General features: G+C 42.1%; 1 protein-coding gene across 5 annotated transcripts; it reads left to right on the top strand.

Moving 5' to 3' along the window:
• Nucleotides 1–32,821: 32,821 nt before the first annotated feature.
• Nucleotides 32,822–62,465, top strand: LOC147606984 (uncharacterized). Of its 5 annotated transcripts, none has more exons than XM_086791445.1 (4): nucleotides 32,822–33,041; nucleotides 57,621–57,688; nucleotides 57,798–57,894; nucleotides 61,634–62,465. In XM_086791445.1, the coding sequence occupies exon 4, from the start codon at nucleotides 62,028–62,030 to the stop codon at nucleotides 62,328–62,330; it is 303 nt and encodes a 100-aa protein (XP_086647571.1). In that variant the 5' UTR covers nucleotides 32,822–33,041; nucleotides 57,621–57,688; nucleotides 57,798–57,894; nucleotides 61,634–62,027; the 3' UTR covers nucleotides 62,331–62,465. The 5 variants fall into 5 exon arrangements, 3 of the variants coding, with proteins under 3 accessions (XP_086647571.1, XP_086647569.1, XP_086647570.1); XM_086791443.1 differs by lacking the exon at nucleotides 32,822–33,041 and adding an exon at nucleotides 57,305–57,481; XM_086791444.1 differs by lacking the exon at nucleotides 32,822–33,041 and adding an exon at nucleotides 57,305–57,481 and having other exon boundaries at nucleotides 61,595–62,465.
• The last annotated feature ends 9,624 nt before the right edge of the window (nucleotides 62,466–72,089 follow it).

The raw sequence follows: 72,089 nt of genomic DNA, 5'->3' as shown, positions 1-72,089 counted from the left end.
TTTTCATGTACAACAGGTGGAAGAATGACCCAAGGGCCATTCTTGTATGACCCCAAGGCCTCAAGGTCATTTTGGGATGGACATTGGGCATCCAAGAATGGCCCTAGGGCCATTCTTTTCATGCACAACTGGAAGAATGGCCCAAGGGCCATTCTTTTCATGCACAATAGGTGGAAGAATGGCCTAAGGGCCATTCTTGAATGACCCAAAGTCTCAAGGTCATTTTGGAATGGCCATGGGGCATCCAAGAATGGCCCAATAGGTGTAAGAGCCATTCTTTTCATGCACAACTGACCCCAAGGCTTCCAAGAATAGCCCTATGGCCATTATTTTCATGTAATTTTAAATTAATAATGGCTCCATAGCAACATTCAAGAATGCCCTTGGGGCATGCTCTAGGACCATTCCTTATGGCCATTATTTTCATGTAATTTTAAATTAATAATGGCTCCATAGCAACATTCAAGAATGCCCTTGGGGCATGCTCTAGGACCATTCCTTATGGTGATATGCATGAAGTTATGTTTTTTAGCTCTTGTGCGTTGTTGCTTTATTTATTTTTGTATATATGTTAGAACTATTTTTAAATTGTCTTACAAAAATCACTTTTGCATAGAAAAAGATGTCAAGCAAAAGAAAGCTTTCATTTCCCTTAAGCATTGACATGGCAAGCGGAGACTCAAAGTATTGGTACCTTGATCTCTATGACCTTCAAGGCAAAAGGCTACATCGGATCCATCTCTTCATTTAGATGGAAGATACCAAGGAGTCTTTTGAGGGTTGGGGATAGGTCAAGGCAATCAATCTTTTTGTGGTAGATTTGTATCAAGAAATCAAATGCATTGATGTTGAGACCCATGGTGGGGATCTCACATACCAACTCTCTCCCACTCCATATAGGAGGGATCGTATGAGGGGTGATCAAGAGGACTCTATGTTCTCCATAGGGTGGAACTTGACTATATGTCTCCGACATTACTTGTGAAATTCTATTCAATGCTTTTACTATGATACTACAAAAGAAAGTAACAAAGAGATATGCGGTTTCCCGGGCTGGTGTCTCATCAAAAAGATCAAAAAAGTCAAAGATACAACACGTGGCCACAACTTTAGAGACTGGGGGCTCCACCCTAACCATTTCTAACCCAAAAGATCTAGTTAAGAAAGGAAAAAAGGCAAAGGATTCCCCTTTAGGAGGGATGGAGCAGTATGCACAATATTTTCCTCTGGGTTTATATACTGAGTACGAAGTCCCCGTGGAGAATTGTTTGGTAGCACCCATCCACACTATATGTCATCTTATGGACATTATCAAAGCAAAGGAAATTTGTGGATGGTTTGTTGGAAAGTCAAACAATCCTTGTTCATGTGCATATCTAATGCCTGGCAAGCTGATTTCTAAAGGGATACATGAGCCACTAGCCAAGGAAGATGTAAGGGCAGGGGATGTTAAAAACTATGCATATTGGATCATAGATGGCCATCATTCTATCTATGCTGCAAAGATAATTATATCAAAGGAAAATCTTGATCGGAGCTTACTCTACTTGAAAGATGTTTATAGGTATCGAAAGGCTCGGATTGTTGTGAATGCACCTCCAACAGTGATGGTGGCCATCTCCAAGATGGCAAATCTAGAGGCACACAAGCATTATTCACGAAGCAGCCCTATAGTGACATATTAAAGCACTTGAGAAGCCAGTACGAGCATCATAAAAAGCCTTCAAGACCAACAGTTGGAGTCCCAAAGGGACACCCTTCTCGTATAAATTGGGATGTAAGTCATTGTATCTTATATTTCTTAATCTTATTTGATAGCTTTTTTGATGTACCAAAATTAGAATTGTCTGTTTGTTTATGTTCTGTTTGTTTTTTCATTGATGATAGAATTTCTCTTCGAGTGACGAATCATCAATGGGTGCCTACTTTGCATAGAAGCAGGCACACATAATTACATGCCCCGACAACATCTTTGAGTGACGAATCATCAATGGGTGCCTACTTTGCACAGAAGCAGGCACACATGGTTACATGCCCCGACAACATCTTCTATACTTGGCTAAAGATTTTAGAAGATGTTGAGAATGGCGAACTTGGGGAAAAGAAGCCTAATCCATCTCATTTCATATGATTGTGTGGTTTAGAAGAGGATGTGATCAAACTTATTCAAACAGAGCTTTTGAAAGGGTACATCTTGCTCTTGAAGGGGGTTGTAGACAAGGAAAAGATTGACATGGTTGATAGAGTGATGCTACTCAAGAAGGATAAGGTTTTGCAAGAATAGCTATTGCTTCAATAATTCAACAATGTTAATGATTCAAAGAAATGCAAGGACTGGAAGGAGCTAGCTTCAACTTATCACATTAATGATAGTGTCTACCATGTGCTTCATCGAAAGTGTGAGCCATGGATAAAGGCAAGATTGCAGGTTGGTAAGATGAACTTAGAGTTTCCATCAGATGCAAAGGGTTACATACAATGGATTGTTGGTGTCAATAGGGAAGAGAAGTTTGTGACTGATCTAGTTCGTGGATGGCATATATTGTTCTATGGTGCTCTACATTTGTGCATGATGCACCATGCAATGGTGCAATCGAGCTCTTCAGGGTGCTTATTTTTTTGAGAAAGGAAAATACATATGAAGGCTATGACAACTTATGTTGGCGCTGAGGGTCCCATCTTAGATGCAACTATGTTACTATTTGAGTATGATAAAGTAAAGAGTATGGACCCCATAGTCTTTTTTACAACTGAAAAAGGCCATGGTCATTGATCAGTGCATAAAGAGTCTATGTATGCAAGATCTTATGATGATTGATGCATATAGTAATGGCTTTGTGTCAAAGCAAGCACTAAAGGCAAAAAGAGAGGTAATATGTCTAGTTGAGAGAGCTCAAGACCGTGATGACATGCATTCCAATCTCTTGGCGTTTGCAAAGTTGGATCTTAGTGTTAGGATAGTGGGCAAAGATCTCTGAGAACCCACAACCAATTGCTACTTCTACCTCCCAAGCATCTGTTTTGCAAGTAGCTGAAGAAGCCCAACCCTTGCTTGTGATACAAATTTCTACTGCAAGTTTGGTTTCTAAGCTTATATGCTCAGAGAAAAGAACACAATTTGAGTAACTATTCACTAGATGATGCTAAGAGAGCTTTCTTCTCTACAAGGAGTCTCATGAGCTAGCGGCATTGATTTTGTAAATGTCTTTTTCTTTATTGAATATAAATTTGTCATTTACCTTAAGGTGTCTAGTTAAATATTTTGTGGAAGTTATTCTTGTCTCTTCTATGCACAATAGAATGGCCCTAGGTCCAAACTACATATGAAAAGTCAATTTTTTTTTTCTATGAATAGTCTCTTGTATGCACAATATAATGATTTAATAATGGTCATAGAGCCATTCTTTTTATGCACATCAACCTTAAGCTTGTCCCTAGGGCCATTCTTGCAATGCTCTAGTGTATTCTTCCAAGAATGGCCCCAAGACCATTACAGTCTTGCAGGCTCTTTGAGCCTCAAGATCATATCGGAATGGCCATGGACCATCCAAGAATGGCCCTAGGGCCATTCTTGATGAGCATGTGCATGCAAGAATGGCCAGGGGCCATTCTAGCCTTGGTGCCACACAACTTTCTTGCATGCTCTTAGGCACCCAAGAATGGTCCTAAGCCCATTCTATTCTTGCACAAACAACAGGTGCAAGAATGGCCCTAGGGCCATTCTTTCATGTCAACTAAGGCCACTATTTTGACATAAGGGCCTTAAAAAGCACCCTCTGAGTTGCCCTAGGGTATGCAAGCATTTCCCATGGGCCATTCTTACATGATCCCAGGGCTATTCTCTAAGTCTAAGGCCATTCTTGCATCCTCTTTTGGACTTAAGGTTGTGTTGGAATGGCCATGGGGCATCCAAGAATGGCCCTTAGGGACATTCTTTTCATGCACAATAAGTGTAATAATGGGCCATTCTTGATGCTCTTCTGCATGCAAGAATGGCCCTGGGGCCATTCTACCATGGGCTTGGTGTATTGCCCAACTTTCTTGCATGCTTGTGGGCATCTAAGAATGGCCCCTAAGGCCATCCTTGCATGGCAAATAAAGCCCTTGTTTTGCCTTAAGTCCTCAAAGAACATGTAAGAGTGGCCTTGGGGAATCCTTGAATGGCCCCATGGCCATTCTTGCATGACTTGATGGCCTCAAAGTCATATTTGAGATGGCCATGGGGCATCCAATAATGGCCCTAGGACAATTCTTTTCATGCAGAGGAGGTGCAAGAAACGGCCACTACTTTCCTTACAGGCCTCAAACAACATGCAAGAGTGGTCGTGGGGTATCCTAGAATGGCCTCAGGTGTAAGAATGGTCCTAGGGCCATTCTTTCATAGAATGGCCTCAGGTCATGGGGTATCCTAGAATGGCCTCAGGTGTAAGAATGGTCCTAGGGTCATTCTTTCATGGAAAATAAGGCTTGAAAGAGTATTCAAGTGGGACCTAAAAGAATGGCCATTCATGTCATGCACAATAATGGCCCGGGCCATTCGTTTCTTTCACCACAAGTCAAAGAATTATCCCAGGGCCATTCTTGCATGACCAAAGGGCCATTCTCCAAGGCCATTCTTGCATCCTCCTTCAATCTTAAGATTGTGTTGGAATGGCCATGGGGCAGCAAGAATAGCCCTAGGGCCATTCTTTTCATGCAAAACAAGTGTAAGAATGGCCCATTCTTGATGCTCTTGGGCATGCAAGAATGGCCCAGGGGACATTCTAGCATGGGCTTGATGGATCACCCAACTTTCTTGCACGCTTCTGCACATAATAGGTTAATTATCATCTCTCCATGTATAGATGAGCATAGAGTGGACTCAAGGAAAATTTATGCTCCTTATATTGATGAGAAGAGAAAGATATTCTCTTCTTTAATGGCATAGATCCAATTTATACCTTTGTTACCATTTTATATTGGCTTCAAGACATGCTTTTTTGCTTTTTTGTGTTCGATAAAGATTAGCATCTACTACCCTTGTACCTTGTTGGATATTAGAATGTACAATAGGTGCATATCTATTCTTTCTTGTGTCTACTAATGGTGCAAAGTAAACTCGTATCTACATACAACCATGTACAATGCACAAGCTAGTATAGAATAGTTATAGCATGGATTTCTAATTTCACTTATACCGCTTGTGCTTGGTAGAGACCCTGAAAATCAAGCATACCTGTTGAGATATCGAGCTCTAGTGAGGCGATGGACACTGATGACCCGCCTGGGGGATAGGCCCCACACTTACACCACTGGCATGGTTGGTGAGATCTTGGGAGATATGCGGCCAGTGGGATGACAGGCTGTGTGACAGCCACTCTAGAGACTGGCATAGTTATAGCGCCAGCTCATTTAGTCGGGTTCACACTATAGAGAACCCGTGTATGTATTGGTTGAGTACCTTTCATATTATCGTGTACTCTTATCTTTGTATATGGTGTGTTGAGTGTTGAGTAGAGAAGAAGAAGATTTTCAGCCTCTCACCTTGTGTGTTCTCTATTAGGGTTTTGTGAGTGTGTGTGTGTGCTTGCAAGAGCTCAAGCTCTCTTCCCCCCTGCATCTTTTCATGGTATCAGAGCCTGGTTCGTGCTAAGGGCTGAGCTGCAAGCAAGAGAACCACAGGAAGCGGTACGAGGGTAAGAGCTGCAACTACTCTTCCCTATTGTGTTAGTGACTACACCCTTGTCGGGAGCTCTACGGGAGGCACCGGCAAACGATCTCCGATTGAGGAGCTTTCTTCGCGGGAGTGAAGCTACAGGGCAACTATACAGTCCTTCGGACTGATATTTCTGGGCCGAAAACGCGTTTCGGGCGCGTCTGGACCTCCGTTTTTCAGAAAGCAGGCAATTTCGAGCACTGCGAGTAAGTCATCGATTCTCTGCAGAACTCTGTTTTAAGAACTGCAGGAAGACAGATTGACTGTGCAGACACTGTGGGTGCTGCAAAGAGGTCTACAGTTGCCATTGGGTGTATGTATGTGCATTGAAGTCACTGGTTGTGACATTTGAGAGTACTGCAGTACCGCTGTGCAGAAAATACAGCATTTGTGCAGAAAAACCAGAGTGCAGTTTCTGATAAAGTTGTGTGTTTGGCAAGATGTCTAATGATGGCATAACACAGATTGTGGCTGAGAAGCTGGACAAGAATAACTTCCATGCTTGGAGGTTCAGGTTGACTAATTTCCTGATGGGAAAAGGCTATTGGGACTACATAGAAGGTGAGCATGAAGAGGCACCGGAGATACCGGATATAAATCCGACTGCTGCAGATGTAAAAGAGTTTAAAGACTGGAACCAAGGAGCCAGGAAGGTTATGTATTGGCTTTCCATTAGTATACAGGACACCATGATTGGGCACATTCAGGATGCCAAGTCCCCCAAGGAGGCGTGGGACACCTTGGTAAAGCTCTATGAAACAAATACCAAGGCACGTAAGATACAGTTGAAGAATGAACTTCATACTGTGGAGAAAAAGAGCATGTCTGTGAATGACTATGCGTTAAAGATAAAGGGTATTGTGGAATCCCTTGCATCTATTGGTGTGTCAGTAGATGATGATGACAAGGTGGAAGTCTGTCTACGTGGTCTCGGGCCACAATACAAGGCGTTCAAGACGTCTATTCAGACTCGGGAAAACATTCCCAACTTTACAGATTTGGTGTCTATGCTGATCATCGAAGAGAAGAGCTTGGGTGAAGACCAACAGTCTTCACAAAGTAAAAACAGTTCAGAGCAGCAGGCTTTCTACACGAGTTCAGGAAGAGGACGTGGTAGAGGAGGCCGTGGACGCGGTCAAGGAGGTGGCCGAACAGGTAATCAGAATTATGGCCAGCAGCAGCAGCAGCAACAACAGTCCCAGAATCAACAACAACAACAACAACACGCAGGTGGAAGAGGCAAATTCAGAGGCAGGGGGAGTCAAAGAGGCCGTGGAAATTGGCAAAGGCAATACAATGATGCACGTGAATGCTACTATTGTGGTAAGCCAGGACATGTGCAGTCAGAATGTTATAAGAAGCAGGCTGACATGCAAAATGGGAAAGTGCAGCAAAACAACTATGCATCCTCAAGCAGAAATAATGAGGATAATGAAAGGTTGTTTGTTATGCAGCATGTTGTGAATGCCATGTCTGAAAATGTTGATGCAGCACAAAAAGATAATGTATGGTATGTGGATTCAGGCGCTTCGAACCACATGACTAGTCATGGAGAGTGGTTCAAGGAGATGAAAAACCCGGAAAGACCAGGTTTTGTGGAAACAGGGGATGACACTGCTCATCCAATTGCCCACGTTGGAGATGTGCCATTATCTATGCAGGATGGCAAAGTGAAGTACCTTGCAGATGTACTTCATGTACCGAACATAACAAAGAATCTGGTTTCAGTTGGCCAGATGATTGAGCAGGGGTTGCAGGTTCGGTTTAACCCTGATGGGTGTTATGTTGAAGATTTCAAAGACAAGTGCAGGTTGGTTGCAAAAGGCAACAGAGTGGGCAGAATGTTTACGTTGGATGTAGACATGCCTGAAATGAGTGCTGCAATGTTTGCAAATGGTTCAGGAGTTGTTGCAGACACAGACATATGGCATAAAAGAATAGGACATGTAAATGTGCAGAGATTGAAGTCTATGCAAACAAAAGGAATTGTGACAGGGCTGCCAAAATTTAAAGTGGAAGGTATGCAGAAAATATGTGAAGCATGCCAATTTGGGAAGCAAACAAAGCATGTGTTTCCACGTAACAGATATGTGAGCAGAAATGCACTAGATGTTGTGCATTCAGATGTATGGGGTCCTACGAAGACCGTGTCTATGGGAGGCTGCAGGTACTATGTCACCTTCATTGATGACCACACAAGGAAAGTGTGGGTATATTTCATGAAGGAGAAGAGTGAGGTTTTCACTCACTTTCAGAATTTCAGGTTTTTGGTTGAAAAGCAAACAGGAAAATATGTCAAGTGCCTAAGGTCAGATGGAGGGGGAGAATACTTCTCCAATGAGTTCTCTGAATTTTTGAAGAAGAATGGAATTCGGAGACAGTATACATGCAGATACACTCCGCAGCAAAATGGAGTTGCTGAGCGGAAAAACAGGCACATTGCTGAGATTGCGCGGGCATTGATGGAAGAGAAAAATATGCCGCATTGCTATTGGGCTGAGGCTGTTTCTACAGCAGTATACATCATGAACAGGACTCCAACTGCAGCCATACATGATGTAACTCCAGAGGAGAGGTTTACTGGCAGAAAACCAGATTTGTCTCATCTGAAAGTCTTTGGATGCATAGCATATGTGCATGTGCCAGATGAGCTGAGAACTAAGCTGGATCCAAAAGCAGAAAAATGTGTGTTTATTGGATATTCCCTTGAGCAAAAGGGATACAGGTGTTATAACCCTGCTACACGTGAGTTGAGGGTAAGCAGGGATGTCGTCTTTGATGAGATGAGCAGCTGGTATGCTGCTGAGAAAGAAGCTGTCGGGGCTGATGTGAGTGGAAGTGTGGTTGCACAGAATGCAGGTCAGCAATCACAGTCTTTGAGTGGACCAGGAGAGTCCTCATCTAGTGGGTCTGTTGATAGACCATGGAGTGGCAGGCTGCGTCATAATACCAGTCCTGCAAATGTGATTAGTACATCACGTAAAGGAAAAGAGAAAGTGGTTGAGCCCCTTGGTATGCCTGACATTTCTGCAGGGCATTCTCATGTTGATGGAGAGTCTAGTGGCTCGGATATGAGCCTTGATGAGGAGCTTGGGATCCCAGCTATGAGAACACCTGGTGTAAAGAAGGCTATGGAAGCCATGAATGAAAAGCTGCGAAGATCAGGGAGAGTGAAGAACCCTGTGCAGAGATTTACATATGATGGTTATGTGGCACATCACTATGCATATATGGCAAAGGTTGTGCAGGTTGTTGAACCCACATGCATTGATGAGGCTGTTGGAAATGTGAATTGGGAGAAAGCTATGGATGAGGAGATGGATGCACTATATGGAAATGAAACTTGGGATTTAGTGCAATTGCCAGAAGGAAAGAAAGCCATTGGATGCAAGTGGGTGTACAAAGTTAAACATAACAGTGATGGAAGCATAAACAGGTACAAGGCTAGATTGGTAGCCAAAGGATATGCGCAGACATATGGGATTGATTATGAGGAAACTTTCAGCCCAGTTGCCAAGATGGCAACGGTGAGAGTTGTGATAGCAGTGGCTGCGTCGAAGAAATGGTCTTTACATCAGATGGATGTAAAGAATGCATTCTTGCATGGGGATTTGCAAGAAGAGGTGTATATGTTGCAGCCACCTGGTTATGAGGATGTGGGTCACCCCGAGCATGTTTGCAGGTTGAAGAAAGCCTTGTATGGCTTAAAGCAAGCACCAAGAGCATGGTCTGACAAGATTTCTGAATATCTTGTCACTATTGGCTTTCATGTAGCCAATGCAGATTTCTCATTGTATGTGAGACATGGTGATAGAGGAGTCGTGCTTGTTGTCATCTATGTAGATGACTTGATCATTACGGGGGACCATGATGCAGAGATCTTTGATGTAAAGATCTTGCTTAGACAGAAGTTTGAGATGAAGGATCTGGGGGAGCTCAGATATTTCTTGGGCATTGAGGTGATTAGGTCACCACATGGTATTGGATTACTGCAGAGACAGTATGGCTTGGACATGTTGTCCAAGTATGGTATGACAGGCTGTAAGCCTATTTCTGTGCCATTGGATCAGAATGGCAAGTTGAGTGCAGATTCGGGAGAGATCTTGGAGGATCCTACTATGTACAGGAGCATAGTAGGAAGTTTGATCTACATGACGATCACCAGACCAGATTTGAGCTATGCTGTTGGGTTGGTGAGTCAGTTTATGCAGGTTCCACGGAAACCGCATTTAGATGCAGTGAGACGCATACTGAGGTATGTGAGGTCTACTTTGCATTGTGGACTATTCTATGAGACTGGGACAGAGATATGTGTACATGGGTACACAGATGCTGATTGGGCTGGTAGTATCTCAGATAGAAGATCTACCAGCGGATTCATGTTTTCTTTGGGGAGTGCTGCTGTGACTTGGAGCAGCAAGAAGCAGCCTACGGTTGCTCTATCGAGTACGGAGGCCGAGTACAGAGGAGCTGCTATGGCAGCATGTGAGGTAGCTTGGTTGAGAAAGCTACTTGCAGATTTGGGTCTATCTGTGGATAGACAAGTTGTCATTTTCTGTGACAACATTAGCAGTATACAGTTGGCCAGGAACCCAGTCTTTCATGCTCGTACGAAGCACATAGAGGTCCACTACCACTTCGTCAGAGAGAAGGTCTTGGCTGGAGACCTTGACCTTGTTTATGTCAGCACAGAGGATCAGGTAGCTGACATCTTCACCAAAGCATTAGGTACAGAGAAGCTCCGCAGATTCAGGGCTTCGCTTGGTGTACATGAGATGGAGTTGAGCTCGAGGGGGAGTGTTGAGATATCGAGCTCTAGTGAGGCGATGGACACTGATGACCCGCCTGGGGGATAGGCCCCACACTTACACCACTGGCATGGTTGGTGAGATCTTGGGAGATATGCGGCCAGTGGGATGACAGGCTGTGTGACAGCCACTCTAGAGACTGGCATAGTTATAGCGCCAGCTCATTTAGTCGGGTTCACACTATAGAGAACCCGTGTATGTATTGGTTGAGTACCTTTCATATTATCGTGTACTCTTATCTTTGTATATGGTGTGTTGAGTGTTGAGTAGAGAAGAAGAAGATTTTCAGCCTCTCACCTTGTGTGTTCTCTATTAGGGTTTTGTGAGTGTGTGTGTGTGCTTGCAAGAGCTCAAGCTCTCTTCCCCCCTGCATCTTTTCAATACCTCCCTATACCATGTGTTGCGCGATATGTGAGAGAGCATGATCTTCTTGGAACATCCATTTTTCCTACTCCAATTGATGAAATGTTTGAAATTCATAATGTAACCTTTATGATCCATTCTTCAATTGTACGAGAAGCAGGTCTTTGACTTTTTTTGTCCTCTTCTCTTCCAAGAGGTGTGACTATTCTTCATTATGGCGGAGACAAGTACTATCTCCATGATTGGAAGGCGTTGTGCAAGTTGAATCCAAGAGCTTTGAGATCCCAAGGTAGATAGATAGTCAAGAGGATAGGGTGTACATCGTTGGTGATGTAGAGTATGGAAATGTAGCAAGATACATAAACAGCTATCAAGGCACAAACATGAGACCAAATGTATGTTTTACTCTTCACCCAAAATTACCCCCGTGGTGTACATGAGATAAGAATGTCAATTCAACAGAGTATGGCTACATATGTGTGGAAACCTTATGCAATATTCATGCTGGTGCTAATTATAGCTTTCTTTGATTCTATGTACATTCTTGATGATTGACGCGACATAAATATTAATCCTTTAGATTGTCACGTTTAATTATTTTTCCAAGTTAATCTCTTTCATAGTTTTAGTGTAAACGTCATGATTGTTGTACATAGTCTATTCGTGTAATTGTCATGCATGAAAAGAATGGCCCTAGGCCATTCTTGGATGCCCCAAGCCACTGCAACAAACATGGCCTTGAGGCTAACTAAGAATGGTTAAGGACCATTCTTCGATGCCTCGTGACAACTCCAACGTGGCTTTGGAGTGAAGCAAGAATGGCCTAGGGCCATTCTTTCTCCTCTTGTTCACATGAGAATGTCTCCAAGACTATTATTAGATGTGCCAGGGCCATTTCACCATGACCTTTAGGTCATTAGGGCATGTAAGAATGGCCCTAGGACCATCTTTGCAATTGTTGTCAAATGAGAATAAAGAACCTAGGGCTATTCTTTGATTCCCAAGGTCACTCCAACATGGGCTTGCATTAGAGCATGCAAGAATCTCCTAGGGCCATTCTTAGATGCCCAAGGTCACTCCAACATGGGCTTGCATTAGAGCATGCAAGAATCTCCTAGGGCCATTCTTAGATGCCCAATGTCACTCCAACATGGGCTTGCATTAGAGCATGCAAGAATCTCCTAGGGCCATTCTTAGATGCCCAAGGTCACTCAACATGGGCTTGCATTAGAGCATGCAAGAATCTCCCTAGTTCCATTCCTATTTCTATTTGTGCATTAGAAGAATGGCCCTAGAGGTCATGTTGGAATGGCCTTGGGACATCATAGAATAGCCCTTGTGCATGAGAATAATGGTCTATTCTTGGAATGGTTGTGCATGAAAAGAATGGCCCTAGGGCCATTCTTTCTCTTCTTGTTTATGTGAGCATCACTTTATGGGCTAGTCTTAGATGACCTAAGGCCATTCCAGAATAACCTTGAGGCCATTAGAGCATGTAAGAATGACCCTAGGACCATTCTTGCAATTGTTGTGCATGAGAAGAATGGCCCTAGGGCCATTTTTTGATGCCCAAGGCCACTCTAACATGACAATCAAGCCATAACGATGCATTTTTTACACCTTGGTAAGGAAAGGGGGACTCTTGAGGTAGGTGCCTCTTTCACATGTGTGGAAGGGTTTTGAATTCAAAAAAATTGTGATATTTTTATATCTCCTCTCTCTTGGATCAAACCAAATCAGAAAGGGAGCCAAACTCATCCAAATCTTGTCCAAATTGAGTCAAACTGAACTTGGAAAATTCTAGAACCCAGTTGGACTTGGTTTGTGGCCTCCCTCACCTATAAATACACTCTCAATCATTTGTAATTGAATATTGGGAGATGTACTATGCCAGTATTATATTAAAATAGTCATATTGTCTATTATCTCTTAAATTTTCCTCTCTCTTGGGAGCTTGAAGCTCTCTCTCTCTCTCTCTCTCTCTCTCTCTCTCTCTCTCTCTCTCTCTCTCTCTCTCTCTCTCTCTCTACAACAACTCTTAAAGTTTCTCTTCTCCTCTTGGTGGACCAATTGATTGGTCGGGGGCTTCACTGTAATTAGAGAATCAAGCCAAACTTGGAAGTAAAATTAATTTTTATGGTTTTTTCCAATTTTCTCATTGACTTTCTTCTTCTCAACCCCTCTCAAGCTTGAGAATCTTTCTAAATGATTGTTTTAATTCAAATAAAGCTTTTCGTTGAAGTCTTAATGCTTAATTAAGAGAAAGTTAATCTTTATGCTTATTTGTAATGCTGTCTTTAAGTAAATCTCTCTCTCTAAAAGAATAGCCATCTTTATGACTAAATCCCTTGAAAAAGGATGCTTCTCAATGATAGTCTCTTAATTCAAAGCTAAACTCTAGGCTTGATAAGCTAGAGATCAAGAAAATTATATTTTTATGATTTTGTGTTAACAAAATAATGGTTATTTCTTTTAGATTTTTCAAAGTAGTTAAAAACTACTTTGATTGATTCTAAATGAGAAATAGATTATCCTATCAATTTGAAAAAAGAGAAATAATGGAATTAGCTTAATCTAGTGGGATAATCATAATTAATTTTATAAATATGGTTAAAAGTTTGATTTAAATTCATAGTTTGATTTTAAGCATAAAAGAGAAACTACTATCATATTTTCATTACAAGCTTTTATTCTTTAGAAAAAGATTGAGAATTATCAATAATAGCAGCAAAGCTATGGTAAAATTTTTAAAAAATAATACATATCTTATTTTTGTGCATAATGCTAAAAGAGGACTTCCTACCATATTCTAGGATTGGACATCCTATGCAAAAAAGAATGATTTTCATCATATTCATGAGAAATATTTTTTTTGTGATTATGCATAATTAATTGATTATGAGAAAAGAGTAAATTTTGGTAAATTTATTTTTATACAAAAAGAGGAATTTTCATGATAATTGAGATCCAAGTAATTAAATGGTAAAAGAGGAATTTTTGGCATAATTCAAATTATGAGTATTTATCAAAAGTGAAATTTTGAGAATTATTAATTTTATTGGGAAATATGGGTAGGATTGATTTTTGTAAATTCCATGAATCTTTTACTCAAAAGAAGAATATTGAATATAATTCACTTGAGAAATTTGAGAAAGAACATAAAAATATCCATCGAGAAAAAGTACATTTAACTAGGGCAAGCAATTGGCAGAAACTTAGAAAAGTCCTATTGGTATCGAAAGTAGAAACGGTACTTAATGTGAATGCAATGTGAATACGATGTGATAAGATGTGAATGCGATGTGATAAGATGTGAGTGGATGTGATGAGATGTGATGTGATGTAAATGGATGTGGATGTGGATGTGATGAGATGTGATGTGATGTTAATGGATGTGGATGTGGATGTGATGAGATGTGGATGAGATGTGGATGAGATGTTATGTGATGTAACTGGATGTGAATGTGGATGTGATGAGATGTGGATGAGATGTGATGTGATGTAAATGGATGTGGATGTGGATGAGATGGGATGTGATGTAAATGGATGTGGATGTGAATATGATGAGATATGGATGAGATGCGATGTGATGTGATGGATGTGATGTAAATGGATGTGGATGTGAATGTGATGAGATGTGAATAAGATGTAATGATATGTGAAAGGATGTGATGTGATGTAAATGGATTAGAATGAGATGTGATGATATGTGAAAGGATGTGATGTGATGTAAATGGATGAGATGAGATGTAATGTGATAGATATGCATGTGAATGAATGTGGGATGTGAATGAGTGTGATGGATGTGATGAGATATGAGTGGATGTGATGAGATGTTTTGAGACGTGAATGTGATATAATGAGATGTGAATGGATGTGATGTGATGTGGATCTGGTTCAATATGAATGGATGAGATATGATGTGGATAGATGAGATGTGATGTGATGTGGACTTGGGTAGATTTGAATGGATGTGAAGTGATGTAAATAGATGTGAACGTGATGTGATGATATGTGGATGTGATGTGGATCTGAATGAATGTAGATGGATGTGATGTGATATGAATGGATCAGATGCAATGTGGATATGTTGTGATGTGATGTGATCAGGATAAATGTGGATAGATGTGATGAGATGTAATATGATGTGTTTAGATGAGAATGGATGAAGGGGACAATGGGAAGACATATGACTGGATGCGGAATAAGCAATGTGAATTGATGTAGAAGAATGTGGAATAACGAGAAATGATGTGGAACAATGTGGAAAGATGAGAGTTCGTTAGAAATTGTATTTATGAAACCTGTTTTTAAATGATTATTTTAGGTCAAGAATGCTGGGGAATGAGATCGTGGAGACCTAAGTGATAAAGTTACAACAGTTGACTAAGAGTCAATGGAGGCCGTCTCGCGTAGCAAGGTCGGCCGAGGTCTTGACCAGCCTTGGCTCGATTTAAATGGTAAGCTTCCGAGTGGTACGATGGATGAGGGACCAAGGAAGCGGCCTATGAGTGAAGCGCTAGGTGACCTGTTAAGGAGCCTAGATGGTGCTGACCATACGGTCCTCGGGCTCTCGGTCGCCGTGCGAAGATACCCATGCATGCGTTGGGGAAGAAAATGGAATAAGGAGTTAGAGTTGTTTTCTGAACTCGGGTATGGATCTCGTTGATTGGCCTTGCCGGTCAACGGATGAGTCCATGACTCGTTTATATGGATTTGATGGTTGATCTTGCTGATCTTCAATGGAGAGTCCGTCTGGATTTTTCTTATGTGATTATAATTCTGGGTACTATGAGCTAGGAACTATTGAAAAGGCTCCTGAGTGAACAGGTGGTGAGCGTTCTGGTTACCAATGATGCCATAGGTATACCGATGAAGGAATGATTGCAAATTGGAATTCAAGCTAGATATTTTGGAGGATTATGATCAATGATACTATGGTTTCATTAAAAGATTATTTTAAAGACAGCTGAATCTGTGAAATACTATGGTTTCATTAAAATATTGTTTTAAAGATAGCTGAATCTGTAAAATAGGCAATTTCATATTGGGTGTGTAATTGGCTATCTTGAAGTTTGCTTGAAGCACCGGCTACTAGAGGGCCTGGGAACGCTTTTCCCTGGTACCCGGGACAGAACATAACCAAATTCCTAAATGGATCCTATCACTATAATGGTTGGGCGGTTGGCTAACCCATGGGAATAGATGGGGTAAGGCTGCACTGATGGATCCCTAAAATGAGACTCAATTCTGTTATGTTACAATAGATGAAGTAAATCCTGGATAGTCCTTGTTCTATGGAAAAGAATCAACGGTTGTGCCTCTTGACGAGGAAAAAAGCGTCTCTTCCTTGATCTGACCATAAGAATTACGGGTTCGGTCAGATCAGTTTGGTTAGTGAAGTCCTTGACTACGTTAGAATAAAATATCCTTGAGGAATCGCCTATGTTTGCTGGTCGAGGGAAGTTTTTCTGGGTTCGATTTTGGAAGAACCGAGGGATTAGTCTCTTGTCAGGATATCCGTGGTGGGTAGGCGAGGCCCCGAGTGAGAGGTTCTGCCCTGCGTAAGAAGTGCTACTTCCGCTTCTAGCATCCCAAAATTCATTGCACGGAGGGGGTAGGGATCTTTCAGCTGGTATCAGAGCAAATTGGCTAAAGTGGATCAACCGAGAAGCAAGAAATGTCAAAAATTTATGAAGTACCAGTAAAAGATTGTAATGATGTGATGAAATTCATATAAATTGATATTTAGGATGAAGATTCATAAATTAGAAAGCGGGCCTTCAGATAGAAGTACGACAATTGTATGGAATCCCTGACTTGCTTGAGGCCAAGATATGATGGTATTTACCTTATAGCTCCAAGGACCATGACTACTCGTATATACCGTGGGTATATCTGCAGCTCTTTACTCACAATATATACAAGTAAATATCTAAGACCTTGAAGTTATAAGCAAAAATGCTATCCAGAGGATGAATTCAAATGCTGGTTGATATGATTTTTGAATTTTGGTTGAGAATTGATGAATTGATTTGGATTCTGATTGAAAGATGATGATTTCTAAATTCTGGTTGAAAGAAGATAAGTTGAACAAAGCCACAATGAGGATGAATGGGACGAATCCCAGTGATGATGTTAGTAACTGGAATGACGATTATGACTTCACCAAATCACTATGAGATTAGTAGATTGTGCTGATAGATTGTTGTTGTTTGACCTTTGACCCAGTGGATCTAATTAAGGAATGATAAATTGAGAACCTGCATAACTGAAATTCCCATGGAGGAATGTTCAGCTGGAATATCCGATTTGATGGACCAATATTGTGATAAGAATATGAATGAAATATTCTCTGGTAATGAGTTCTATATGTTCTTCTTGTAGAAGGGATATTTATCCCAGGATTCTATGGGGGCTGACCAATCTAAAGAACCCCAAAATCAGTTGGATCTAAAGTCGGATTTGAATTATAAATAAAGTGGTCTTTTCACCTGAGCGTCTTGGTTAATTTGGAAAAAAGGGACTTAACAAGAATTTTTGTATTGATAGGATCATGGATCGAGGTCGTGGTGGTGGTAGGAATGTTAATCTCCAACTCGATGAGGAAGAGCTCAATCCGTATGTTCGTAAAACTCTTCATAGATCGTAGCCTGGACCTTTCAAGGGTGAAGGGAAAAACTTCGGCGAGGCTATGGAGAAGTGGATCGAAGCAATGGAAGAATACTTTGATGTCACCGGGTACAATGAGAAGAGTAAAATGGCTCTTGCAAAGCTGAAGATAGTAGGAATAGCTAGAGTGGCATGCAGAAACCACTGTGAGACAAACCGTCTGGATCGGAACACCCAAACATGGAATGATCTCAAGATTTACCTAAGGAAGAGATTCTGTCCTCCCGGCTTTTTGAAAACGAAGATGAACGAATTCTTAGAGTTAACCCAGGGGAGTAGAACTATTGAAGAATATCATGAGGCGTTCGCTCTCCTCCTTAAGTACTCGCCACCACTGCTGGATGAAGAACAGCTGATGGGGCCAGGTTCATTTGGGGACTGAACGAACCTTTGAATATCCTAGTGAAGAATGTCAAGCCAGTTTCCATGGCCAAAGCAATGCGGATAGCAAAGATTTCGCCAAGGCCTTTGATGTCAAGGTCCCGCCAAATCCAGCACCTTCATCTTTCAAAAGATTTCTAACTCCGGAAGGTGATTCCAACTTTCCACCGCCTAAGAGACAACAAGGTCAAACTCAAGATATGGGAAGTTCCAGAATGGAATAAAGGTCTTTTTCCCGGAATGCAATCTCCTGGAGGTCAACTTAAGAAGTTCAACCGTTGATCAAAGAAGTGAAATGCTATAACTGTCAAGGAATTGGACATCGCAGTATGGATTGCTCAACTCCTTTTGGATCAAGGTTTTCAGGGTAGGAAAGTCAGCGACCAAGATTCCAGACTCCAACTCCTTCCTTCCAGAGAGTAATCAGGTTCCTTTCCGTCAAAATCAGGGAAATCCCAGAGTAGATCCTCTATCCAACCCTCAATTTCAATCCAAAGTAATGCAAGACCTCCGCCTCAGAATATGGGAAGTCAAAGAGAGATGTTCCCAAATCGGCCATCCACTTCCAAGGCAGTAATGCTAGAAGTGATTGAAGAAGAAGAAGATGCAAGAGATTATACTCCACCTGCGAGATGAGAAAAACTTGCGTTTTTTAAGTCAGGTAAGATTTATTTATAAATGGTGATGAGAAGGCACTTGGACTTGGTGATGTCCCTTGATTTTTTTCCTACTAGTAGATGTTGAGAGCCCATATTGCCATGTGTAAGTCTATAATAGGCAAGGTTGGGTTGGGGATAGCCATGTGGCATGCTCTTTGTGTGTGAAGGAAGATTTATAAATTAAAAGTGTATAGAAGATTTATGTTGCATGGATGGGAGGTAATATTTTACCTTTATGTAGTAGAAAACACCATAGGTTAGAAAAGGTCTTAAAATCTCTTGAAAATTTTTAAGATAGTTGTAGGTCGATGAGGACATGTGGTAAATATTAAAGGGATTTGTAAAATGTATGTTAATGCATAGTTGAACCTAAAATATAGGTGCAAAGCATGATAGAAAGGCCCACATAGAGTTATGAACTGGTTTTTTGAAATTTAATGGACCTTTATCCATACAATAAAGCAATGAGAAAATTTTAAGTATATGTATCAAAATCCAATGTTGGTACTCATACAATACTTAGTCAACTTCTTCTACTAGATGCACGTAAACATTATACTTAGTCAACTTCTTCTACTAGATGCATGTAAACATTATACTTGATATATAATATTTAACTTTATTTTTAATAATAAGTAAAGAATGTATTTAGATTATGTGTGTGCGTGTGTTTTCAATGTGAATGTTCTAGCATAGCTATTCGAAATATAAATTTACTTTAAGGAAATGGATTGACACACTAGGGTAGATCTTTTTTACAAAAAAAATAACAAATATGCATTCATGTATTCTATGATTCTTAAACATTAATAACTTTGCTTGTAGACAAGCTCTTTACATAGCACTAATTCCTTTGCATAATTGAAGGCCCCCTCACTTCCACCACCTACCTTCCATTCATTTCTTCCTAGTCTCCATCTACCCCTCATTCATTTCTTTCTAGTTTCCACCTACCCCCATTCATTTCTTCCTAGTCTCCACATATCCCTCAAGAAAACTTAGCCATCTATCCCCCATTCATTTCTTCCTAGTTTCCACATACCCCCCATTCATTTCTTCCTAGTTTTCGCCTACCCCCCATTCATTTCTTCATAGTCTCCACCTATCCCTCAAGAAAACTGAGCATGGATAAAATGCTTTACCTCACTTCTGTCTACCCGCCATTCATTTCCTTCTAGTCTCCACCTATCCCTCAAGAAAACTTAGCATGGATAAATTGCTTTATCTAAGGACCAGAGTGTCATCCCTAGGATGCACCCCATGTCATTTGCACATGTAATACATATGCGTAAGCACTCTTATAAATAGCAATCATGAAATCTCCTTACTCTCAAAGCTAAAGGTAAGTAAACATAATGAAGGCTTAAGCCCTTTTTTTTCCCCTCTTTGAAGCAACCATTCTTGATGTAATGAACACAAGTTGCCCTTCTCACTCTGCATTTTTTACCATTGACTTGGTCTTAGAGATAGCAAGCAATAGTGTAATAAGGCAATGGCCTATATAATCGTAACATCAAAATAGCATAGTGAAGTTGTAGCCGTTATAATCATAACATCAAAAGGGATGAAACTAGTGAATATATAGGAACCCAAAATATTTTTTTGGGATTAATTTTGCTAGAATATGCCTTGTTTGTCTAAGGTCTAATGTGATTCCATTTGGGACCTTAGTAGGTGTGGGACCATTAATTAACATTAGAGGATTGGGTTAGTGGGTAGTAGGGTGAGTAAGCGGAGTGGGTGAGAATCCAAGTGGATTCCAGAATCTGAATTTTCGCATTGATGGTTTGAAATTTTTATCGACGAAAATTTTTTTCGTCAAAAATTTCGTTCATGGAAAAATTCCATCAACGAAAAAAAATCTGTCAAAAATTTCGTCGACGGAAATTTATTCCGTCGTTGAAAAAATTTCCGTCAATGAAAATTTGGATTCTAGAATCCAAATTTTATCGCCGAATTTTTTTTTCGTCGATGGAAAAAAAAATCCATCGATGAGAATTTGGATTCTAGAATCCAAACTTCCATCGACAAATTGAAATTTACATCGTCGGATTGAAATTGGACAAAAATTTGGATTCCAGAATTCTCATCCACGGAATTTTTTCCCCATCGACAACATTTTTTCATCGACGAAATTTTTTTATATCGTCAACGAACTAAACTTTTCATCTTATAAAATTGAAATATTTATTCATTATGGATCAAAATTTCTCTTTTTTGGGGGACGAAAATTTCACTCTCATGAGATAGAAACGTGAGTCTTTTGGATTCGAGAATCTATTTTGTCAATAAAGTGGATTCTATAATCCAAATTTCCATCAATTTTTCAAAACGACAACTGTTGTCATTTTTACGGTTCAAAATCTAAATGTTATAAACTAAAATTTATGTTTTTGTAAAGACTATAACTCTAAATTGAACTACTACATCAAAATAAAGTAAACTAATAAATTGTAGTACTCACTACCATATCTAAAATTTAATTGTTTAGATCGTTGGTTTTCTATCTGAATCTAGAGAAATCGTTTCTTTCAATAAGCCTCTTCTATGGCCATGGACTCCATATACCTTCTTATCTTAATATCAAACATATGCTGTAATTCAATGATTGGGATAAAGTGCAATGATTGGGATAAAAGTAGTTAAATTCTTGTAGAAGAAAAAGCACATTTTTATAATTTTAAGTAAAGAATGTATTATAGATTACATAGACATGCGTGAATTATTAGTAGTTTTAAAGAATATTAGATCTTGTCATTGACCTTGTTTTTTCTATTTTGTTATTTGACATAAAAAGTGAAATAAATTTCACCTTTAAATTAGCAATATGAAATTTTTTTAAAAGAAGTTTGAAACTATGCTTATTTTGCAAAAGTTATAAAAAAAAATCTGTTTAATGTCTCCAAAAGATTGTAAAATTGATCAATATTTAGGACTAGTGAAAAATCAAGATAGCCTGTTACAAATGACTACTCATGACTCGTGAACATTTTTCATGACTCGCTATATTAATAATATTTGTCAACACTCAAAATCGATCATCTCAAAATATTCTTGACCATCACCAGCTTGCCTCCATTATCTTCTCGATTTTAGACAGGAGTCACGTCGATATAGAAACGGTTCTTGATCTTGATTCCACACAGGAATGCAATTAACACAAACTGGATAAGGGATATACATAACTACACGAAGTGCAAAATAGAGATGAGATACAGACCACCAAGAAACATTCTTTAGTATTACTAACACGGGGGAAATCACATGCTTTTACACACATAGCCATGGAGTACACATGTACACATGAGCATGGTGTAAGAGACATGGATCAAGAATAAGATAAAAGATACAAGAAAAACATCATAGTGTATTCCATGTACACATAAGCATAGTGTAAGAGACATGGATCAAGAACAAGAAAAAAGATACAAGAAAAACATCATCCTGTATTCCATATCCATCATCTTGTATATGTGATCAAAATACATTCAAGAGGGAGGGATTGTATCTCTAGCCCTCTTCATTGTATATATATTGGACTGGAATTGATCATTATTCTGTTTATATAATGGTTACTTAAACATGCTCTATTTTGGGTGGCAACGATGCCCGATTGTTGAGATATCGAGCTCAATTAGTGCTACGGTGGACATTGATGACCCACCTGGATGATAGCTATAAAGAAAAAGAAAGTGGGAAACCTTTAGCTTTGATACATTTAAGGCTATTGTTTGAGAGTGAGAGTTAACAAAGACGATGAATGCCATAAAGAAACACAAGTCCACACCAATAACCTACAATTGCTACTATTGTATTTTTATTATATCTCGATCAAACGATCTATGTACAAGCTTGCCAAGTGAGTCAAGGGTGAGAACCTAAGAGGAAACCTAATCTCTACTATAGAATGATCTTCATACCAATCTCTAGTGTTCTTTGATGACATATTGATATATAGCAATATTAAGGAGGACCATTTGTCACTTGTGAGACAAGAGTTTAAAGTGATAAAGAAACGCAAGCTATTTTGCTAATGAGACCAAATGCACCTTATAATCAATGAAGTGGAATATCTTGGGCATTTGGTGGGAGATAATGGCATAAAAATGAATCCAAAGAACATGGCATGTGTGAAGAATTGGCCAACACCAAGCAATATCACTCATTTAAGAGGATTCTTGGCACTATCTTCATTTTATAGAGAAGATTCATAGAACACTATGCTTCTATAGCAGCACCTCTTACCGATCTTCTCAAGAAGGAGGCTTTCTTTTGGGACTCTATTGCCAACAAGAGCTTTAATGAGTGTAAGGAGTTCCTTACCTCAACCTCTATACTTGTTTGTCCCGACTTTTAAAAGAACTTATATGTGAGAGAGGATGCAAGTGGAAGAGGGTTTGGAGCCGTTTGGCATCAAGAGGATGGAATCCTTACATTTAAGAGTAGAAAAATCACCACAAAGGAGATGGAGTTGCATGTGTAGAGCAAGAGATGCTAGTTTTTCTATCCCAACTCAATTTATCTTATAACAAGTAAAAGTGGTGGTTGGCTATTCTTCAAAGTTATGACACTATAACAAAAAGAGGGGGTAGCGGCATTTTTAGCGTCGCTTTTATAAAAGGATTTGAAAACATGTCACGGCATAATCAATGCTACTATAAGTGCCAATATTATTTTGATGCTATAAGCATCGGTATATCGCCGTTATAATCACCATTATAATCCATGCTATAAGCACCACTATATCCCACAGTATAAGCGCTGATATTTTCCATGTTATTCTACCTCGCTCTCTAAGTGGTAGTACTTAAAAATGACAGCGTAGTTATTTTTGCTGCTCAGTGGCACTAATAAAAAATAACAACATCACTAGTTTCGCCGCTCAGTGTGCTTGATAAAAAAATATTTTTTTGGGTAGATTGGGAAATTATCCCCAATCTTTCCCAAAATAATTTAATTAAATATTCTGAAGACAATTCTAATTGTTATAAACAAATATATCAACATATGAAAATGCATTTGAAACATAGTAATTCCTGAAATCTTATTTGTATTAAATCCAAAACGCCATAAAAGGTGAGTTACATCCAAAATGCCAAAATGCCAAAGGCGAGCTACATTGAGTATGGAGTTACATAACATAAAACACAATAGACCGTTCTCTACTCATCCTCCTCCTCATCCTCCTCACCTGTTGCCTCTTCTTCATCTATCACACAAGATTAAGTAATATTAAAATACAAATTAGATAAATTTCTAAAAGCTTATAGAACCAAAAGAATTTGAACTTTTGAAACTTGTTCAAATAGGTAACTTACAAAATGGGCATAGCTTCATAGTTCAAAGAAATACTACACCCTGTTATCGCAACCATTCAAACGTGCAAAGTCATACCCCTTCACAAGAAAGAGAATGGCCCACCACATTTTCCTACATTAAACACACATTAAAAAAGAACAATTTATATATGTTTTATTTATTTTGAAATCAAAGTTTTGAATACAAAATGTTAAAGGTTTAAATACTTAGAAACTGAGCAAGGAAATTTGGCCTTCCACCTGATCCAAGATAAGAAGCCCCTCTTTATGCTATTGTACTCAGGCTGCTTCTCTTTGTTGTTTGAATAGATCAGGATTTTCTCGGTATGTGTTTTTGGCCTTCTTCTAATCTTTATCTAATTCTCTTGGAAGTTTGATGCCACCACGCTTGATGGCCTTAGCAATCAATGATTTCCTATGACTCACATGTACCCACATACGATCCAACATCTTAAGGTCATTAAACTGAAAGTCAAGGTGTGACACAGGAAACTTTGTCTTCAATACACTTAGAATGTATTGCTTCCTTGAATTGTCTAGATTTCTCCAATCAATGCCCCAAATATTTCTGAACTCAGAATTTACAAGGTCATGCATGCATCCTATGACATACTTCCCCTTGATATCCTTAATGATGCTCCTATATCTCCTCCTCACCCAGTAAAGGGTCGTATGAATTTGGATCCACCACTTGTTGTGCCTGCACATCCTCTCATGGGGAGTTGGAAACAGATCTATTACTTCGCCAAAACAACCAACGCAACCACCCCCACTAGAACGATGACCCCCACTAATGACAAGAAGAGGCAAACCTCTTATCTGATGAGAATGTGGTACAAGATCATGGACTAGGTGCCATAGAAGAAAGGAGAGTGGGATGGTCTCGCAACCTCCACGTGAAGACCTAGCACCTTGAATTGGACCAGATCCTCCAATGGGAGTGAATAAGGGTAGAGTGTGTAGCATAGGAGTAGAACTACCCCCATCAGAGTACTCCCCATAGGTGTAGGGTTAACTACAGAAGGAATTGAGATTGCAGGAAAAATGTTCCACACATTCTCTCTCCCACACTGATGCAATAGACTTGCGACCAACTGTGAGAGCCGCTCCATATCCGGATCATCAATGATGGGCTACTGGGATTCTAAAATGTGGATCATCCCCCCGCATGTCTACATTATAAGAGACCAAACTTTGCAAGCATGTGGGCGGGACCCACCCCCACATGCTTGCAAAGTTTGGTCACAATCGGGGCATGTTTGGATTGGTAATTAGCGCCCACCATTGCATATTTTTCATGTCTCGGTGCTTAAGAGGCCATGGAAAATCCGGGCCTTCCCCATACCATCATACCCAAACATGCTCCGATGGGAACCAAACTTTGCAAGCATGTGGGGGGACCCACCCCCACATGCTTGCAAAGTTTGGTCACAATCGGGGCATGTGGGGGGACCCACCCCCACACGCTTGCAAAGTTTGGTCACAATCGGGGCATGTTTGGATTAGTGCCCAGTGTGGATTTTTCAAGTCTCTTGGTGCTTAAGAGACCGTGGAAAATCTGGACCTTCCCCATACCATCGTACCCAAACATGCCCCGATGGGGACCAAACTTTGCAAGCATGTGGGGGGGACCCACCCCCACATGCTTGCAAAGTTTGGTCACAAGCGGGGTATGTTTGGATTGGTAATTAGCACCCAGTGCGGATTTTTCAAGTCTCTTGGTGCTTAAGAGGCCATGGAAAATCCAGGCCTTCCCCATACCATCGTACCCAAACATGCCCCGATGGGGACCAAACTTTGCAAGCATGTGGGGGGACCCACCCCCACATGCTTGCAAAGTTTGGTCATAATCGGGGCATGTTTGGATTGGTAATTAGAGCCCAGTGCGGATTTTTCATCTCTTGGTGCTTAAGAGGCCATGGAAAATACGGGCCTTCCCCATACCATCGTACCCAAACAGACTCCGATGGGAACTAAACTTTGCAAGCATGTGGGGGGGACCCACCCCCATATGCTTGCAAAGTTTGGTCATAATCGGGGCATGTTTGGATTGGTAATTAGCGCCCAGTGCAAATTTTTTTTAAGTCTCTTGGTGCTTAAGAGGCCATGGAAAATCCGGGCCTTCCCCATACCATCGTACCCAAACATGCCCCGATGGGGACCAAACTTTGCAAGCATGGGGGAGACCCACCCCCACATGCTTGCAAAGTTTGGTCACAATCGGGGCATGTTTGGATTGGTAATTAGCACCCAGTGCGGATTTTTTATGTCTCTTGGTGCTTAAGAGGCCATGGAAAATCCAGGCCTTCCCCATACCATCGTACCCAAACATGCTCTGATGGGAACCAAACTTTGCAAGCATGTAGAGGGGACATGGTGATGGTGATTTTCAACAAACGATATGATAGCCAAAGTGTAAAAAAATCAGAAAACCATGAACATCAACTAAAATGCAATGATCCTCAATAATGAGAAAACTCATAATGATATAAACATCAACTAAGTACATCAGAATGTGAGCTAACACAACCACTCTGGGTTTAGCCACTAACTCAAAAGATCAAGGTATTTTGAAAATGAGCTACCCCAGCTATTCTGAGATTAGTCACTCCCAAAAAAATCTAAGTACAATGTAAGTGAGCTAACCCAGCTAGTCTGAGTTTAGTCACTATCAAGATAGAGATCCAGACATGGCTAGCATTACCAAAACTGTCAAAAAACTATAATGGGTGTGAATAAACTAGCTATATGGTTGGATTATAAGAATATGCGACAGCGAAAAGAGATAGCAAGATAAAGTATAATAGACAATGCAATAAATACGCAATGGAGAGAATTTAAAATTTTAATTATACCAAAGAGGTACAAGTGATGGTGTTGTCCACTCGTGTGCTCTCAAGTAGAGCTTAGATGGCGATCTAGACAGACTTTGGATGGAGTATGTACAAGGTGTAGAAGGGGGTGGATACTCACAAGCATTGGATGCCTTAGCTCGTGGCAACCATGTCTATATATAGTACTATAGCCAGTGTGGTAGACACGTATACAACAAGGGCGGTTACACTGCGTAGACATGATCACCGCCCACGTATCAAGAACGCAGCCCACCAACCACCAGCCACGATGGACCTAGTATCCGAGGGAATATTCCTCACACTCGTACCCCTGACCATCTCCTAACCATCATCAATTATCACAATAATGAGCCCATCGGCGTCTAAGCCAGGGGTTCCCACTAAAGACATATGCACCATGGCTACTCCTCGTAATGGGGGGCTAACAAATGTGCATTATACATCAAAGTGAGATACATGCTGAGAGGCGGGCATTGAGTGTATACTAACACCCCCCCTCAATGTCCACCTGAAGATGAACTAGGTTTTTGGTCCAACGCCAAGTCGATGAAGATGCCGAGTGAGCTGGTCCTTCCCAAGAGCCTTGGTGAAGATGTCGGCGCAGTTTTGCTCTGTAGAGCAATACTCCAGCTCCACTATCTCATCCTCTATCAGTTCCTGCACATAATGATACTGAATCTCAATGTGCTTTGTGCGAGCATGAAACACAGGGTTCTTGGAGATAGCCATGCAACTTTGATTGTCGCACCTCAAGACTGTAGCCTCCCTGATCTGAACTCCCATGTCAACCAAGATTCTCCTCAGCCATACTACCTCACATGCAACAAAGCAAGCTGCCTTATACTCAGCCTCTGTGGAAGAAAGTGCCACTGTAGGTTGCTTTTGCTGGTCCAAGTGAAAGCACCGAAAGTGCCACTGTGCCACTGTAGGTTACTTTTGCTGGTTCAAGAGAAAGCACCGAAACCAAGCGAAAAACAATATCAAGAAACTGATTTCCTAGAATCACAATAACTTGTTAGAGTGTAACCCATGCTGTAAGTGATGCCATACTCAAGAGTACCTCTGATGTACCTAAGTACCCTAATCCCTTCCTTCCAATGACTCTCTCGTGGCTTGTTGGAAAACCTGCTCAACAGGGCCAACTGTGAAGCTGATATCTGGTCTAGTGTTAATGAGAAAAATCAAACTCCCCACCAACTTCCTATACTTCTGGATGTCAACAAGTGATGAAGAATCCTCTGCAGAAAGCTTCATGTTCACTTCCATTGGCATAGACACAAGCTTGCAGTTTGTCATCCCAAATGTTTTGTTAAGAATCTCCCAAGCATACTTTTGCTGTGAAATGAAATTTTACTTGACTCTTGCCAAACCTCAATCCCCAAATAGAAATGCATAAGACCCAAGTCTGTCATCTCAAACTCATGGCTCAACATATCCATTGTCTTCTGGATCTTCATTGTCACCTGAAATGTTTAAATCATCTACATACAAGACAACCAAAACAATCTTGCCATGACTTTTTAGAACATACAAGTTAGCATTAAAAGCACTTCTTATAAACCCAATCTTTTTGAAAAATTGGTCTATCCTATGATACCATGCCCTTGAGGCCTGTTTCAGCTCGTACAATGCCTTCTTTAGCCTGCAAACTTTGTTTTCTAATCTGGGCATCTCAAAACCTCGTGGTTGAGCTACATATACCTCCTCCTTGAGATGGCCATTTAGAAATGCTGATTTGACATCCATGTGAAAGACTGTGGCCACTTTTTGTGAGCAGCCAAGGCAAGTATCGCCCTGATAGTTGTCATACAAGCTATGGGAGTGAAGGTTTTATCAAAGTCGAAACCCTCTACCTGTGCAAATCCCTGTGCAGCCAACCTAGCTTTGTATTTTTCAAGTGAGCCATTAGCCTTATACTTAGCTTTCCAAACCCATTTGGTACCAATTACCTTTTTGTTTGGTGGTCGGTCAACTAGCTCCCAGGTGTTGTTCTTTATGAGGCTATCATACTCAGACTGCATCACAGCTTTCCACTTTGGATTTGCTAAGGCTTCATCCAAGGTGGCTGGATCCTTCACTGTTCCCACTATCTCAATCCCATCAAGGCCATATTGACAATGAGATCATATGATCTCCTCTACTCTATTCTCCTTGATCTGCGTGGTCCATCTGAGCAAGTAGGAAGAAGTCATCAACCCCTTCAAGGCATGTTGCACATGGAAGAAGAAGTTGGAGAGGGGAAAAATATAGCAACCCCCTCATACTTGGTGGACGGAAAGGCTGTTGATAAATACAAATATTAAGCAAGGGTTGTAATTGTCCACACACATTCATTTAAAAAAAGGTAATTTTGTAGCTAATCAATTTTTCACTAGTGAGGCCCCAATAGATGATGTGATGTCCTTAAAGAGGTATCGCTCGCAAGCTCAAGGCCACGGTTACTGGATAGAAAAACCCACTTGTGAAGTGAACATTAAGTCCAACTTGAAATTTTCTAGAAAGATAAAAAATGAGGGCATATTACATGATCATCAATTGAAACATATTGAGGAATGAGAAAAAGCTACTAAGTATAAAATAATTTAATATTAAGTTGGGGCGAAATAGATGCGAGACAAATGATTGATCCACTCGGTTTGTGACTCGATGCGTGTAGCCGCTTAATTCTCACCAATTCATGCAAATAAAAGATTATCCAAAGTTTCAATAAGGGGACAAAAAAATAGGCACCACTGTTTATAGGTATATTGTGAAATAGGTGAAGGATGCTTAAAACTATGGTGCATATTGAGAGCGAGATCTTGTTTGGATTGATATAAATACAACATTTTCCAATTTACTAGTTGAAGAACAAAGCTGATTAAAAGAGGAGCGATATTGAAAACATGTTAGCTCACCTTTTTTTTTCCAGTAGAGATACCCAAATTCCATAAGGGGTGGACAACGTGTTACTTCACGTTGTGAGGCAAGCATAGTTACTTTGCAGGAGTACCCTTGGGAAAGGCCAAAACCACCACAAACACCCCAAGTAGCAAAGTTGTCCCTCCCAAAGAGACTAAAAGAGATTGAAACCACAACCTCTTGATTATGAGCCCAATGTTGAAATTTGAGCATAATGATGAGCTATGGTGGATCAAACACTAGAATCAACATCATTAACAAAGTGATTAGCAAATGATTAAGACGTAATTAGTGAATAATTAGCAAATAGATTAATGTAAGCATGGATACTCAAAACCAGCAAATTCTCATTAAGGCTATGCCTCAATTTATAGAGTTTACATCAAGCATCTAATCCCATTGATTTCTCCATGATTCACTCCCAGAATATCTCCACCTTTTGCCTGATTCTCTCCACCTCTTCTCTTTTCCCTGAATATCTCCCAGAATATCTCCACACTCCTAAATTCTCTCATGCTACCCTTTATTCTCTCCCAGTAGATTCTTCTCACCTTTTCACAGGTTCTTTCACAATTACATCTCCTCTTTTACAGCCTCTATCCAAGAGCTTGTTCCCACACACACCCTATTCACTTGTATATTTCAACACCTCCCCTCAAGTGAATACTCCTAGAACACCTAGACCCTATACCAAGTTTGCCACCCCTTACTTGATAGTCTGCGCGACTAGTGTCTACTCCTCCCCTCAAGTTATCTCAGCACACCTGGACCCTGTATCAAGTTTCTTTCTTACTTGACAATCCGCGACCAGTGCCTCAAGTCCCTAAACTCCATAGTCCTTGACACTCTCTCTCTCAATGTGTCCAAGGCTACTATAAGTGCCCGCGACCTTGACTAAAGTGCTCACACATACATCTACCACGTGGCCTACATCATCGGTGGCTCAGAGGTGGTTTTACTTTATTGGAGCAGGTTACATTGGGTTGTGGGGTCTCTCTCTCTCTCTCTCTCTCAGAGATTTTCACATGGCTCCTCACTCTTTGGAGCCTCACATCTTCTCTTGTCTTCAGTCTTCTTCTCGTGGCAGCATCTCTCCACGCGTCCGTCTCTTCTTTCAGTCTTCTTGGGGCAGCTTCTCTTCTTGTGGCAGCTTCTCTTCTCATGTCCATATCTTCCTTTAGATCTTCTTCTCGGTGTGGATCCTCTTCTTGGAAAGAGATATTCTTCTTCTTTCATGGCTGGGGCCATGAGCTTGTCCGTCAGGTCATTTTGCTCCATGTGAGCAACATGTTTCAATGTTTTGCTGACAGTTCCTTTGGGCTTTTTATGTTTATTTTGTATCATTATGCAATGCAAACCCAAAATTATGCGGGAGGTCTTACCTCTTGCCTTATTCTGGACAAGGGCAGTGTCTGTTCCCATTTTTACACTGATGTAATGTGCCCAATACATAATGCGTATAGCATTCATTCTCATGCACATTCCAAATGCAAACTCTGGCTGTGAATAATCTTGAATTTGAGTGAGATTTACAGGCATTAACCAAGGGTTAAATGCAAAATGATGATTTTCACAAATTTATCAGCACAATTTTTCCAGAAATTACATTAAATTAAGGGTAACCAATTTGTACGGGATGGTTGGAGTATCAAACCAACTCCGATTTGCAATCTGAAGTTATAGGGATCTGTATCAGATACCTAATGGTTAATTTGAACCCTCAATTGCACCAAAATACAGTGATTAGCACTGATTAATCACTGATTAGCAAATTAATGCTCTGTTTTGTGTGCAGAAAACAGAGTATGCGGGGAGTTCAGATCTAGTGCCTTCCACTTCAAATGAGCTCAAATGCTTTCAAAGGCATCAATAGCAATGAGTCTAGTAGAGGATTAAGCCAAGAAACACAAGATTTGACCAAATATTGAAAGCTTAATCTCTGTTTTACCAAAGTCACCTGCAGATTTGATGAAGAGCTTTGATCTCACTGTAGACTTGATGAAACTCAATTCTGTCTTCACCAGCTTGTAGAGCATGCTTGATTACCCCTTGGGCTAAGAGGAATTAGAAGGATTTGACTTGAGCAAGGAGAAATCTTCAAACTGCTTCAGAAAAACGACGCCCAGTAATTTGCAAAAATCGGCTGCATCCGTCGGCGGTTTGCTGCTCCCTTTGGATGGGCTTGAAGCCAATGGTATTGGCTAGCTTGTGTTAGAAGGGCAAGACCTAATGTTATGTGTGCAAGCTGAATGGAGTCCTCCACTGGCTGGGGGTGAAGGGGAGAAGTGAAAACTCACTAAAAATTTGATTTTTTGCTAATTATCTACTAATCCTAATTAATTAACTAATGGGCTCATAAACCTAATTGATTCTAGGCATGGCTCTGATACCATGTTGAAATTTGAGCATAATGATGAGCTATGGTGGATCAAACACTAGAATCAACATCATTAACAAAGTGATTAGCAAATGATTAAGATGTAATTAGTGAATAATTAGCAAATAGATTAATGTAGGCATGGATACTCAAAACCAGCAAATTCTCATTAGGGCTATGCCTCAATTTATAGAGTTTACATCAAGCATCTAATCCCATTGATTTCTCCATGATTCACTCCCAGAATATCTCCACCTTTTGCCTAATTCTCTCCACCTCTTCTCTTTTCCCTGAATATCTCCCAGAATATCTCCACACTCCTAAATTCTCTCATGCTACCCTTTATTCTCTCCCAGTTGTTCTTTCACAATTACATCTCCTCTTTTACAGCCTCTATCCAAGAGCTTGTTCCCACACATACCCTATTCACTTGTATATTTCAACACCCAAGACATTACCACTAGTGAGACTAGACTAACTTCAGGAAACTGGTAGCTGGGTTGTTAAGTTGTTCAATTGATGAGTCCAAGATGATGATCATGGGCTTGAACCTTGCCGGCTACATTGCGTTTAGTTGATGAGCCCGAGATCATGGTCGTGGGCTTGAACCTGGCTGGCTACATTTTGATATGGTATCTTGGCACCTTGTACCCAATATGTGGGCTCCACCGAGCTCTTAGATCGTTTTCTTAGCTTACTCGCCAAAATTATATATATCTATATTATAGATAAATAAGTAAGTAAATAGATAAATAAAAATATTATGCATTTTGTTTACGTTACCAAACCTGAGAAATTTCAAACGCAGAAGCTCTCGAGCTGTCGACAAGTGCTCTCTATTTGAGAAGTATACTGCATCAACTTTCAAGGGGCTTATGTGAATGCAGCCTCAGAGATCAAGCAAGGCAAGGTTGTTTATCTGAGGGCAGAGCAGTGGACCAGTGCATGTGAGCACGCTTCTTGGAGTCAAGGCCTGCTCAGCTCCGCAACAAAGACTGCATTCATGCTAAGAGTATGTTTTCAAAACCCATTTGTTGCTGTTATAGCGTAAACCTTTTCGTACATGATTTTGAAAGAAATGTTTGCAATTGCCCACTGGAAGATGCTTAGGAGGAAATTTCAGGTTGTTTACCCCATATTGGCTTCTGTTTCATATGTATTGCCTATCATGGATGCTATAGTAAGCTCCAATTGAGGCCACTCCAAGAGGATGACATGCAATTTCTTCTTGCATCCAACTAATTAAAACATTCCACCCATGCATGGTTATCCCAAGATGGCTTCCTTTTCCCACAAAGAATGGGTCAGCTTCTTGGGGGTCATGCCCTTAAAAGCGACTTTGTCATGCTCATTCTACTCTAACCCATGCTAGCTCATATATGCATCTTATGATTGTGCCTATATCCCTTCTTGGGCCCTTAGGTAAATGCTGTAAGGTGGTTACATCATGCTAGAATGCAATCAGCTCCTCCGTTTCACATCAACTCTAGTGGTGGACCGAGGGCATCATGGCGTGTCAGCTACCAAGGAACCTTTCATTTACAAACGTTAATAAACATTAGTAAACACAACTCCTCTTAACTCCCTAGGCCTAACACCCTCACACATCCACCCTTACCTTGATACCCTTATATACAAACATTATGACTCTTAAGACTATGCCCTACACGCCCATATGTCCACCTTATGGACCCTGTGGTTCTTTCTGTGCTTCTGATGTGTGGCTCTAGCATCCACCATCTTGCTCCATTACCTACTCATCTTAGGGCACAATGCTATCATTTCTTTCTTGGATTGATTATTTGATAATAGAGCATATTTATACTCCTAGTGGGATATATGATAAGTTGATCTTCCTCCCAAGTTTTTTGACCTTATTGTTGCTGCTTTCTCCCACCTCATGCTGAATTGGCGGAATTACATCTGCCTCCTTAAGTTTGTCTTCTTCTCCTAGAGTTCCCCTTGCTCTCCTTTTTCTGTTGGCCAATACGTCCATGTTCCCCTATTTCTTTAAGCACCCACAAGACATGCAATCTTGGGTTTTTAACATCTTTCTTCTCTGGATCCTTGAGACATTCCTTGGTTAGGAGGGAAAAGAGCCTCCCCCATTAGCCTTGATCGTTCCTTTCTCCTTGGACATTGGCAACATGTCCTCTTTCTTGGGAAGGGTAGCATTGAATGTCTAGTCTAGCTCTCCTTGGTCTTAAAGCATCCTTTTGTGTACTGATACTTGTACTTTTCAGCACCTAGGGAGAGTCTCCCTGGCTGCCCTTCTGTTTTCTCTGCTCTATTTTTTCTTGTGAGCAGGAGAGGATCTTTTGTAGCCCTACTGGCGTTTTTTATAACTAATGAAAGGATCTTTTCTCGGGAAGAAAAAAAGTATCCTTTTGTGGAGGGTAGCATTAGTCTTAGCATTAAAGGCAATCTCAAACTCCTTTGACAAGGTAGCCTTCGTCACAGCTATGTGCTCCACATGACCGCCAGTGAGAATAAGATCATCCACATAAAGGATAACTGAGCTCTGGAATCCCTTATGTAGAAAGAAGGAATCAATCTTTTGATTCCAAGACCTGGGAGCCTACTTAAGACCATATAAGGCATTCCGTAACCTGTAAACTATCCCCTTTGATCCCGGAACCTCAAAGCCAGGAGGTTGCTCAACATACACCTCCTCTTGAAAGTCACCATTAAAGGAACGCAGATTTTACATCCATCTGATACACTGGCCACCGTTGAGAAGAGGCAAGGGCAAGAATTGTCTGAATTGTGGTCATCCTTGCTGTTGATGCAAAGGTGACCTCATAGTCAATGCCAGGTCACTGAGCATAGCCCTTAGCCACAAGTCTGGCCTTGTGCTTGTCCACCAACCCATCAGACGTATACTTGGTCTTATAGACCCACTTGATGTTAACACATTCATCCCCAGTTTCTGCCCATATTTGGTGTCCCTTTTGGTCCCTTTTCATGGCCCTTGATTGTGGGCTGGCCACCCCTTTTTTTATATATTTTTCTGGGATTTTTCCCAGCCTGGATGTATTTTCCCCAGTCGGCCAGCTACATCATGTACAGTCGGCCAGCCCCTCCCACCTATAAATAGGTGGGCTGGCCTCTCACTTTTCCATCTTGCCTAGTCTTTCTTTTGCTCCCTCACTATGAGACACTTTCTGTCTCTCGCTTAGGACTATATCACTTCAATATATTCAGCATAGTTGCTCCATATCTCTATCTCTCTTACACTCTCTGCCCAGCACACTCTAGTGCTTATTGCTTCCGCTCTGTGCACTCATTCATTGTATCATTGCTCCCTGTTCAGCGATTCCCTCTGCTGCCCCAGATTGTGCCCTATCTACAGCCCCTTCACCTCTGCGTTTTTTCTCAGATTTGCAGTCTTGTGGATGCTGCGTTTTCTGGACAGTTGCTACTGATTGCTTTCCCGTCACTTTGGCTTCATTGCTTACAGCCTGAAGGTATTTTCTCATCAGCGTTTTCTTCCTTCTTGGAGTTTGGAACTAGGCGGCCTGTTTTTTTCAGGACTGCAGCCCCTCTTTGGCTGCGTTTTCCTCTCCAGTGGACATTCCCTTTTGCAGAGGGGGTCTTGTGGTGGTTCTGACTTTGGTGGCAACCTTGGTACTTGTGGTGGACACTCCTTTCGAGATTGTGCATATTTCAGATATTGAGCCCAAGCTTTTGTGATGGCTGTCCCGACTACACTTCATATGTTCTCTGAGTCTGCAAAATTGGATGGTTCCAACTACACTTTGTGGAAGGTGAAGGTGAAATCAGCCTTGCGTGGCATGGATCTCTGGGATTGGCTTGTTACACCTGCCAATGCCACCCCTCCCACCCTTGCTTCCGGTGGTGTGACTTAGGCACAGATTGATATTTGGCAGGCGAATGATCGTTGTGTTTTCTCCTTTCTGATGTTGAATTGTCAGGATTCTGACACCAATGACAGACCATTTAGATAGCCGTGGAACCAACTCCCAAGTGTTATTCTTCTCAATGGCTTCAAGTTTCACTTGCATGGCTTTCCTCTAGGTCTCTTGGGAAAGGGCTTCCTTAACAGAAGTGGGCTCTGTCCCGAATGATACGAGACATCAAAGCATAGTTCACCTGTAACATCTCCTCTGATTGACTTTTATCACGAATTCTGTGCGATCTTCTAGGTCCATCCTCTGTGGTCCACTCGGAGGGATACTCTGTACCACCTGACTTTGTCATCTGGTCCTCCAAGAAGTGGGGGCTCATCAACAGTGGAAGCTGGAACATGCTCATCAAAGACAATATCCCTGCTGACAACCACCTTGTTCCGTGTTGGGTCATACAACCTGTAGCCTTTGGAAAGAGAGTTATATCCCACAAATACAAGCTTCTGGGACTTCGAGTTAAGTTTCCCCCTCTGCTTCTTTGGAATATAAACCTATATAGGCATCACTCGCAAAAACACGGAAATGGAAGATATCTTGTTTCCTGCCAAAATAAGCCTCATATGGAGTCATCTTAGGTACTAAGGTCGTCAGAGATCGGTTGAGGGTATGGACAGCCATAGCCACTTGCTCTCCCTAAAGTGGACAAGGAAGATCACAATGCTCCAGTATCATCTTGCCATCTCCACCACAGTCCGGTTCTTACCCTCCTCAACTACTCCATTCTCTGAAGGCGATCCTGTATTGGCCAGCTCCCGCTTGATGCCATGTTCTACACAAAACTGCACAAAAGCATTAGAAGAAAACTCCCCTCTTTTGTCAGCCCGAAGAGTCTTCACCTGCAATCTCAACTCCTTCTCAACCATAACATGCCACTCCTTGAACCAAGCAAAGGCTTGGTCCTTCTGGGAAAGAAAATAAACCCATGTAAACTTGCTACAATCATCCACAAGTAGCTTGAAGTACAAGGAACCTCCCAAAGATGGGGTCCGCATAGGTCCACATAAGTCAACGTGTACCAACTCCAACGGTTTCGAAGCCTACCTAGTAGCCTGCTGCGGAAGAGATTCCCTGTGCTGCTTACCACGAATGCAAGAATTGCAATGCCCCTGCCTGCTACCAACATTTGGCAAGCCATCCACCATCTGGTCCCGGAAAGCCCGCCGCAATGCATCCACATTCAAGTGGCCAAAACGAAAATGCCACAAATCATCGACTTGAGTACTTGTCAGAAAAGAGAGTACTGAGAGTTTGTAGATCCCATTCTCCACTTTGCCTTCCCAAACAACGTGACCTGTTGTTTTGTCCTGGAGAGCAACAAAATACTCATCAAACTCCAACCGTATGCTAGCCTTGTAAACCTCATGCACTGACAAAAGATGAAAACCAAGGGATGGGACATAAAGAACTCAGGAGAAGTGCTTCCCCCCTTTGCCATCGGGAATAATCTCCAACTTGCCCTCACTGTGAATCGGGATAGTGGATTCGTCACCAATGAAGTTGTGACCTGTCTGTCGTCGAAGATCCTGTAATAACTCTTGGGAAGGAGTCATGTGCCTGGAAGCCCCACTATCGAGAATACACTCCCGAGTATCCCTGGCGGTGAGACCAACTGCCTCCCTGCTCGAAGAAGATGAAGCATCTGTGTTCATAATCTCCAAGTGTACAAAAGCTGGAGTCTTTGCAACAGCTGCTAAAGAATCAGCACTTTTCTCGGTACTTTGTCACAAAATTCCTCACAGCTTCTGTTTTATATTGTTCATGTGTGGCATGTGGAGCCTAACATGACATACATGACATACATGTATCTAACATGACATACATGTATGGCTGGTGGAGCTTGACATGGTGTGTCTATGTGGCATATGGAGCCTGACATGATAGTACATATGTGGCTCATGGAGCCTGACATGATGGTACATGTGTGGCTTGTGGGGCCTTACATGGTATACATGTATGGCTCATGGAGCCTGACATGATGTGATTCCTTGGGACTAGCTATCCTGGAGATTTTCTGTATTTATGTTTTGGGAAGGTTCCGAAAGGATTATGAGCCCTGGACAGTTTAGCTGATACAACTGAGAAGATGGGTGTTTCTTCCAGTCTAGCTGCACTCATGTGTGTGTATGACTTTGGTTTTAACTTTGGATGACTTGTCTTGTTTGCCTGGACAATGCTTGAGATTTCTGCGTGTGTTGTCTATGGGGCCGGGGACGCCTGGGCACCCTGAGGACATGTATGTGCACACCTGTTTGGGACTGACAGGTGGTCTACATGTGTCTTGCAGGTGGTAAGTATCCCCAAAAACCCCATTTACAGCTTTATGGTTTCACATACTAATAATTATGGTTGCAGGTTCACACACACTTATAAGTGATTGGACAACTATAAGTTGTACACACTGGACATGACTTATTTAATACACGTGGCGGCCAAAAGATGGGCTCTGGACAATATTTGGGCCATCTTCAAGTAGGCGTCCCCTCCTAGACCTAAAAAGCACACGAGTGAGCTGTTTCAGGCAGGGGAGCCACTATTACTGGGTGGCAGAGAACTCCAGATTTGAAGAGGCGTATGCTTTTCAGTGTGCATGAGGGCTGGTCGACTGGTTTTCAGCCTCTTGGCAGCCAACTACAGCCATCTACTACCTACTGCGACTAAAGTGATCCACGTGTGTGGCCAAGGCTGGTCGACTGCCTTTGGTGGCTATTTTGAAGCTGGCCGACGGCTTTTTACAGCCTTGGGAAGCTGCTGGTCAGAAGAAAAGGAGACAGGAAGGCTGGCCGATTCTTCCTTTGCTGATCAAAGACCATCTAGTTTGTGTGCTGCTGCTGGTCGACCCTTTCTGTGGCTATTGAGAGGTGGTCGACTGTTGCAAACAGCCCTACAAGGCTGGTCGATTAGTTCTATGAGCTAGACAGGAGGAAGACGAAGATGCAAGGCTGTCTCGGGGGGCTGATGTGGGAGTGCTGTGGGCTGTCCATGGTTGTCCTACATATGCTTTATGCCAGGAATGCTCTCTTGTGCTGAGGATCATCAACAAATTCTGCACTTGCTTTTGTTTTGCTTTCATACTATACTGGAAGAGATAGGTGCTAGCCAGTGGACAATCCCTGGGCACCCATGAAGAAGTATTTGGAAGCAGACTCCTTTTTGGTAATCTAACCATAAAGGGGAGGGGGGGGGGTCAGCCCATCTTCTGCCCCTAGTGTGGTGTCCTGTGCAGAGTTGTTATCTTATTTTATATGGCATGCTTATGTGTATTTTCAGTTTTCATGATTGATAAGATTTCCATGTTATAGGTGCCCTACTGTTTACATTGGCATCAGAGCTTGGCTTTCTACACAATTTGTGCCTAATATGATGTTGGATATGGCTTTAAGGAGTCATTATCTGTGAGAGAAGATTGGGATTCTGAGGTAGCCCTCGTCTTATTGTCACGCCTCGAAAGAGGTTACTTTTGGTGTAAGCGGCAATGAGCGTGTGGAAAGACTTCGTGGCCCTCCTGTCTGTGTAGGGGCACTGTTGCACCCTTGCAGTCTATTCAGTATCATACTTGGGGAGTTGGTAGAGAGTGATTCCGGGGGACGGAAATTCTTTTCTTTTTGAGAATTTGGTAAATACAGTATGGCTAGCCAGTTAGATCATTCTGTGGTGGAGGACTCTATCACCCATACTTGCTGCATGCGGGATGAGGATAGAGACAGGGATCATGTTGGGGCTTTGGCTGATAATGATCCACCGTTGTCTGCTAGGGCAGAAGATCAGCAGGATATTGATGCCTTGAGGAATGAGCTTGAAGAGCTCCGTGATTTGCAAAGAGACCCTAATGTACAAAGGGTCATTGAATCAAAGTCTCATGTCAAGGCTGATGTGGTTACTTTTGATGCAATTGTCCAACAGATGGGACAAACCTCGAGAGTTGGCTGTTGCTATTTGAAAAGCTGTGGTGATGTTGTTTCCAATGACGAGAGCAAGTGGGTCTCCACACGGTAGCCTCACAGGCTATCCCGTGAAGGGAATTCCGATGATGATGTGAGAGGTGCCCAAGTCTAGGGCTGATTTCCCGTGCAACATCCTCCACTCTGGATGGAACTCTGGGAGCAGGTACATACCTAGAAGGTGGAGATACCACCGACAATGCATGAAGATCTTCTGCATCTCGCAAATGGCCTGAAAACCCCTCATCATCCCCTTGAGCTGAATGTCAATGTACATCATCTCCTCGGGTTGCATGTCCCCTCATATTTGTTGCATGGGTTGCAAGCCCCCTAAAAACACTTACTCGGGCTGCATGCCCACTTACATCACTAGCTCGGGCTGCATACCCTCTTACATCACTGGTGCAGGCCGCATGCCCTCTCACATCACTAGTGCGGGCTGCATGCCCTCTCACATCATGAGAGAGGGGAAGTGCTTCACATGTGGGAGCAAGGATCACATGAAATCTCAATGTCCCCAGAATCTCAAAAAGAATAATGTGTAGGATGCAAAACCGAGTGTGAATGTTATACCCGATGTTCAGGGTAATACTACACATGAACCAAAGAGCAGGATCTTATGCAAAGCTTGGGGCAAGCTAAAGGACCAAACAACTTTATTCCTCTTTGATAATGCCTCAACAGATAACTTTATATCCACACAGATGGTTGTTGCTCATGGGGCTAAAGTCCGAGGAATTGGGCATGGACTTTCATGCAGATGCTGCCTTTGAGGGCAAGGAAGTTAAGGTTACTCCCATCATTGGGAAGCTTCGCATACAGATACAGGGATATTTGGATCATGAAGACTTCCTTGTAGCACCACTTACGGGATGTGATGTGATACTTGGGATGCTTTGGCATTATCGTTTGGATCCCAAGATTTTGCACAAAGAAAAGAAAGTTATATTTACTCATAGGGGTATAGAAGTTTGTATTGATGTGGGTACTAGTGGGAGTACCATACCCGTCGTAAGCCATATCTCTATTTCAAAGGCAATAAAGAAATCAACTTATTCTTACCTGGTCTTTGTACGTGATAATATTGAGCATGATGATGTAAATTCTGTAGATCAAGATAAGATTGATTTCTTAAGTGAATATGCTGATTGCTTTGTTGATTCCCTACCAGGACAGTTACCCCCAGAGAGGCCAGAGGATCATTGTATTGACATAATCCCTGGTAGCTCTCCTCCTAACCGGCCTCCTTATAGAGTGAGTATTGCCCAACAGGAGGAAATCATGACTGAAGTGAATGATTTGCTTCAGAAGGGGTTGATAAGGCCCAAGTTCTTCGCCTTATCGTTCTCCAGTTTTACTTGTGCAGAAAAAGGATGGGACATATGGAATGTGTGTTGATTACAGGGCCCTTAACAAGATCACAATCAAGAATAGGTTTCCAATTCCTCGAATCGATGATATTCTTGATAAACTTGAGGGAGCTGCTTGTTTCAGTCACATTGATCTTAAAAGTGGTTACCATCAAATTCGAGTGGTACCTCAAGATGTGCACAAAACGGCTTTTCAAACATCATTTGGGCTATATGAGTATTCGGTTGTGCCATTTGGACTTACAAACGCTCCCACCACTTTCAATAGAATGATGGACATAATTTTTAGACCTCACCGGAAGTTCATAGGAACTTTCTTTGATGATATTATTATCTTTTCAAAGAGTAAGGCTGAGCATAAAGAGCATGTCGCCATTGTTTTTGACGAGCTAAGGAAACACAAGCTTTTCATCAATGGAAAAAAGAGTGAATGCTTCTTGTCAGAGATTCACTATTTGGGGCATATTGTCTCCAAAGACAAGAGTACGCATGGATCCCGCAAAGATTCAAGCTATCAAGGATTGGCTAGAACTGCAAAATGTGCATGAAGTTAGGAGCTTTATTGGCTTATTCTCTTACTATCGTCGATTTATTCGATACTTTGCTTTCTTGGCTTCTCTGTTACATGATCTAACGAAGAAGAAAGTGGCATTCCATTGGTAAGATCTTGAAAAGACAGCTTTTCAAAAGTTGAACGATGCCATCATCTCAGGGCCTCTTCTTATTATTCTAGATTTGCATAGACCTTTTGTGGTCGAGTGTGATACATGTGGAGATTGCTTGGGGGCTGTTTTGAATAAAGAGGGACATGCAATGGCTTTTGAGAGCCGCCGCCTACAACATGCTGAATTGTATTTGCAAGTCTATGAGAAAGAGTTGTTGGCCATTATTCATGCCCTTCAAACATTGAATTATTATCTTTTGGGGGATGAATTTATGGTTAAAAAAGATCATCAGAGTTTACGGCACTTTCTTTGTCACATGCACTCTGCACCGTAGTGCATGGTGACAAACTGGCTCATCATCAACAGTGCAACATCTGGACATTATTAGAACCCAATAGGATGATATTTGTTGTATGCCGTGATCCCATTGTATATCCTCAGTCCAGGATAAGTCAGGCACGAGCTACGTAGGTCATTCTCAGCCATAGTTAGTCAGTCTAAGTCCCTTAACCCACTTAAAAGAGACACATTCATGCATATACAATCAGTAGAAATCTTAGGGTTTGCATCAGAAAGCATCTTGCATATTGCACATCATTCATGCATAGCATCTAGACCATTGCAGGAACCTCAGATAGCATCTAGGAATTATCCAGGATTTATCTAGGATTTATCTGGTATTTTTCCCATCATTTTCAGCATTTATACATCATCATTAAGCATTTAATTTTTATGGAGCAGTCGGCCAGCATCTAGTGCCAACCGACTGGCTATATAGCTAGTATAAATAGGAGGGCTTGACCCATTCCCTCATTCATCTCATAATTCAGTCAAGGAGCATTCAGGCGCATACCATTCAACCTTACATCCACCTCAGATCCATGCGTTTTGGAGAAGCGTAGCATCCTTTAGCAAGAGGAGCATCAACGCTTGTGCATTCAGCCCTCCTACAGCAAATGCATCAGTTCTCAGCATTCAGCCCTCCTACAGCAAATGCATCAGTTCTCAGCATTCAGCCATCAGTAATCCTTGCGTTTTCAGCATCCATGCAGTTTTCAGCATTCATTCATTCATCGTTTTGCTCCAGCCACTTGGTGAAGGTAAAACGCAGCATTCTCATTCATTTACAGCATTCATATACAGTCTAGAACAGTCCCAAATAGCCCCTCTCTCAGCCCTAGCTCTGCATCCCTCCCTCATACCATTGGGAAGAGTGCATAGGCTCGAGATTGGACATCTTTGGTGCTTCTACAGCAGTGCACAGTTCAGCCCAACACTTGGTCTTCAGAGGTGTTGTGTTTGGCTTATCGTCTTTCACACCGTCAGTCTCTTTAAAGATAATAAAGCAAATACTATCTCGGTAACGGGATAGGGGGCCCTTCAGTGGGTAATTCGGGACCCCATACGGTGTACAGTTCTCATCTCTGTCTCTCATATCTCTCTAAAGTTTGAAGTATTAAAGTGGATTGCTAAACTTGCGAAACTCAGGATATAGAAGACGGTGTGAGCATTTGTGTGACAGGATTCTCCAATATGAAGCCTTATCCAGGATTTTTCTGGTATTTTTCCCATCATTTTCAGCGTTTATACATCATCATTAAGCATTTAATGTTTATGGAGCAGTCGGCCAGCATCTAGTGCCAACCGACTGGCTGTATAGCTAGTATAAATAGGAGGGCTTGACCCATTCCCTCATTCATCTCATAATGTAGTCAAGGAGCATTCAGGCGCATACCATTCAACCTTGCATCCACCTCACATCCATGCGTTTTGGAGAAGCGTAGCATCCTTTTGCGTTTGGCTTATCGTCAGTCACACTGTCAATCTCTTTAAAGATAATAAAGCAAATACTATCTCGGTAATGGGATAGGGGCCCCTTTAGTGGGTAATTCAGGACCCCATACGGTGTACAGTTCTCATCTCTCTCTTTCATATCGCTCTAAAGTTTGAAGTATTAAAGTGGATTGCTAAACTCGCGAAACTTAGGATACAGAAGACGGTGTGAGCATTTGTGTGACAGGATCCTCCAATACAAAGACTTCCGCTGCATGTTACATTCTTACACAACCTAAACTCTTAGAAAAGTATCTAAGGTGGGCAAATTTCTTGTCCATGTTTCATTTTCAGATTTTGCATACTCCGAGCAAGAAGAACTTGGTAGTGGATGCTTTGTCTCGCAGCCTCAGGTGCATGCCGTAACTACCGCCTATCATGAGGACTTGTCAGGGATGCGAGATATGTATGCTTTGGACACAGATTTTCAGCTTATTTGGGCTGATTTGAATGATGGTACTGTTGTCTCATCTTATTCGATTAGAGATGGGTTTTTGATGATGCAAAACCGTATTTGTGTGGTGCGTGAATTGTGCCAAAAGGTTATGGAAGAGTGTTATGCTCCTCCATATGCAGGTCATCGTGGTATTCTCACTACTACACAGGCTTTGGAAAGATATTTCTTTTGGCCAGCTTTACGCAGGGATACTGAAGCTTATGTTCGTGAGCGCCTAGTGTGTCAGAAAGTCAAGTTAACGGGCACAAGACACTTGGTTTGCCATGGATTTCATTATGGATTTGCTGAGATCGGCACATGGTAATGATGCAATATGGACTATCATTGATCGTTTCAGCAAACAGGCACATTTTATTTCTGTGAGGAAAACCATTAAGCCAGAACACATGGCAAAGTTGTTTTTGGCTTAGATTTTCAAACATCATGGCATGCCCAAGTCTATTGTGGGGGATAGAGATCCTTGGACTACCAGTTTATTTTGGTGGACATTGTTTGATAACATGGGCACAAAGCTGAGTTTTTCATCAGCTTATCATCCTCAAACAGATGGTCAGAGTGAAATTGCAAATTTAGTAGTACTTGACTTGCTTAAGTGTTATGTGTCTGAGCAAAAGTCAGATTGGGAAAAGTATTTGCCATTAGTTGAGTTTGCATACAATAACAGAGTGCATTGTTCAACTAATAAGGCCCCATTTGAGATAGTCTATGGCAAGGTGGTGCTTCCACCTATCTTACGAACAAAAGTTGTAATCTTTGCAGCAGCAGAGGAGTATGTCTGAGATTTGGATACTATGTTTGCACAGGTTTGGACAGCCATAGAAAGATCTCAAGCTAAGCAGAAAAAGACAGTTGACAAGCACAGGCGAGAGGTTATTTTCAAGGAAGGTGATTGGGTATTACTCAAGTTTGAGAAAGCACATCTTCGGAAGCGGCCAGGCCAAGAAGGCCGCTTTCCTAAGCTTTCAAATAGGTATCATGGGCCATTCCAGGTCTTGCAAAAGATAAATGAAGTGACTTATAGATTGGTATTGCTCGATCACTGGAAAATACATAATGCCTTTCATGTCAGTTTGTTGAGGCCATATGTGGGACCACCTCCTATGGAACCAATTTTGGAAGATCCACCAGAAGTGGATGAACTTGAGGAGGTATTGCAACCTGAGCAGATAGTTTTTCATAAAGAGCGTAAGCATGCAGGTGGCAAGCTAGTTTGCAGGTATCTTGGGAAGTTTAAAAACTATTCAACTACCGATGCAAAATGGATGGACGAGGATTATTTCGTAGATTATCCGGAACTTCTGAAGGCCTATTTGGAAGCTTTTCAGTTGCGGTCAACTGCTTAGAAGCTGGGGGGGAATGTCACAAAATTTCTCACAGCTTGTGTTTTATATTGTTTATGTGTGGCATGTGGAGCCTAACATGACATACATGTATGGCTGGTGGAGCTTGACATGGTGTGTCTGTGTGGCATATGGAGCCTGACATGACAGTACATGTGTGGCTCATGGAGCCTGACATGATGGTACATGTGTGGCTTGTGGGGCCTTACATGGTATACATGTATGGATCATGGAGCCTGACATGATGTGATTCCCTGGGACTAGCTATCCTGGAGATTTTTTGTATTTATGTTTTGGGAAGGTTCCGGAAGGATTATGAGCCCTGGATAGTTTAGCTGATACAACTGAGAAGATGGGTGTTTCTTCCAGTCTAGCTGCATTCATGTGTGTGCATGACTTTGGTTTTAACTTTGGATGACTTGTCTTGTTTGCCTGGACAATGCCTGAGACTTTTGCCTGGGTTGTCTATGGGGCCGGGGACGCCTGGGCACCTTGAGGACATGTATATGCACACCTGTTTGGGACTGACAGGTGGTCTACATGCGTTTTGCAGGTGGTAAGTATCCCCAAAAACCCCATTTACAGCTTTATGGTTTCACATACTAATAAATATGGTTGCAGGTTCACACACACTTATAAGTGACCGGACAACTTATAAGTTGTACACACTGGACAGGACTTATTTAATACATGTGGTGGCCAAAAGATGGGCTCTGGACAATATTTGGGCCATCTTCAAGTAGGCGCCCCCTTTTGGACCTAAAAAGCACACGAGTGAGCTATTTCAGAGGCGGGGGAGCCACTATTACTAGCAGAGAACTCCGGATTTTAAGAGGCGCATGCTTTTTAGTGTGCATGAGGGCTGGTCGACTGGTTTTCAGCCTCCTGGCAGCCAACTACAGCCATCTACTATTACCTACTGCGACTAAAGTGATCCAGGTGTGTGGCCAAGGCTGGTCGACTGCTTTTGGTGGCTGTTTTGAAGCTGGCCGACAGCTTTTACAGTCCTGGGAAGCTGCTGGTTGGAAGAAAAGGAGATAGGAAGGCTGGCCGATTTGAGGAAGAGTCTTCCTTTGCTAATTGGAGACCATCTGGTTTGTGTGCTGCTGCTGGTCCGCCCTTTCTGTGGCTACTGAGAGATGGTCGATTGTTGCAAAACAGCCCTACAAGGTTGGTTGATTAGTTCTATGAGCCAGACAGGAGGAAGACAAAGATGCAGGGCTGTCTCGGGCAAATGTGGGAGTGCTATGGACTGTCAATGGTTGTTCTACATATGCTTTATGCTAGGAATGCTCTCTTGTGCTGAGGATCATCAACAAATTCTGCACTTGCTTTTGTTTTGCTTTCATATTGTATTGGAAGAGATAGGTGCTAGCCAGTGGAGAATCCCTGGGCACCCGTGAAGTTGTATTTGGAAGTAGACTCCTTTTTGGTAATCTAACCATAAAAAGGAGGGGGGGGGGTCAGCCCATCTTCTGGCCCCTAGTGTGGTGTCCTGTGCAGAGTTGTCATCTTATTTTATTTGGCATGCTTATGTGTATTTTCAGTTTTTCTGATTGATAAGATTTCCCTGTTACAGTTGTCCTTCTGTTTACATACTCCACTTAGGACACTTCCTCCAATAGTGACCCTTTTGGCCACAAGGGTTACAGGTCCACTCGGCCTTCAAAGCATCACGCTCTGAGTCGGCGGGCTGCTTCTCAAAAGACTTTGTCAGTGAAGACTTCCCTTTTCCCATGTTGTTGTTGTGGCCTTTCGACCGCTGGCCAGTCAGAGCCTCAGAACCTCCGCCCTATGGAGCGTCCGTAAATCGCTCTTCCTTATCCAAAACCATTGGCACAAGCTCCTCCATGTGATGGTGCTGAGCCTCCCAGTGGTGTGATCAAAGAAGAATAGAAAGCTGAATACAGAGAGGTCAGATGAGACACCAAAGTGATGGCCATGTCCTCTGAAGATATCTCCTTTCCAGCCTAAAGAACCTCCTCCTGAAGAGCCTGGAGTTTGTTGATGTGCTCTCGCATCATTGAAGACTTTGCAGGATTCATTACTCCCACCTGCACTTCCAAGGAAATCTACTTCATGGGTGATACCCTGTTATACAAAGAAGCCAAGTGTTGCCAAATCCCTTGGGCCATCGTCATGTGTTTGATGTGATTGATCACGTGGGGTGTGCAATTAAGGAAGATGAAAGAATGTACACGGGCATCGACACGATCCCACAATTGTGCCTGAGCCTCCCGCTCTTTCCTAGTAGAAGGTAAAAGCTCACCCTCCAACTCTGGCCGTGGAACTCCAACTACAATGAAATCAGCCAAATCATAAAACTCTAGGACAAATTGCATAATTACCTTCCATATGCCATAATTGGTACCGTCCAACTATCGATCCATCGGGAATGTCGGGAGGGTGGGGATCTTTACATGCTTCTCAGTCATCTCAAGCAAATTTGCCGTCTCAAGGGTGCACAAGGTCTTGTGAAGGGAGGGTGGGTTGGGAAAAAAAATGAAGAAGAGGCTGCAAACACTATGCAAGGTGGCTGTCTAGCAATGATGGCCACCTTCTACCTATTTCTCCAAGTCCCGAACAGCCCAGAAATTCTCCAATTAGCACCAAAAAACAGCAAACCCTCAAGCTCACTGTCTCCAAGCTTCAAGCCACCTGGGGCTTTGATACCATGTCAGAATGCACAGAGGAAAATGATACAACTCCTATGAGAGAGAGAAAACGCAGAAGTGTAGAGAGAGAGTTGTATAAACTCTGCTATATACACAAGATCCGGTACAAGTGTGGTGTGGGAGGCAAGGGTGGTATTTATACCACCCTGGGCTGTTGGTTGACCAACCCAAAACAGGCCAATAGCAGCAATAATGCCCACGACTAGCAAAAGGTCAAGTCGGCCAGCTTAACAAGTTGGCCAGAAATAAGACGGGGCACACTTGGTTGGCCAGCAATACTACAGCTGCCAACAAACAACACCCCCCCCCCCCCCCCCGGGCGGTTCCCAAACGAGAAAACATGGAAAAATGGACAATGAGGAGGAATGGAGAGAATTCTTGGGCGAGCACACCCACAACAGAGGCCCTCACTGAGTAATATGGTACAAAGAGATAGGAGATGACTGCGAACAAGAGATGGGTGCCTAGTTGCAGCTTGATGCCTTCCCCAAAGCCTCCCCAGATGTTGGTAAGGAGCGTCTCCAAACAACCCACACAATTGATGAGTTTCACTCTTGCAACTTACATTGCATGTCTCACAGGCATGACTTCTGGATCCTGTTGCCTTTATGCATGCGTATATCTGCTACCACTTCTTATGCTTATCACTGGTGCAGTTACAGAGCTATGCTTTGCTCTCTTGTTGTCATTGATGTGGATTACATGCAGTTCAGCTTGGCATTTGGATGCTTGACTTCAGGGGGGTATTATGCGATGCCTCTTGATTTGATGCAGTTGATGTCCACATGATCTTTGCCATGCATTTCAGGTGATGCGTTTATGTACTACTGTGCTCTAGCATCAGCACTATGAATTGGGGATTCTCCTTATCCTCGTCATATAGTGCTTGCTTTTCCCATTGGCACTGCAGTTCACTCTTACTATGGAGCATAGTGCAGGGCAGCATTCACAGCTTTATCACTGTGCTGCTACCCGCACGCTTGACTCTATCTCTCTCTTGGAAGGTGGTGAGCTGAAGGAGGCGCCGAGGGGCTAACAGCCAAGGGGTCTCTCTCTCTCTCTTCGCAAGTAGGTTTTGTTTACGAGAATAGGATGCAGAGGATCAAGCTACACATGCACAGGATGATGTTCTTGGAAGAGATGTGTGTTGCTCTTCATCTTGGACTTATGTGTACACCATTCACTTGAGGGGGGTTTGTTGGTCATGTCCACTCCTGGCTAGTTCAAGTGTGAACCCAGCTTACTCACGGGCACTTTTTCCCTGTGACTGGACACAGGTTTTTTCCTCGTGTGAACACACTTATGTGTGTTGGGCACTTAGCCCTAGGCTTTTTAGTACTCACTTGTATGTGTGTGTGTGTGTGTGTGTGTGTGTGCAGGCTAGTTGCCCTCCTACCCAACATTCAGCAATGGTAGGGCTGATAAAAGTAAAAATTCAGCAATGGGAAAATCTGAAAATGGGGAGAAAAAGTGGGGGCTCGAGGCGGGCATCAGCCAATGCTATGAGAGGATAGGTAAACTCTTAGCGATGCCATGATCAGTGGCATGTATGGCAAGTGTAAAGATGCATAATCCCACAATGAATAGTATACATGTGTAGCCAAATTGGCCTGATCTGCACCTGTGGAAGAAGATGCCAACTTCTTCTTTTTTTCACTCTCAATACGCTTCTTGCATTACCTCTATGGTGTGCCCTGTTTTCCTGCAATAATTACAACGCTTTTTCTTTTCAGGCTTGTCCTCTGTCTCGGGAGGATCCGATGGGCTAGGTTTAGGCCCAAATCTATTCCCACGAAAGGGAGCAGCCATTGCTAACTCAGCAGCATAGTCACATGAAAACGCGTTTCTGGAGTGAGAAGCCCCGAAACCTCGAAACGCAAGAAACGTTTCAGAAACTCCTAATTTTTTTGGTTTCTCCAAAAAAAAAAAAAAAGTTTCTCAAAGTTAAAAGTTCCTATTTTTTGGACCTTTAGCAATGCAAAATTATATAGAAAAAAATCCGAAACCTTGGCGTTTCTTAGCCGAAGGCCGAAACGTTGTCTCCCAAAACTTCAAAAACCGTGAAGCGTCAAAAACCCCGAAACGTTTCGGGTGACTATGCTTAGCAGACATCATGTTGTTCCTGTTGGAATGAGATTGCTCTTCACTGAGCAAGAGAGTCACAAGGTTGTCAAAAGTGACTGCATTAGGTGCATTGCCAACCAACAACCGCAAAGTGGTGCCAAATGTCTGATAAGAGTCGGGCAAATTACGCAAAACTGTCTGAACAAGATAGCCATCTGTCAAGACCTCATCAATGTTAATGAGCTGCTCTCATAGGTCTTTCACATGCGTAAGGTACTAATCGATAGAGTCACCTGCAAGCATGTGGTTAGTCTCAAGCTTGTCCCGAAGGTAAGCTACACGAGCCTCATTGTTGCGACCTGAATACAACGCCGCCAAGGTATCCCAAGCACCCTTTGCAGTCGTCCAGGAACGAATGTGCGGAATGATATGCTTGCGGCACGAGAGAGCAATCAACGCATGGGCCTGAGCATCCCTAGCATCCCAAGTACGTTGCTGCTGAGTAGGAGGAGGACGAGGACAAGGACGAGGAGGTGGACCTGCAGGAGGGTGAGCGGGAATCACTTCACCTTCCGTTGGAGCAGGTGCAAGAGGACGCTCCTCAGTGCCATCCACATATAGCCATACATTCTTGGCAACCAATACATGACGCATCATATAAGCCCACATAGGGTAGTTATCTCCATTGAGCTTGTCCTCTTGAGATAGCATTCCAAAGAGGTCATTATTACTCTTGGCCATGATAACACAGCAAATTTGTCACAAGTCACCACAAGTAGACAATGCCCAGCAAAATCGTAAGAATGCGGGAGATAAATAGCAGGATAATCAATGGACTGAAAGGGAACTCCTTCACCACAAGAAATACATATGCATGTCCCAAATCTGCAAGTGTACTGCACTATGATGCAAATTTGTCAAAGTGTCCACAATGGCATACATATACTGCAGCAAACCACAAATGTATACATGTGCCGTGAAAAACACAATCAGCTGACATCTGTAAAAGCTGCAAGTGCACAAATCTTGGCAAAATCAAAGGTAAGTTGGTTGAATGCTCCAAAAATGGGCTCAATGTAGAAAAGCCCTAATTTTTAGGTAGCCAATTAGACCAAATTTGAACCGGATCTGCATCTATAAGTTTGCTAAAGCAATTGTCACCTGTACCAAATGCTGTAATGCCCTAAAAAATTGGGGGAAATGCCCCAATGCCAAGTAAATGTGTCTGTTACACCCAAAATTGCCTGCAAATAGTGCCAATTGGGGGAAATGCCCCAATGCCAAGTAAATGTGTCTGTAACACCCAAAATTGCCTGCAAATAGTGCCAATTTCTGCAAAACCCCCAAATTTCTAGTGTAATTATGCACCAAATCTGCTGAAATCAATGCCAATGTTGCAATTGCAGGCTCAATGGTGAAAAGCCCCAAATTTCAACAGGCAGATCTGAGATTTCAACCGGTCAAAAATTTTCAAATCCCACAAACCGGAAATCTTGGAGTTGCAGTTGGGTAGCAGGTACAATAGGCAGGTAGATTTGAGGCAGGGGCTTGCAGATCTGAGGCGGCAGTACAGGGCGACGCACAACATAGGAAGTACAAGGCGTAGCGCAGGTACAGGCGGTGCCAGATCTGAAGTGGATTAGCACCGTACAGGCAATGGCGGGCAGGCGACGGGCGGTGTACGAGATGTAGGTGGTGCAAGGCGGCGCTGGCAGATTTGAAGGCGGTGACAGCTGCGAACGTAGATCTGTTGGGCGACGTAGATCTGAGCGACGGCGGCGGCGGCGCACGCGGATCTGAGAGGAGGCGGTATCGTACAGCAGCAGTACTTAGCAGAGAGAGTACGGGCAGGTCCAGCTAGAGAGATAGTGTGGCGTGTCTAAAGTATGCAATAGGTAGAAGCTCAAGGCTGAAGGGCAGCAGGGGGAAAACCCTAACCCTAATGTTGGGGGGCAGCAGGGTGTAACCCTAACCCCAACCAGGCTCTGATACCAATGTTGGGTAGGAGGGAAGCTAGCCTGCACACACACACACACACACAACCTCAAGCACAGAGAAACGTGAGTGCTGGAAAAGATGTACTCAATAATAATATGAAAATGAAAGTACAAGTGAGTACTAAAAAGCCTAGGGCTAAGTGCCCAACACACATAAGTGTGTTCACACGGGGAAAAAACCTGTGTCCAGTCACGGGGAAAAAGTGCCCGTGAGTAAGCTGGGTTCACACCTGAACTAGCTGGGAGTGGACATGACCAACAACAATGCCCTAGCTTCAGCCCTATACGTTCCCATTTGCGATACTGATCTCGGGGTCGGGTTTCTCACCAAACAACCCATTTTGGTTTTCCCCTTTCCATTCCTTTACTGGTTTTTTAAAGGCAACTTGCTCTGGATCTTGTATTTATTGGCAGCCTGGTAGTACTCTTTTGGTCTCCGGCTTCATACCTTTGGATTTACTGGTAGCCTAGCTCCTTGTAACTTCCGTTCTTGAAGGTGTTCATTTGTTTATTATCTCCTAGTGGGATATATGATCTTCCCCCCAAGTTTTCTGACCTTGTTGCTGCTACTTTCTTCTACCTCATGTTGAATTGGCCGAATAACGTCTTCCTCCTTGGGTTTGTCTTCTTCTCGTAGAGTTCCCCTTGCTCTCATTTTTCTGTTTGCCAAATACGTCCATGTTCCCCTATTTCTTTAAGCAGCCACAAGACATGCAATCTTGGGTTTTTAACATCTTCTCTTCTCTAGATCCTTGAGACATTCCTTGGTTAGGAGGGAAAAGAGCCTCCCCCATTAGCCTTTCTCGTTTCGTTCTCCTTGGACACAGTTCTTGTCAGTTCTGCCTATGCTATCAGATGCTTCCAAGATGCAAGGAAAGAGAGAGGCCCTAATGTTGCATCCATTCAACAGAGTTCAATTCATCATGCTTGTGTTTTATGTGTATCCTGCATCATGCCAGTGTTTATGCATATCTTGTGATGATTGCATTCAAGAGGAGACTTTAGTTTGGATCGGAAGCTCATAAAACACTTTTAATGCTTTTTTTTGGAAATTCACCATATCAAGCATGCATATCCACCAATGAATGGCCAACAAAACATGAAAGTGCGTAGAAAAATGTTGTGGGTCCTTCACATGGCCCTCCACGTGGTCACCTCATTGTCCACATCTTTGTAAGCATCTCTAAGAGGCATGCAATAGTCTGACCATCTCCAACATCTCTATAACCAAGGAAGAGTCCTGCCATGTCTTTAAGCCTTATGGATATTGACCACATCACTCTACAAGGTCAAAGCTTCCTTAAAATCTAAGGATGACCATGGTTCTCACGAACTCAAATCTTGGCTATGTTCTACAAGTCCACACACAATGCTCTCGACTGTATGTCTAGTGTAGATAGGTACAAGAAGCTTGCTTAGCCCTTTTAGTATGTTACAAGACACCCACCTGGTACATATAGCTTTCAATTATTGATGTCAAAGTAGGTTAGAAAAGTAATAATTGCAGTGTTATTGAAGTTAGTAAACGTGTACTTATTTTTTTCTTTCAAGGTCTAAAGGTTGTTTATGAATAGGATGAAACATAATGAAATTAAATAGGTTAGAAATGTAAAGCAATAATTGCAATGCCATTAAAGTAGGTAAATGTGTTTGTTATTTGTTTGAAAGGAATTAAAGATGGTCTAACATTGTTTATCAGCAGGGTGAAATGGAGGATAACTGTCTTGAAGGTCATACCGAAGACTTGTCTTGTAGGAATGGTAACAATGAAGATGTGGAAGATCTTCAATGTAATCTTTTGGGGCAGCCAGAAGCCTTTAAAATTCTAGAAAATTATGTAGACGAAGACATCATGCAATGGATTGTGAGACGCAAACCATGCGGGATGAATACAAGGCTCCAAATGGAATGCAAGATGAGATGTTATGAAGACTATTCTCAGGAGTGAGCACATCCAAGGGCAAACAATGTGTTGGCCAAAAGAAGAGAAAATCATTAGTAACATTATTGGCTGAAAAGCCTACGGGATGGAAGGGAGATTGAAATGGCAACCAATTGTCACAAAACATGAAACAACTCCTACGAATTTATAAGAAAATGGGAATGATCCCCTTGGAGAGGTGGAAGCTTTGCATAGGAAAAGGCGGTGAACAACACTCCCCAAAATTGTATTACCCAAGCATAGAGGATAATTATGTGGGGGAGGTAATACAGTGTCAATGTGCCAGCATGTCATCATGTCGTGGCTTAAACAGAGATTGTGGAGAGTGTTGTTAAAGGTATGATGTGTGTAAAAGTCCATGAAAAGATTGATTTCTTTTGATTACATGTCTATCTTAGCTCAATTGCAACTTTTGTGTCAATCATCCACATCTTGCCATGAGATTCTCGCAATGTGGAGAGCAAGAGATAGATGGCTTGGTAAAGGTGAGAGAGAGCAGCCTGATGCCGTACATGAATTTTGGGATGGGCAAAAGGTTCAACAGTATCAAGATTTTTGGAACCCAATGAAATAATGGAAACTTCCTTTTCCTTGCCCAAATGAAGCTTGCAAAATGTTCTATCGAACATTTTCGACAAATATGAGAAGTAAAGAGCTGGACTTTGGATGCAATGAAGATGGAGAATACAAATTCTTTTGTTCACAGTCTAGAACACTTGTTTATCATAAGAAAAAAATGATCAAGGTGAGAAATTTAAAAAAAAAGCATTTTCTTTGTTCTCATGTTTACAAGCATTATAGAATGCTGATTTTTTATCCTTTTACACAAGGAGATCCAAGAAATCTTGTGTTGATGTGTCACTGGGATGGATTTCAGGTTGCCTCCACAACACAGAAATCTAGTGGTGTTATTAAAATGGTTGTGCTAAATGGGGGCAAATGAGGAACAATAGGGCCATTGCCAATAATTTTCTTGCCATTTAGTGTGATTGAGCTTGAGAGAAAAAGCATGGAGACTTGCTTGGTCTTTTTCTTGTGTCTTTGCTCAATGATCTTGAGAAGCTGTTCATTGATGGATTGGATGTTAGATTCAATTATCCTTGCTCTAAGATTAGTGAATGATTTCAAGAATCAAATGAAGGCTCATGCTTACTTAAGAGGCATGCTTATGTTATGGACAGGAGATCACCCAGCACAGTCTAAACTTGGGCTATTTAAGGATGGTGGGAAGAGTGGGTGTAGAAGAGATCAACCACTTACACAAAAAGTAAATGAAGGGGTGATGATACCCTATTATTATGGTGAGAATAGGTATCAAGGAAGGCATCCACCAGCCAAAAGAAAAGTAGAACATATGCTCGAAGCCTTGCAAAAAGTAAAGAGGGGCAAGAACATCATGAATTTTGTATTGGTGGGCTACAAAATGTGCTACTCAAAGATTTTTCTTGAAGGGATAAAGTATGTTGTTGTAGATAATGTTATATTACGGAGGTCTTTGGGGCAACCATGCACACCACTTTTTCCAAACTTACAGGTTGTAAAAATTTGTGGTCTTTTCTCTCATGAACATAGTTGCATTCCGTACTCGTACTCATCCGTTCTGTACTTTCAATACGTACCGTACCGGTACCATGCTTTCTGTACCCGTACTTAAAAGAAAGTTCAAAATGACTAGTTACTAATAACTACTCGTGAATACATGGTATGTAGGTTGATGTTGAGAGGCTCGAGCGTCGCAAACAATAGCATGCCGAGGAGAGTGACATAGTATGTGATGAGCAGGAAGAGATATACAGAAACCTTCACAGAGAGCTTGAGGGCATTGATAGATGAGTCACTCGAGCTCTGTCTCGAGCTCTCACGACCACTTTCCTCACTTCTTCAACTTAGCAGAGTCGTACTTCCACCTGTGAAGACACTAGGGTGTATACTCATGGTACACATTCGAGAGGGAGAGCCAGAGCGACCAGTAGAGGTGATCCAGAGCATCGGATGCACACTCTTCCAAAGGAGAGACCTGGACCCTCTACCATTGGTGAGGAGATACTAGGTATTGATGTAATTGATGTGGTGGAGCGGGAGCCACTATATGATTTTGATGGGAATCTCCTCATAGATGGAGACTTCTCATCATCCTTATCTTCAAGCGTGGATGATGATGAGTGAGTGGTGACTCATGAGACTTGATTTATTAGCCAGTAGCCTTGTGGTGACTGGTCGCTCCTACGAGTTAGTGATTAGCATATCAATATTTACTTTAGTAGTGACCACTAAGTCACTGACTAGTCACATATTCAGCTTGTAGCCATTAGCGGCTAGCCTTGTACTTTCATGATTTATGCTCAAACATGTATGATGTTTTATTATTTTGTGATGGCTATATGGCTATTCGGGTTTGTACTACGATTTTAGATTCAGCAGGACTTTATACTGGATGCTCATAGCTCATTTGACATTGATAGAGCATAGATGTTTGAAGTTCAATTGTTTTTTGCCTAATTTGTGTATCAGTGTTACTAAATTATGAATGGTTATATATATATATATATATATAATTGTATATACATTATTTTAAAAAAGTGAACATACTTAAAGTACTTATCTCGATGCGTACTTTGCGTACTCGTATGCAAACTGAACCGTACCGCACCATACCTAAAGTACGCAACCACTATGCTCATGAACATCTCGGAGAACTTCAAGTCTTTGCCACTGTAGAGTACTTCAACTCGGGCAATGATTTAAGTGTTCTTCCAATAAATGAAGCAACCGGAATGAGAATTCTTACAAGTAGCGAGCACTCACAAAAGATGCTGGGCATTCAAAATGTGAATGATATATGCTATAAATGTTTCTTCATGCTGTCCGGAATTCAATGTGGGCAAGTTATTTATGAAATGCAAGACTTCACAATTTGCAGCCGCCTATTAAAGATTGGAAGACCTGGTTGTGTTCCACCATGGTTGGAGGCAGGAGACATTTTGATTGTAATGCCTACTGAGGATTCCTCAACTTCTCACATGGCTATTATAAGGGTGGTTAATGAAGCTACACGCAAGGTTTGATTAGGATTCTTGTGCAAGGATTTGGATACAGGAGATTTGGTAGTAGCAAGGGAAGATGATGCTTGGTGGGATTGGAAGGTATGTGTTGAGGTGATAAATGGATGGACAGCTATAGAGGAAACAATAGTAATAACTGGCAACCTTGAGCACAGGCAGAGCATACATTGGAAAGAAGTGGTACGTGTAAAACCTTCTAATACTTTTTGTGCTACAGAGTTTGTAAATTTAATTACATTGTCTAATTTATCTTTTGAAGGAGCAGTTATGTTAAATGCAAGTAATTTACCCAATCTAACTTGTGTTTTCTTGTATGAAGAACTCTTCAAGTTGATGACACTATCAGAGAGCTATCAAAACGAAATTGAGTGCATCAATCACACAGAGGTGATTTACTTGAATAGCTTCATTCTTATGTAAAAGAAAACATTTCATTTCTTGTTTTAAGGGGTAATCAACACAATGTGTGTGTGTGTGTGTGTGTGTGTGTGTGCAGGTGTTTGTTGATCAAAGTGGGACTCCTTTGAAGAGTGAAAGGGTACTTCTCCCAGTACTGATTGCTTCTTCTCTATGCAAATTTATAAAATTATGATGTAAACTTCTCAACCCTTTTTCTCATTCAGAGTGATGTACATTATAATCAATCATACAACTTTCACATCAGAAATCTGCGCATTTTGCATGCTTTTGGATACCATGTTGGCAAGAGTGATATTTTTATTGAAGTGAAGGTAGAAAGGGTGTTGACATCAAATGCATGCAGATCCCACATATGATGCCAATCAGAGAGCATGTGGTGCATATCTTGAAGAGGGGATAAGCTCTGTTTTAAGTGGTTCAAACATAAAATTATCCGTTCAAGTCCCATAGTTTTCTGACTATTCCACATAGAAGATCCGCTTCAACATAATGTGTGGTACCATTGACTTTGTTGTATGATGTCATGTGCATCAGTAATGCCATGGACATTCTGAGAGCTAGATCCAGAAGAGGCAACCAGATAAAGAGTATGAACCCAGGAGAAGAACCAGGATGATGGAGCACAGAACTCAGAGCACCTCTGCGGTGCAGACTGAAGCAAGGCTTGGAGAAAGAACCAAAGGGATGCTGTCGACTGACATCAGCATGGTCAAAGAGCTGTCGGCAGCATACTGGAGTGGTCGGCTGAGCCAGCAGATAAGGGGCAGCAGGCAGGCGCCAGAACCAGGACCAGTCGGCTGAATTAAAGGGATTTAATGAATTAAAACTGGCCGACCAGCAGTCGGCCAGCTCCTACCTTGTCCAAGAGTGCTATAAAAGGCACCAAGTGCTCCATGTTTTACTCATTCCACCCACTAGGGGTGTGAGTCAATAGGAGGTCCCATAGGGGACAGAATTTAGGGTTAGGAACCTTTTTATGAAGGCAGCCCATGGCTGCAAAGATCTGTACCTTTTTTGTACATAGTATATACTGAAATTCCAGCACTTCTCACTCTCTCTCTCTACTCTCTCTCTACCTGCGTTTTTGCATCATGGTGCGTTTTGCATCAGAAGGTCTTCAAGAGTGTTTAGGGCTGAAAGAAGACTACCCAGAGCTTCCGCGCGTTACATTGGTATCAGAGCATCAGGCTCAGCCAAGCTAAACACTGATTCAGTCCCATATGATGGTGTACAGGTCCAAGGTACAGGAAAGTACACGGATTCGAAGCCCAAGGCGAGGAGCACAGAAGCGGGAAGAACTCCCAGGAGGTTTGTTGGTGGTGTTCCACAGTGCCAGATGGGGATGGCAGTTCCGTGAGCCAGATAGGTTCTCAGGTAACGGTCCCAAGGGAGGTTGATCCTCCAAAGGTGATGTGAGAGTGCCAGACTCAGTTCCAGGAACGAAGACCAAGACGGTGTTCAGAGTCAGGGCAGGAATGGATTGTGGACTAGAGGAAGACCAGATGCATAGATCTTCATCAGAGACAGAGTGGGTTGGAGAACAGAACGGATTTTCAGAGAAAAAAGGTTTGCCAGGGATGGATGATGACAGAGGGACTTCGGAACAGGATTGGGATGATGACAGTCATCCAAGAGCAGGTTGGATTCCCGTCATCAAGTTTAGCAGAGGGGGATGTCATGTGCATCAGTAATGCCATGGACATTCTGAGAGCTAGATCCAGAAGAGGCAACCAGATAAAGAGTATGAACCCAGGAGAAGAACCAGGATGATGGAGCACAGAACTCAGAGCACCTCTGCAGTGCAGACTGAAGCAAGGCTTGGAGAAAGAACCAAAGGGATGCTGTCGGCTGACATCAGCATGGTCAAAGAGCTGTCGGCAGCATACTGGAGTGGTCGGTTGAGCCAGCAGATAAGGGGCAGCAGGCAGGCGCCAGAACCAGGACCAGTCGGCTGAATTAAAGGGATTTAATGAATTAAAACTGGCCGACCAGCAGTCGGCCAGCTCCTACCTTGTCCAAGAGTGCTATAAAAGGCACCAAGTGCTGCATGTTTTACTCATTCCATGGTACGTTTTGCATCAGAAGGTCTTCAAGAGTGTTTAGGGCTGAAAGAAGACTACCCAGAGCTTCCGCGCGTTACATTGGTATCAGAGCATCAGGCTCAGCCAAGCTAAACACTGATTCAGTCCCATATGATGGTGTACAGGTCCAAGGTACAGGAAAGTACACGGATTCGAAGCCCAAGGCGAGGAGCACAGAAGCGGGAAGAACTCCCAGGAGGTTTGTTGGTGGTGTTCCACAGTGCCAGATGGGGATGGCAGTTCCGTGAGCCAGATAGGTTCTCAGGTAACGGTCCCAAGGGAGGTTGATCCTCCAAGGGTGATGTGAGAGTGCCAGACTCAGTTCCAGGAACGAAGACCAAGACGGTGTTCAAAGTCAGGGCAGGAATGGATTGTGGACTAGAGGAAGACCAGATGCATAGATCTTCATCAGAGACAGAGTGGGTTGGAGAACAGAACGGATTTTCAGAGAAAAAAGGTTTGCCAGGGATGGATGATGACAGAGGGACTTCGGAACAGGATTGGGATGATGACAGTCATCCAAGAGCAGGTTGGATTCCCGTCATCAAGTTTAGCAGAGGGGGATGTCATGTGCATCAGTAATGCCATGGACATTCTGAGAGCTAGATCCAGAAGAGGCAACCAGATAAAGAGTATGAACCCAGGAGAAGAACCAGGATGATGGAGCACAGAACTCAGAGCACCTCTGCAGTGCAGACTGAAGCAAGGCTTGGAGAAAGAACCAAAGGGATGCTGTCGGCTGACATCAGCATGGTCAAAGAGCTGTCGGCAGCATACTGGAGTGGTCGGCTGAGCCAGCAGACAAGGGGCAGCAGGCAGGCGCCAGAACCAGGACCAGTCGGCTGAATTAAAGGGATTTAATGAATTAAAACTGGCCGACCAGCAGTCGGCCAGCTCCTACCTTGTCCAAGAGTGCTATAAAAGGCACCAAGTGCTCCATGTTTTACTCATTCCACCCACTAGGGGTGTGAGTCAATAGGAGGTCCCATAGGGGACAGAATTTAGGGTTAGGAACCTTTTTATGAAGGCAGCCCATGGCTGCAAAGATCTGTACCTTTTTTGTACATAGTATATACTGAAATTCCAGCACTTCTCACTCTCTCTCTCTTCTCTCTCTCTACCTGCGTTTTTGCATCATGGTGCGTTTTGCATCGGAAGGTCTTCAAGAGTGTTTAGGGCTGAAAGAAGACTACCCAGAGCTTCCGCGCGTTACATTGGTATGAGCACACGACACAAGCTGCATTGCCACTCATGATATAATTCTTGAGTGGAGGTTGATACTATTAGCAGTCATCTCCTGTCTGTACACTACACCAGGGCCTCTGTTGTGTGTGCCCACCCATTTTTGGTGTTTCCCCATTTTTCCTCACTCTCCATGTATTTTTTTCCCATTTTTATGAGGTGTGGAGGGCTGTCAGCTGATTCTGTTGCTGGCTGATTTGTTGATTCTGCTACCCAACTCCGGTGACCAGGCCGACTGTTGGCACCTGGCCGACCAGGTGTTTTCTGGTCGTATGCACACTTTGTGCTGGTCATGAGCAGTGGCTGCTGTCGGCCTGTTTTAGACTGGTGGACCAGCAACTTGGGGCCATATAAAATGGCCCCTTGGCCCCCCACACTCTCTCAATTGGGTATTGTTGTACCAGATCTTGTATATAGTGCAGAGTTCACACAGCCTCACTCTCTCTTCTGCGTTTTCTCTCCACACACAGTTCAACATTGTTTCTGCTGGTGGTTCTCTTGTGTTTCCTCATCTTCATGTTGGTGTCTTGCTATGTTGTGCTCTCAACAGTTTGTCTCATATCTGCTGCGTATTCCGACATGGTATCAGATCCCCAGGTGGCTTGAAGGTTGGAGACAATTGGAGATCTTGCGGGACTGTTTCTTGAAGACCTTGGAGCTTACGGGAGATTTGAAGAGCTTGCGGGACTGCTGGTTTTTGCTGATTGGAGATCTCTTGGGCTGTTTGGGACTTGGAGATTGGGTAGAAGGCGGCCATCACCGTTGGACAGCCACCTCAAGCATATGACGCTGGCCAAAGGGATTTGGCAGCATTTGGCTTCTCTGTACAACAGGGTATCACCCATGAAGAGGATCTCCTTGGAAGTTCAGATGTGGGTGATGGATCTTGCAAAGTCGTCGACGATTCGGGAGCACATCAACAAGTTACAGGCTCTTCAGGCGGGGGGATTCTTCAGGCTGGGAAGGAGATATCTTCAGAGGACATGGCCATCACTTTGCTGTCTCATCTGACCTCTCAGTACTCAGCATTTTACTCCTCTTTGATCACTAGTGGCAAGCTCAACACCATCACATGGAAGGAGCTTGTGCTTATGGTCTTGGACCAGGAAGAGCGTTTTTCGAACCCTCCACAGGGCGGAGGTTCTGAGGCCTTGACTGGCCAGCGATTGCAAGGCTGCAGTAAGGGTGAAGGGAAGTCTTCACGGGAGAAGTCTTTTGAGCAGGAGACCGACGTGGGTTGTGATGCCTTGAAGGCAGATACGTATCATCCATATTCTTATGTGTAACCTAGCACTATTATGTTTCTTGTAGGCAAAATCCAAACAGTCCTTGACCCAAACACATGCATATCCACACGCATTTCTTCAAAGGCGTACACACGTGAATGCATCATATTTGTAATAGATTGAAGAGTCATTTTTCCATGCATATATGTGTTACTACTCTTGAATGGCTGCATGCATGCATGACTACCTCTCCCACAAGGGAGTTTGGTGTGTTGATGTTGAATAAGGCACAATGGTCACTGGCGGATGAAGATAAGATATTAAAAATCACACACTTTGTCAACAATACATGTTATGAGTAGAGTCTTCTTCACAAACAACAACACATGCATAACATGTGCACGTTTGGCATGTTCATGTGCATGGTATGTATTGTACTACACGCATGAACACTTGACTAACCCATATACATCATAGCTATGGCTTCTGATATAAATAGTATGTTATACTAGATAAAAAAACTGAAGATATAAGGATTCTTGTGTATACAACTTTCTATACATACACGATGCTCAGCCTTATGCATTCCAGCTCAAACGTAAGCACGTAGTACCTGAGCTTTGAAGTGAAACCTGTCGAATCATTTTTAGTTCCCAGTGTCATATGCAGTGTGATGCTTGTGACAAGCTACAACTCTAAGTTGGTCAAGGGTGTCCCCCTTCAACATCCTACAAGCCTCTCACATAGTTGATTGCACAACACTGGCTTGTTAGTTAAGGGTCTTCTCCTGGTGTCTCCTGACCTCGACCCCATCTCAGATCACCAAAAATGTTGATGTTTGGGGTGGTCCAATAGGTCAAGCTAGTATCGCCTTCATCGTACATAGCTCTAGCTTTGGTGGATATGCTGCACATTGTATATGGTCATGGAGAGGTTTGGGCACATGCCATGGAGAGATCCTGAACCCTCCGATTTTAGTACCAACCACAAAAGAAGTGGGAGGCATATGCTTCAGGTGGTAGTACTGGTGCAAATATACTGGGACTCTCTCTGACGGCCCTTGCATGGGCAAGAGTGTACTGGGGGTGGGTAGGGGTGGCTAACATGGGTGTGTCTGGTCGTAGCATGATGTGACAGGGTGGCCGGTGGCTGGGTCGGGATACCTACTCCACCGTCGGATTCAACAGGCAGAATGGCTGATATGCCTCTGTATTTAGCAAGCGGAACGTCTGATCCACTTCCGGATTTCATTAAGCGGAATGCCTGCTCTGCCTACGGATTCAACAAGCGGAATGCCCGATCCGCCTCCGGATTCAGCAAGCGGAATGCTTGATGCACAGACACCGGATTACCTTGACTCTCGTCTGGTTGGGTGGTCCACCACGCTTGGGTTCTGGAGCGGTTCTGACCGAGCATGATGGATGCTCAGACTGCAGCTTAGCCCGAGTAGCGGAATAGAAGGCCTTGCACCTATTTCCACCGGATAAGAGAAGAACAGACGGGAGCGGGCTGTCCGCGGGCTGCGGGGCTGTCTGGCCCAACAGAGCTTTTGTGAGTGTTTCCTTGTGTTAATCCACTTACGAAGCTCGCTTGGATCGATGGTATCAGCTTGATCCGTTTCATTATGATACTCTCACGACCAAATTGTGGGTGGATTATACATTTACATATTCAGATCATGTACCCTTATGGCTCAGAGTTCATCTGCACGACATGCCCGATGACAGATTGCCACTTCAAAGGTTGCTTATCATCAATAATAGTTACTTGGAGCATGATGCATTCAAAGCACTGATACTTGAGGCCTGTCAGCCACTCTTTCCTCAATCTTTCATTGACTTGGATTATGCATGGACAGCTTTTATTGCTCGCATGCAATCAGTCATCCGTGATTATGGTAAACAGTATCTGAAAGGTTGGAGACAGACTGTTGCTTATGCTAAGCAAACATGCCAATCGTTAATCGAGCTTAGTCATCTTCGCTCCCTAACTTTGGCTGAAGCCACTTCTTTATGTCAAGCTCGTCACTGTATTCAGGTAAATGATCATCGAAAGCTTGTCAAATGGGAGATACGGGCACGACAACAGGCGCTTTTGGACAAAGGCTGCTCTTCCAAAGAATTTTTCAAGAGTTTACATTCCAGAAAACAAGCTGCATCTATATGTCGCACTTTAATTTCAGATGACACGTGGACCTCCACCCGAGCACAATTGGCTGCGACTTGTGTTACCCATTTCTCCTCTCAATTTGGTGAGGACGATTCTCACACCATGGAAGTGTATGATGCACGTCATCGGTTATTACAGCATGTATCCCCCATCCTTTCTGCTCCTCAAGCGCAACAACTAGAAACAAAATTCTCTGAACAAGAACTGTCTGATGCAATCAGGTCTTGTGGCCGATGGAAAGCTTGGAGATATTCTGGAGGTCGAAGCAGGGGAAAAAGAGTGCACGTTTGCTTTCGGCGGCAAATCGTTTGTGTACCCCTAAAATGCATGGAGGCTTGAACATCCTTAATTTATAGGTGCATATTCTTGCCCACAGAGGTAAACTGATGCTTCAATTTCTGGAAGGCACTCAGCCTTGGACAGCAATGATCCGTCATTTGTTACTTCATCTAACGACTTCGGCTTTTGGCCATTGGCAACCTACTCATTGGGATTTTATTCTTGGTTGCATTACTGGCAAAATTAAGGGCTGTCCTCTCATTTCTGGCTTACTTGCTGATTGGAAGCTTGTCCTTTCAAATTTAAAATGGAATGGTCGTGGCTCCTTACAAGGCAACTCTCTCCGCGCTGAGAGCATCCATTGGTCCAAAGCATTTTCAGTTCCCCTGGCGGTGCAAGAACCCCGGCGTTCATATTTTCTTCACTCAAAGGGTGTTACCTCTGTGGGAGATGTCATCCATCTTGATGGCTCCCCTCTTTCTTTTCCACAGGCTGCATGGGACCTCATTATTGTCGTCTTTGGCGTGATATAATTTAGATGCTTCAGCCTTTTTTGCCGATTCCACTGTTGGAAATTCGAGATCGCCTGCAGGATTGGACTATCTCCTCTTTTGATTCTTCATGCCATCCCTTGAGGCTATCTGATATTACAGTTGCTGGTCTGTATAAACATTTGTTGCCATTGCCTTGGGTTTCTGAACAGGCAAATCTCTTCTGGCATATGCATCGGTCATCTTGGTGGTGGAAAAGACGATTGCGATCTCTTTGGCAGTCGAAGCTTCCTCTTCGACAACAGCTCTTTTTGTGGCGCGTTCTTTTGGCTGTTATTCCCTCAGGACAGTTTCTGGCACGCAGACATATATCCTCATCCACTTGCCATAGATGCTCTGCTTCCAGGGAGACAGTCATTCATATTTTTTGGAGCTGTCCTTCTTCTCGTCAGTTTTTTCTTCCTCTCATCCAGCTTCTGCGAGCTAGATTTCCAAATATGATATTTGGAAAGTTTTTCTGGCTATTTGGTCTTCATTTGCCCAGACCAGAGTTCTCTCTTTTCTTCTCATGGGTGCGCTACTGGGCTTTATGGACACTATGGAAAGTTCGCAACCATGGAGTTTTCGGTGATGCGGTTTTTTCTGCATTTTCTTTTTTTCGGTACTCCTTGCATCAATCTTTCTTCGATTGCATGCAGGTTGACCAAATAGATCATGATGTATATTTGTCTTATATTGACATCTTCAGTTGATGTACTTTGGGACTATCTACTTTGGATAGTCATCTTGTAAATCTAATATACTTATGATTCCACAAAAAAAAAGAGTGTTTCCTTGTGTTTCCTTCATCCAAATGGGTTATCCTAGCGTTTGGAAATTGTCTTTTGTCGCATATACAATGTGCAGTCTATAGTTGGAATAAGGATCTAGGCTTCCATGATGCACATTGTACATGCAACAAAAGACAGCTTGAGACATTTTGAAATTTGGGCAATGTTGAATTAAGCTTGAAGAGTTGTAACATGACTTCTAAGGTGCATTTTGGATTTGATTGAGATATCTTGAAATTCAAGCAAAAAGCTTGACTGAAATTTAGATAGGATTGGTGAAATTCTGACAGCTAAGCTTGAAAAGAATGTAAAGTTTGAAAAAAGTCGAATGAACCTTGAAAATAATGTAAAGTTCCAAATTGACTTCTAACAAATATAAATGGAACCATGAAGCACCGAACAGATGATTCTAACAAATGGACGGCCTTCAAGCTCAACCCATTTTTAAAGAAAAAAAGCATAGATGAATCGGTTTAATAACTAATTTTTTGAGAAGGTTAGGTAAAATTTCAATCGATTTTTCTCTAATTACACTAAAGGACGGTTTCTTTCTGAAGAAGACTGAAATTTGAAGCTTTCAAAGGCATCAAAGCCCTTCAAACCTTTTAGAGAAAGCCACTTAGAAAATAGGGTTGCAATAAAAGGTGGCCATGAGGGCACTATTTTGAAAAATTTTCTAAATTTTACACAAACATATATATTTTGAAATTCAACCTAGTTTTTGGCCTTTAAATTGAAGGTTAGGGTAGGCCTTCAAATTTCAACCCTGCTCCAGAGTCCTCGAAGTACTCTTTGATTTAATCAAGACTGAACGAGTCATCACAACCGAATCAATGTGGCCCACAGTCCTCGGTCAATGTGGCCCACAGTCCTCGGTCAGGCGATGTGACTATGTCAATGAGCTCCATGTGGAAAAGGAAGTCCTTACTCATTTTTCACTATTTTGCAATCCAAATGTGAGAACCGAATCAATGTGGTAAATGTCCTCCGCGTTGTAAGCCTTGACTAATTATCTCGACGCCCATGAAGTTTTGTTGCCCCATTTTTTAGATCTCCAAATCTATTTAAAAAAGAAAGAAAGAAAACCCAAGGATTATAACTAAAACGTAATTTATCTCTGATTAAAATTAGAGCATCATTAAAAAAGAGCTAGTTAGAACTCTAATAAATTATTGTTGTCATGTTAAAATCTATCTATCTATCTATTCTATTAAGCACAAGTTTCCCCCCACCACGTGTCACTCTCTCTAGCCATCTCCCCTTCCACATGGCCAAAGGAGAGGAGGGAGTGACCCAAGGGAGAAAGGGAGATTCAAGCTGTCCCTCTTTCAAATTTGAATTTTCTCATCTCATGTCATTTCAATTTTTGAAAGGAGAGCTATCCCTTCTTACCTAATGATTTTATTGAGAGAATAAATAGGTGCCTCTCTCAAAAGATGAGCTTCATGATGAAAACTTCACTGTGTAGGTATCTCTCTCTCATTTTTGTAAAGAAAAGATGAAAGACATTGTATGTAAGATACACCTATCTAAGAGTGAGCACACCTCAACATCCTCACCCATTAAAATTCAATATTAATTAAATTTGAATTAATTGAGATTATATGTGTATATGTGTGTATTTATTTTATAAATACACACACACACACACATACACACACACACACACATACATGTATATGTATATGTATATATAGGTAATGTGTCTAAATATAATAAAATAAAATATTATATATATAATATATATTTCTATTCTATTATAGGTACAAGTTTTCTCTTCTACCATTTGTCACTCTCTCTAGGCATCTCCCCTTCCACATGGCAAAAGGAGAGGAGAGAGTGACCCAAGGGAGAAAGGGGAGAGATTCACATTGTCCCTTTTTCAAATTTGAATGTTCTCATCTCATACCATTTCAATTTTTGAAAGGAGAGCTATCCCTTCTTACGTAATGCTTTTCTTGAGAAAAAATAGGGGCCTCCCAATTAAAATGTGAGCTTCATGATGAAAACTTTAATGTGTAGGTATCTCTCTCATTATAAAGAAAAGAGAAAAGATATTGTATGTAAGATACACTTATTTAAGAGTGAGCACATCTTACCATGCATCCCTAATCATTAAAATTAATTAATTAAGATTATATGTGCATGTGTGTGTTTATTTATTTTATAGATACACATGTATATATGTGTATATATAGGTATATGTGTCTAAATATAAAAAATAAAATATTATATAAAATATATATTTACATGTGTATGTGTGTATGAGAGAGAGAGAGAGAGAGAGAGAGAGAGAGAGAGAGAGAGAGAGAGAGACAAAGGCATAGAAGCCTATGTGTGTGTGTGTGTGTGTGTGTGTGAGAGAGAGAGAGAGAGAGAGAGAGAGAGAGAGAGAGAGAAACAAACAAAGAGATAAGGGCAGAGGCATAGAAGTCTATGTGTAAGAGAGTGTGTATGGGGGGGGAGGAGAGTGTGTGTTTGCATTAGGACATGTTCATGGGTGTGTGTGTGTGAGAGAGAGAGAGAGAGAGAGAGAGAGAGATTGAGATTGCATGTAAGAAATTTATTTGAGAGTGAGCACACCTCACCACAGAGAATTTCCAAAATCCATTACCACAGTTCTACATCACATCCCAAACCTTAATCTCCATATACATCCTAACCATAATCCAACTGTAATGTACATAGTCATCTTGCTAATCTACCCTAAGGTTTTGCTTCCCTCCCGCAACTCAGCTTTGCCTTGCTGTGCAACCAGAGTATCATGCCCAACCCCTCTGAGTCCCCTCCTCAAGTTGAGAGAGAGAGAGACAGAGAGAGACAGAGAGCAGTCCCTTCTCCCTTGCTTAAATTAAGTTTGTGAAGTGTAATTTCAAGGGAGGCACAACCCAAAAGAGGTACAATCAGGCCTTAAATTTGAAGCCCATTTTGGGCTTCACAATCATTCAAGGCTTCATTTGACGCTTCTCTATCTCTATATCTCTATCTCTTCTTTTTTCTATATGTTTATATTATCTTAAGGAAGAGTTTCACAAAGCTGCCATGTGGCAAGGATTTGGAGGTTCGAGAAAGGGAGGAGGAGGTTTGGGTAGAATTTGAATTTGGAGTCTCAAAAGACGTGCGAAGCACGGGTTTCCCATTACTATAAATTAAAAAAAGGGTTGCAAAAGTAGCACCTTTCAAAAATGATAAAGTGCCAAAATGAAGCTCAAGGTTGAGGTGTAGGGTTTCATCAAATATAGGACCCTAGAGGTATATATATGTCTCGATGTTTATATATGTATTGTGTGTGTTTGGCCATGGATGTGTGTCTAGTACATGACAATGTACTTTACATGTTAATACATTTAAGTCACAAGTTAATAGTCACATTTGTTAACTTGTAAAAATGATATAAGATACTAGGTAGCGCTTAGACTCTAAATATAGACTAAGTTAAGATAGAACAACATAAGGTCATATACTTACCAGGGCCAACATCTAAGTGGGCAAAGGTTTAGGATGCATTTTGGATAGGACTGAGATGTTTTCAAATTTAAACAACAAGCTTGAATAAATTTGTATAGGATTGAGACATTTTGAAATTTGGGCAATGTTGAATTAAGCTTGAAGAGTTATAACATGACTTCTAAGGTGCATTTTGGATATGATTGAGATATCTTGAAATTCGGGCAAAAACCTTGACTAAAATTTAGATAGGATTGGTGAAATTTTGACAGCAAAGCTTGAAAAGAATGTAAAGTTTGAAAAAAGTCAAACGAACCTTGAAAATAATGTAAAGTTTCAAATTGACTTCTAACAAATATAAACGGAACCAACAAGCACCGACCTGATGATTCTAACAAATGGACGTCCTTCAAGCTTAACCCATTTTTAAAGAAAAAAGCATGGATGAATCGGTTTTATAACTAAAATTTTGAGAAGGTTAGGCAAAATTTCAATCGATTTTTCTCAAATTTGCAATGATGGTGAAAAGAATGAGAGGAAGAGTGCACTCATAATGGAGTACCACATGCACTACTCAAGGGAGTACCACCATAGCCATAGAAGCATGAAGCTCCAAGAAATATGATTTCATTAGTAAAAGTATGTTACTTATTTGATGTACATATGGATTGCTCTCTATGATATCCATAAGCCCATGGAGTCTTGTTGAGCGTTGATTGATGAGTGGTGAAGTACACCAATGGCCATGGTTGTCCATACAGTAAATTTGTAGCAATGACACCTTTCATGCCATCATCCCATTCCATGCATATAGCTGTCCAAAGACACCATAGCCATCCGCTTCAAATGGCAATGCATAGTATCCACCCGGGTCATATGGAAATCCATCCGCTTCAAGTGGCAATGCATGCTGTCCACCCGGATCATATGGAAATTAATCCACATCAAGCATCTTTCCATGTATACCGAGATTAAATGGGTATGAAACATCATGGTTGGAAGTGTCATCACCAACCAATGATCCACCCATACATCACTTCCATAAACCAAAGCATCATCATCATCATTACCCAAAGCATTTTCCTCATAAATGTCATCATAAGGATCACAATCAACCACATTATTACTTTCATCCACACCATAATTTTGTGAATCCACATCATGTGCCACATCTTCATGGTCAACAACCACAAATCCCTCATGCAATGCAACACCATGAAGATCTTTGTAAGAGTTGTCTCCTTCATTAAGAAGAGTTTCATTGCATTCATCTTTATCCATACAATTCTCTCCAAGAAGAGATCCATACATTTGCTCTTCATTACAAATCTCTCCAAGAAGAGATCCATGCATTTGCTCTTCATCTTCCCCATCAACACTTGCATCTTCATGGGGCTATCCACTCATTCATTTTCAGCCATCCATACATGCATTGAAGCCACTTGACATAAATCATTAACATCGCCTTCATCACTTGAAGTATTCCCATAGCAATGGCTTCCAATAAGAGATCTGGACTGAAGTAAACTCCTAGTAGAAAGCCCATGTATAGATAGGGTAGGCTTGTAGAAGAGCTCCACTAACAACATGATCTCATTAAGAGCAATGTCATTGTCAATATACATGATGCAGTGGACCACTTGCATGAACTCTTTGCTTAATTTTTGCACAAATCCACCTATGATCTCCTTCTCCTCAATGTTAGGCACAAAGAAGGAAAGGTACCAATATTCCTCGGCATACTTAGGCAATGAATCCACATGTAATAATGGCATGCGTTTTTTCCTAAAGCTCCATTACTCTTGAGTAGCCACAAAGTTTTGTACCACTTCATAGGCTAAATTTGCCCAATCCCATTTGTACTCATGCATTACTTGCAGCCGCTATTGTCTAGCTTTGCCTCCAAATTTGCATGTCACTTGCTTCACTGTGTCTCCCTCATTGCATGGAAATGCACAAAATTAGGCATCCCAATTGCGAATCCATTCCTTGAGCTGTATACAAGTGACTCCTTCCCCACCAAAAGAGAGCAAAGCTTCTACAAATGATTCACCATTCTTGAACCATAAGCTTCCAATAGGAGTAGAAATCATACGATCCACAAATTCATCCTTTGTCAAGGACTTTGGTAACTTGGAGTGTATGACATCATATAACCGTGCATACCTATCTTTGTTATCTTCATTAGAAATTATGGCTATTTCCTTTTGTTTTGACTCTATCAAATCTTGCCTATACTTTCCTTCCTTTCCATAGGGCTTTGACAATGGTGATTCAACAAGAGAAACATCTTTTGGGTTCTCTTGAAGTGTTGTCTTCATACTTTGAGTGTACCCATTGGAAGTTCCCACCTTAATTTCAACATTTCCATGCCGACTAAGCCCACACCAGCCTCTTGTCCTATCACTTCATTTATCCCATCACCAAGCTTCTTGAAGCCCTCATTCATAGCATTGAACATTTGCTCCATGAGAACATTGCTTTGTTGCATATGCTCACTGTTTAGCCTCAAAAGCTCACTGTTTTGGAAGCAAATATCCCTTTGCGCATCCTTCATAGCTTCGGTGATAGTAACCTTTAACATATCCAAAGTAATGTGCTCC

The sequence above is a fragment of the Cibotium barometz genome, chromosome 56, assembly GCF_041138505.1.
Source record: "Cibotium barometz isolate CiBa-2024 chromosome 56, ASM4113850v1, whole genome shotgun sequence".
Lineage (NCBI taxonomy): Eukaryota > Viridiplantae > Streptophyta > Polypodiopsida > Cyatheales > Cibotiaceae > Cibotium > Cibotium barometz.
This window is presented reverse-complemented; position numbering and strand designations above follow the sequence as displayed.

Excerpts from the sequence above, each read along its gene's own strand:
- LOC147606984 (XM_086791445.1), top strand. The coding sequence starts at position 62,028 with ATGGCCATCACTTTGCTGTCTCATCTGACCTCTCAGTACTCAGCATTT.